Below are 67,142 nucleotides of genomic sequence, written 5' to 3' on the forward strand. Positions count from 1 at the left end.
GAGGAGAGGCTGGCTTTCAACAGGAATCTTTCTTGTGTGCTCTTCTCTGACAGGCATCAATGGCTTGAAGAATTTTGGTGGTTGATGAGTGAATGTTTCGAATGGGCTTAAAGCATGTGTAGTGTCTGGTACACTGCCTAGAAAAAAAAGAAATTGTCACTTATACCACTTATAGTCAGGCCCGGATTTGTGGAAAGGCAACCTAGGCCTGGGCCTAGGGTGGCAGGATTTTAGGGGGGCGGCATGCTGTCCAACCACACCCACATTGGTCCAGATGATGAAAATTTGCATGAAAAAAGGGGAGTGGATAGGGGCGACAAACGACAGTGGGCCTAGGGGCGCCCACTATGTAAATCGGGCCCTGCTTATAGTTAAACATAATGGTCTTTATTTACTAAAAGGGACAAATAACAGACCAACGTGCCATGTCCCTTATCTGTAAGCTGTTATACAGAAAGCTCTGAATTACAGTAAGGACATCTCCCATTATAAGAAAATAATTATGATTTTTACAAATTATTTCCTTTTTTTATCTAATAATAAAACTGTATCTTGAACTTAATGGCAGTTAAAGGGGGTGGTTCACCTTTAAGGTAACTTTTATTATGTTATAGAATGGCCAATTCTAAGCAACTTTTAAATTGGTGTTCATTATTTATTTTTTATGGTTTAAGGTGAACAACCCCTTTAGGATGCATAAATCGATATTTGTCGCAAAACAATCCTATTGGGTTTAATTAATTTTTAAACATAGTGGGGTGCCCCTCCCCATTATTTACTTCTGAGAGACCCAGCCTCTCTGTGATCTGCTCTTTATATCATTACATAACTTTTCAAGTCTTTTGTTGTCCCTGTGCTTATATATTAAAAAGCTGATGCATTAAAATGGATAAAAGACAAGGCTCAAAATTAAAATTTGAATTCTGCACCCATATAAGCCATTTGTCTCTTTCTGCCCTTTACTTTCCCACTACAGCCAATAACCTGTAACTAAAAAGTATCAGCAGCTTCGGATCAAAGGACTGGCAGTGGAGTCTACCTATTACGACATGATGGGACAACATTTTTCATTATATCCTATAAAGCCTTAACTGTCTTTCCTGGATTGTTGCCTCCCTTAGTCCTGTGTTGCAGTACTGCTTAGCGGTTCCTCTGACTGCTTCTTACACAGAATTATGTGCACTTTCCCTAAGCATTGTTAAGGTTCACACAATTCTGTGTAAGGAGTGATCAAGGTTGGCAGCTTGTAAGCAGCACAGTAAGATGTAGCTCTGACCCTGCCAGTAAATGTCTGCATTTTCTGTAGCACAGAAAAGCCAGTGAAGAAGTGATCATATGGAGTCCAACAGGTTGAAATGCTATAGTAATAAAAGAAGCATATAAGAAGCTATCAGTGCATACTGCAATATATTGGTTATTTACTGTAATTTATACAGCCAGCTGATTCTCCAAACACAAATACCATACATGGAAAATAACAAAATGTACTTTAATTTTATGCTTCTTTTCGTTTAACTCCTTTATTCAATTCTACCTATACTACTACCCAGGCCTGGACTGAGATTCAAAATAGGCCCTGGCATTTCAGGTAAACAGAGGCCCAAACAGGCCACACAGCAGCCCAAACAGCCTCCCACCAGCCCAATATATAGTGACTGTCTATGGCAACTTATAGCAGCCCCTCTGGCATTTGCCAGAACCCACAGATTGCCAGTCCGGGCCTGCTACTACCTTTTAGTAGCTCAATGAACTGAAATAAGATGCTTTAAGTGGGTTGTTACAAAGAGGCATGTGTTTCAGAAAGAGTCTCACCTCCACCAATGTTCTGGTTGAATCACTCACTTGGCTGCTGTAGAATGGTAAGTCTTTATAGCTGGAAGAGTACTCTGTCACATCATACTGACTCTCCGTCCAGCCCTACAGAGTAATTCACAAAACAGCAGTTCATTTTAAATCTAAGCAACCAATAAAGAAGTAAATGTTTTCCAGAATAAAAGTAAAAAGAAAGTAGGTGAACACTATAAAATAACATACAGCAGGGAAAATAAGTATTAAACACGTCACTGTTTTTCTCAGTAAATAAATTTTGAATGGGGCTATTGACACGGAATTTACATCAGAGGGCATATTTATCAAGGGTCAAATTTCGAATTGAAAAAACTTCGAAATGCTAATTCAAAAAGACCAACCGAAATTAAGTCAAAGTCTTTTTTTGGCCGAATAGGTCCTTTTCGCTCAAATAGGTCTGTATTTGGTCGAATCTGAATTGTACGAATCTAAGGAATATCGAATTTGATTCCAAGTTCCCCCCCCCAAAAAATTTGATTTTTCAAAGTCCACCAATTGACTACGAATAAGTTCTAGGAGGTCCCCATAGGCTAAAACAGCAATTCGGCAGGTTTTAGATGGTGAATGGTCGAAGTCGAATTTTTAAAGAGACCGTACATGATAAATTTCGATATTCAAATTTTTTCAAATTCGTATTGAATTTGGTCTATTCCCTAGTTGAAGTACACAAAAAAACCTCAAAATTTTGATTTTTTTTTTTCATTCAAAAAGTCACCTCGACCTTTGATAAATCTGCCCCCAGATGTCGCTAACAACCCAAGTAATCCACAAATACAAAGAACTCAAAAGAAATAAGTCCATGAATTAAGTTTTGTGTAATAAACTGGAATGACACAAGGAACAGGTATTGGAGCACATCTAGCATTTTCTACACAACTGGCAACCTAGAGCCTAGACCTGTAATTAATCACTTCTTAAAGTCAACAATTATACCTACGTGGTTATTCTTATTACTAGAAACCCACATGACTTTCTGGTTTGAGAATATCTGGCCCCTTATAACTTACACAAAGACAAGACCCAAACTTGATAATTTCTGGTAGAATTAATATAGTAAATATGGGCCGACACACCAATTGTATATGTGATCATGTACGCCCCTATATACACGGCATAACAACAGTTCAGAATGCTCACTCCACTTATCCTAACCCTGATCTGAGAGGGGACCAGGCCCAAGTTAACTTTTTTACTAAACCCTATCCCTGTTGGGGGTTTGGCCTTCTCCAACCTCAACTTTTAGGGTACATTTATCAAGGGTCGAATATCGAGGGTTAATAAACCCTCTAATTCGACCCTCGAATTTAAATCCATCTAATTCAAAGGATTTAGCACAAATCCTTCGATCGATCGAAGTAAAAATTGTTCGAACGATAAAACGATTTTAAGCAAACGATCAAAGGATTTTTCTTCAATCAAAAAAAGGTTAGATAAGTGAGAAAAGAGACAGTACTTCGACTATCGAATTGTCAAACGATTTGTAGTTCGAATCGAAGGTCGTAGTAGCCTATTCGATGGTCAAAGTACCCAAAAAAATACTTCGAAATTCAATGTTTTTTTCATTCAAATCCTTCACTCAAGCTTAGTAAATGTGCCCCTTACTGTATCTTCTCTCAAATTTCACACTGGTTACATAGTCAGAGTAGTGCAATACAGATGGCGTTAGTAGGGTGTATACCCACAAGAGGATTACATTTTGTGATGTATTTTTCTGAAGGAAGAAATGCATTATAAGAATTGGAAAAGACTAGAGATGAAGTGGCTTAGAGAGTGTGACTGTTCAACCAACTATTTAAGCCTGTGTAAGATTTCTTAATATGGACATAACAGGGAGCAGACTTAAAGGAGAACCAGTGCTTAACTAAAGAAGTAGCTAGAAATGTTGTATATTATGTTGTGGGTTTCACCACAAGCCCAAGGCAACCAGAGCCCTTTAGCAGTAAAGATCTGTGTCTCTGAATGTGCCCCAGTAGCTTCCCATCTTCTTTTTTGTTCATTGACTGCACATGCTCTGTACTGCTGTCTGGTACTGAGCTGAAGGACCCACTCACAATATACAGTATATACAGAATAGAAATGTCACAATATAAGACTGATTAGCAATTAATACAGATAATTACTCATGGCAGCACAGAAATGCAATTAGCATCAGAATTTAATAATCAGCCCTGTAGCATCAGCTTATATTACAGGCCAACCTCATTTTCTGCTTGATAATTTGCGACGGCTCCTCAGCTTAGCTGCTCAATAGCTGCTCAGAGCCCACTACACTTTCCAAGATGGTGACCCCCTGTGACAAGTTTGAAGTCCTGGATCACTGCTGCTATTGAGAAGCTGAAATAGGATAGTGCAATAAGTTCAGTATATAAAATATGGCATTTTTAGCCACATTCATTTTTAGGGTTTAGTTCTCCTTTAATACAAAAAAAAGTTTTGTGTACACCTTGGGAGAGAATTACCAATTCAAATTGATTTTTCTTGTCAAAGTTCCTGGGTATTTATCATTTTTTCATTTTAATATGAGATGCCAAACTGAAACAGAATCGTAGTTTGCATTAGGCTTAAACATTTTTACTTTCTGCTTTACAGTGCTTTACAGTTACATGACTTTCAGGCTTCAAAGACTGAACAACAAAAGAAACCAAATCCTTGAATTGATGCATTCATATACTTTTATCTATTTTACAGTTAATAACACACAGTGTATTTCAATAGCTGCTTGTTTTGCCATTTTTTAAAGGAGAAGGAAAGCTACAGAGGTTGGGGACCCCTTCCATAAAGTGTATTTCCCCATGTGTTATTAGCCTAAAAGCATTTTGTGTTTTGCTCTGCCTCCACTTAGCATTTTTTAATCCTTTTTTAACACATCTCTTTGATTTTGTTTATGCATACTACAGTGAAGTAAATGTGAACAACGGAGACTCTGCAACATTTAACTACAGAAGAATTTACATCTTGCAATAAAATTAGCCTTCATAGATTTGACCTAATTGCTGGTGACGAAGATGACAAGGTAAAGACGGCTAGAAGATGTCTGCAAAATAAATAAATAAATAAAATTGTGAAACTACAAGCTGGATAGCTGCTGAATAAAAAACTAAAACACAAATAAAAAAAATATCACTCTCTACATCATACTAAAATTAATATAAAGATAACAAGAACAAAATACACTGCTGATGTACAAAAGCTGCAAATACTTTATATACTAGTACTAAATATGTTCCACAGGACCACGTCCTTAGCTGCAGCCACACACAAGCCATGCCCCCTGTTGTTTACAAACTGAATGATTGGACCTGCTTTTAGTCTTTGCACAGCAGCAAGAGTGGGCCACTTTGCATCAAGGTTGGTATAAGGTATTATAAATGACTGCTGCTCATGAATGCATATCCTAGCGTATACTAAAGACTGCAGGGAATGATAGGAGCTGTAACATCAGGACTAAAACAGAATGAACTTCCCAGCCACAGAATTCCAGTACAAATATACACTTGCATTTTGGTGGGATTGGTAGTTTATGCAGCCTGACTGTGGAATATGATGGTATTTGTATTTATCTGAGACGCAGAGGAATGGATTTTGTAAAGGGAGATTGATCCATGAAGGAAAAGCATAGCTCACATTGTGCATGTTGGGTGTGCTGAGGCTTCTTCGGATGAGCTTCGACAGAGCTTCTTTAACAGTGACATCCTATGTTATGGGGAGAAACCATTTCTGTTATTAAGCTTATTTCCAGATACAGACAGGCCACTACTCTTTTATTAAATATAACAAAGTTTTCAAATAAATATCAAAATAAAGTTTCACTGTAAAAAAATGTTCCTGAACTGACTGGGTACAATGTCACAAATAAGATTCTTGTTATTCACATTACCATGGTTTTCTCCATAACAACTGTTGGGGTTTAAATAGTCCTATATGCAGTTGTCCTTATACAGGTTTAAAGTGTACACCACACGTTCAATAAAGAATAGCTGATTTCTAAAACCTGCTTTTTAACAGCACTAGCCCTGGCACTTGCTGGCACATTCCATTCAAGCCAACTGGACCTGACATTCTATCATTTGTTATGAACACAGGAATATACCCATTATGTCGCTACCGACCTGCCTGAGCCGCTCAAGGCTCAGTATATTTTCCACCTGCAATACCCCCCATGTGTATTTCTCAGTGTAAGACTCTCCATCTGCAGTTCCCTCATTTTCACTTCTTGCCGCCGTCAAAGCCAGTGTTTCACGATCTTCTGTCTCTTCTGTTGCCTATTAGGGTCAGTATAATGGTTAAAATATTTTCTTTTTTGAAACAATTTAAGTGTCAAGAATCTGAAACTTTTAAATTATGCATGCACAACTTATCACTTCTCATTGACTATAATAATGGGTGTAAATATTTTGTTTAAAGGAGAACTAAAGCTTAAAGAAGTAGCCAGAAATGTTTTACATTATGTTTTGAGTTTCTGTACCAGCCCAAGGCAACCACAGCCCTTTAGCAGGGAAGATCTGTGTCTCCAAAGATGCCCCAGTAGCTCCCCATCTACTTTTCTGCTGATTCACTGCACATGCTCTGTGCTGCTGTCACTTACTAAGCTTATATTACAGACCAACCTCATTTTCGGTTTGATAATTTTTGTCAACGCCTAATCTTAGCTTCTCAACAGCTGCTCAGAGCCCACTGAGCGTGTGAGTATTGCAGACACTTTCAAGTCCTGGATCATTGCTGCTTTTGAGAAGCTGAAACTTTAGGCTGGTGCAATAAGTTCAGTATATAAAATATGGCATTTTTAATCATATTAATTTTTAGGGTTTTGATCTATTTTAACTGCTATAACATACCCAATACTATGACTGGAGTAGATTTTCACAATTCTAGTTCTTTAGTAATAGGTGTTTGGTAAAAAAAAAAAAAAAAAAAAAATCCTTTCGTGCATCACATGATGATGGTTTAAATTTGTTCTCAAATTACATGAATGGATTATACTTTTCTTGCATAACTTAATCTAACTATTAATTAATGACTAAAGGAAATACTCATAATATCCTCCCAGTATTATTGGTACAATCTCAGAATTACTCGCAAGTTACAGGTAAGGGGGGCCTCTCACAAAGTCAGTGCTGCTGCATGTAGGTAGAATTCTATTGTGCAATTCATCAGCTACAGAGGGCATTGTTGCAAAGTGTAAAACATATACATATAATATATATATATATATATATATATATATATATATATATATATATATATATATATATATATAGTCAACTACAAGAGGTCCTCTGCACTCTACCCATTATCAATATATTTAAGACAGCGACATTTTGTGCATACTGCTACTAAAAAAATGCCTTACCCTTTAAACAACACAGGGATTGTTTGTCCATATATTGCAATATATTTAAGCTGGCCAACTACGTCAAAGTCATCCCATATCTGGCCAGTCCTACGCTTAATTTTCATCTGATTCATTAAGAATTCAATTGCTTAATTATACATTTTACAAAGGGACTAAGTATTACCTGCAACTTACTAGCTGCTTTCAAAGTAAAACTCCCAAACTTGGCTGCCCTTTTATTAGACACCAGTGGGATCACCTGACTATAGCTGGGAAGGGTGGGAGCTACAACATGGAGCTGGTCACTGCTCCTGTATAACTATAACAAACAAGGGAAAGTTGTGCTCACCACTAGTTTTTTAAAACCATTAGGCAGGGGTGCAGAGGACCTCTTGTAGTTGACTATATGTATTTTGTGGTCACACCCTCATTGCACCCCTGCCTAATGGTTTTAAAAACTAGTGGTGAGCACAACTTTCCCTTGTTTGTTATAGTTATACAGGAGCAGTGACCAGCTCCATGTTGTAGCTCCCACCAGGCCCGGACTGACAATCTGTGGGGGCGGGCAATTGCCCGAAGGGCCGCTCCATCTATTTGTGAAATGGGCCGCTTTGTGTAGTTATCGCAGGTGGCTTGGACAGGGTTAAAGACAACAGCACGCAAGCCAGTTACTGCCCCTGCTCAGCTTCTACCTTCATACGCTGAACAGCGTTCCGTTCCTCCCTCTCTCCTATTATTGGCCATCAGTCAGGGAAAGACCAACAAACCACGCCCTCTCATTGGTCAGCAGACGGGCTGGGCGTGGATCAATCGGCAAGGGCGATGTGACTGTTTAGTTCCTGCCCTGTTTTACGAAGCAAGAATCTCCAGGTAGAGGGGGAGAGAGAGGGGGTGGGGGCGTGTGTGGGTGCCTGCAGTGCCGGCAATCGGGTCCCGCGCACATGGGGGCCGCACCAAGGACAAGCTTATTGGTAAGACTGGCCCTGGTACTTACCTCCCTCACCAAATGTTCCCTGGCTGTGTGTACACTAATACTGATCTCTGATCTGAACCGATCATTTTCTTCACAAAGAGCCCACCCCCAGGGCTGTGTCTGTTTTCTTTTTTTTTTTTCTCTATCCGGATTGCTTTCTGACTTTAGCAGACTGAGGGGGGTGGGGGTTTGAGCAAGTGTGGGGTGGAGAGCTAGGACTGGGAGAACGAGGGTTCCTTATGTGAAGCTGGGTGCCCTGAGCTATGGGACATGACAACCAATTGCAGACAGGGTGAAAAAGGCACCAGTGTACATCTGCTGTGTTGTCCAGTACTGTAACAGGCACAATGCATGGCAAACGCTGCTGCTGCAGATCCACCCCCCCCCCAGACTATCAGTGCTCAAAGAATGCTGGCCAAGGATACAAATCACGTTTATTATACTGCCTTGTGATTTTTTACCCTTTCCTTGTTAGCAAAAATTGCATTTGTGTCATTCTATTATGAATCTGATGTGATTTCTGGAGGTATTGCAACTGTGTTGTTTGGGTTTTATAAATTAAATTGCTTCAGTGTCTTTTTTTCTCAGAATGATGAGATTTGTGCTTTAGGAACAGCTAAAAGAAATATTCAGCTATTTATACATTCAATATATCTCCCGTAGTGGGCATAGTCAAAGCACAATTCAGCAGGAACAGTCCCTAAGTTTGCTCATAGTCTGTACAGAGAGATCCCATAAAACTACGGCAGCATAGGTATTCCCCTGTACTAAGCACAATTCAGCAGGAACAGTCCCATAAGTTTGCTCATAGTCTGTACAGAGAGATCCCATAAAACTATAGCAGCATAGGTATTCCTCTGTACTAAGCACAATTCAGCAGGAACAGTCCCTACGTTTGCTCATAGTCTGTACAGAGAGATCCCATAAAACTATGGCAGCATAGGTATTCCCTGTACTATTTAACATACAAAAGGAAGCTTTGAGGGTAGTTCTTTAAAAATGCACTCGGTTACATATACTGTGAAAATGAATTAATGTGCTGTGTATGCAGTTGAACTCTAGAAAAATAAATGCCAAAATGGTTCTAATTGGGTCCCACAATTGGTAAGACCAGCCCTGTGTGTGTGCGCAAAACTATAGGATACTCTTTCTTGCCTAGTTTGAGGAAGGTAGTCTGTTACCACATCAACACTCAAAAATCACTGGTGTCGCTTTATTTGCCCTACAGGTTGTTTACATTAAACCAGATATCCTATCTATGCTTTGCCTCTAGCTCCTTGCCTTTATTAAATACACTGAGGCTGATTTACTAATAGATGCTAAATTTCACAAGAGTGGTTCCCGATAACAGCCTTTTGGAACTTTTACTTTAATTTTCAAAACGTTGAATGATTTATATAGGCAACTGCACTGATGAATTATAGCATCTATGCCAGTATATCAGTTATTTAGAGGATCATTTGCATACATGGATGGTGAACAGACACACAAAGTGAACCGCAATATATATGTTTTAACCCAATATATAAGCGTCTGAGTACAAGAGCATTGTGTGTTTAAATGTGGGCTGCTTTGATTTTTTTTTTTGCCCGGGCTGCTTTTTACTCCCAGTCCGGCTCTGGCTCCCACCCTTCCCAGCTATAGTCAGGTGATCCCACTGGTGTCTAATAAAAGGGCAGCCAAGTTTGGGAGTTTTACTTTGAAAGCAGCTAGTAAGTTGCAGGTAATACTTAGTCCCTTTGTAAAATGTATAATTAAGCAATTGAATTCTTAATGAATCAGATGAAAATTAAGCGTAGGACTGGCCAGATATGGGATGACTTTGACGTAGTTGGCCAGCTTAAATATATTGCAATATATGGACAAACAATCCCTGTGTTGTTTAAAGGGTAAGGCATTTTTTTAGTAGCAGTATGCACAAAATGTCGCTGTCTTAAATATATTGATAATGGGTTGAGTGCAGAGGACCTCTTGTAGTTGACTATATGTATTTTGTGGTCACACCCTCATTGCACCCCTGCCTAATGGTTTTAAAAACTAGTGGTGAGCACAACTTTCCCTTGTTTGTTATATATATATATATATATATATATATATATATATATATATATATATATATATATATATATATATATATATATATATATATATATATATATATATATATATTGTTTATTTTACAGCAATATTTTACTTTTTTAGTATAAATTTAACAAGTTTGAAAACATGGCACCAACTTGCGATAACCAGACAAGTCTTAACTGCATGTTGCCTTGTTAGGATTTACTATGTACCATCAGAAAACCAAAAAGACAAAGGGCTACCATTGGAATGTTGGACACAATCTCATAGTTTACACCACAGGAGTGCAGAATATTTTTGTTGACATTCGTCTTTTAGGCTCTGTAAAAATCTGCAAAGAAATTTTGAATATTAAAGCTAAAAAGTAAATACAATGGGGCAAATTCACTAACCTGCGGAGTTGCGCTAGCGCAGCCGCTAATTCACTAAAATCAGAAGTTGCGCTCAGGAGGTGAAAGGTAGCGAAGTTGTGCTAGCATTAATTTGTCAGGCTAAATTGTACTTGCGAAGGCTAATTTGCATAAGGCGCCAAATTGAAATGAATGAATGGACGTTTTGAATGGACGTGTACAGAGCTGCAGCGCATACAGAGCAATACACAAGACCAGGGAAACTTAATAAAAGTTTATATAGGTGTTCTAATGCCCTACACATGTGCCCACAGTATGTAAGGTGCCACATGTTAACAAATTTTGAAGGGAAGGTGGGCACCCTAAAAAAAAATTTGCTATTTTTCAGCCTATCACCCAAAAAAACGCCATTTTGAAGAAATGTTTGAATCATGTTGCAAAAAAAGTCTTTAAAGCTTTTTTTTTTTAATTAAAGTAAATTATAACAAAAAAAATCACGTTTTACCATTTTACTGGGCATGCAGTAACATGTGAGAAATCAATTTAAGGTAACCAAGTTTGTTTGTTGATGTGAACTCTGTAAATAAATAGGTACTGACGTGGGACCTTTTATCCAGAATGCACAAGACCTGGGCTTTTCAGGATAACAGATCTTGGATCTTCATACCTTAAGTCGAAATCATGTAAACATTAAATAAACCCAGTAGGCTGGTTTAGGGCCGGATTTGCCCTGAGGGCGCCCAGAGGCCAGCGTCCTCCGTCGCCCCCTCTCACTCTCTAGATAGCGCGCATGCGCATCCACTAAGGGGCCGGCGTCCTCCGTCACCCCTTCCTTCTCTCAAGATAGCGCGCATGTGCATCCTCTTAACTTGGTTTCAGAGCACTAGCCGATTGGCGCTAGTGCTCCGACAAAAAACTGCTTGTGCGGCTGGGCGGCTTTGCCGCAAATCCGGGCCTATGCTGGTTTTGCCTCCAATAAGGATTAATTATATCTTATTTGGTATCAAGTACAAGGTACTGTTTTATTATTAGAGAAAAAGGTAATCATTTTTAAACATTTTGGATGAAAATGGAGTTGGCCTTTCTGTAATTCTCAGCTTTCTGGATAATGAGTTTCTGGATAGCGGATCCCATACCTGAACCTGCTTATTATAAATAAATAGGTACCTGCTTATTATATACATTCACTGCAATCCTTTTACATCAAACCAGCTCTAGCGTAGCAGGGTGGCTAAGCTGCACTGTGACCTTCACAATCAGATAGGCCCTCTAATTCTGAGGTGTCACCCTATTCAAATGCACCGAGTCATGGATGGCACAATCCCAGGAGGCTGTGGCCACAACCTGTAGAATAAACAAACAACAGCACTGTTAGGACACTGCATCTTACATGTTCTTGGTGGTGCACAGATCACTGCTATATTCAATGTCCTTAGTTAAAGATTTGAAAAAGCTTTATTTTTAGGAAAGGCAATATACAGAATTTCCATAAGCTTGTTAGCCTGGCAATAAATGAAAGCAGAGCAATTACACATGACAAATGGAATTTAAACCACATGGTTTATTTGTCACAAAGACATAAAAAAGTACACAATTGTAGCCTAAGAACCGATGAAGAATTCAAGACCCATAACCTGAAAGTAAGTAGCTTTGACCAACTGCTATAGATGTCAGAGAATGAATCCGCAAGAGGGGAAAAGGACAGACTTGTATTCTGACTGTCAGGGCATCTTTCCCCATGCATCATGTAATAATCTATGTGAAGAAAAGGCTTGAACTCTTGAACCAATCACTAGTACAGGTATGGGACCTGATATCCAGAATGCTCGGGACCTGGGGTATTCCGGATAACAGGTCTTTCCGTAATTTGGCTCTTCATACCTTAAGTCTAATAGAAAATCATGCAAACATTTAATAAACCCAATAGACTGGTTTTGCCTCCCATAAGAATTAAGTATATCTTAGTTGGGATCAAAGTAGTGTTGTATTATTACAGAGAAAAAGGAAATAATTTTTAAAAATTTGGATTATTTGGATAAAATGGGAGACATCCTTTACATGGAGCTTTCTGGATAACAGATCCCATACCTGTACTGATGATGTATTTTGGATGATTGGTACTCTACATAACACTTATCACATTTCTATATTGATCAAATATCACAGTGGAGCAAAATTCTGAGCTGCAGGAAGCATATCCCACTCCAATGTCTTGCACATGTAATGTACAAAGGCTAGCTGCTTGGAGTGCCTTCTTATGGAGATCACCACCCATTTTATATTGGATAACATTAATCTAACAATATACCTTTTAACTGTTTGTAGGTACAGTTAGATAAATACAGTAGAAGGTGGACACCCTTCCAGTTTTCACCTCCCCTCAGAAGACACCACTTTCACGTTTGAGTGACAACCCATAGTTTTGGGTAAAAAAAAGCAGCTGGTCCAAAAACCAGGTATTTGTTTGAATGAAAGGAAAGGATATGAAAAGAGAGTGAACTAAAATCATAATTACTATTAACATTCTAGCTCCAATTTTCTTTCATTTTGCAAAAAAAACAAAACAGTTTTTGGGTACTGATCTCTGAGTGTGAAACATAACTGCATGCATCTCTACACATTTTATCCTTGTTTGTTGATGATTTTCTGTATCTGGTCATCTAAGTATTCCTTCCGCTTTATCAGCGTGTCAGACCACCTTTCACGGACACAGTTTAAATCCTCCTCCTGGTGATTGAAACAAAATGAAAAATATATCAAACTTGTGCTTGATACATTGCCACCTGCCACCCGAATGTGCTAGAGGAAACAAGTGATGCCATTAAACCGTTTTCTGCAATTCTTTAGACAAGGAATACTATGTACTATACACTTCACAAAAGAACAATGACCACAAAAAAAAGATTATTACAGTCACTTATTCCAGATATTTGTCCATATGGTCTTAAATGTGTTACTAATTCACTGATACAATACAAATACAGAACATATGAAAATATATTTGTTTCTAATGGACAGCTGTTAAACTAGACAACAGCAGAAAACTGTTTAATGGCAAATGTTTGGAATTGTGCTGAGGCTTCTGCTTTTCCTGCAGATATTCAAAAGACAGGTTAATGCTCATACACCATTAGTACTGCGTATATTGCCCTCAAAAGTGCCATGGCTGAAATGTAGCCATGAATAACTCTTCCATGCAAATTAGCCCATGCACCATGCGGCTGATCAGCAAGTTTGGTATGTGTAGGTGAAAAGGGCAGAAAGCACAAAGATACAGTAAAAGTTAGTGCACTGTGATTTCACCACATTTATATTCTATATTAATTTTCTAAAATGATTTATCCAATTGTTCAATCTCAAGTCAATGACTAATTGCTAAAGCTATAGAAACCCTTAGTTTTTACAATAACTGCCTTAATATTCATGCTTTCAAATGAATAGTGAATAAAAAAAATAAATGGCAGTCAAAAACAATATCTGAGAGGGAATCATTTAGGTCAGGGCTGTCCGACTGTCGGGCTGGACCTCCTCCTTGTGTGTCCCCCACATGAAAGTCTGCATGCTTTCCTTAGCTTGTGTAAACTTTATAATGCATCAGTACTGAAATTAGCTATAGCTTTCCTTGTCTCCTGCTCTATTCTGCCTTCTCTATGCTCCCTGTGTGCCATACTCTGCCTGCCCTATGCTCCCTGTGTGTGCCATACTCTGCCTGCCCTATGCTCCCTGTGTGTGCCATACTCTGCCTGCCCTATGCTCCCTGTGTGTGCCATACTCTGCCTGCCCTATGCTCCCTGTGTGTGCCATACTCTGCCTGCCCTATGCTCCCTGTGTGTGCCATACTCTGCCTGCCAAATGCTCCCTTGTGTGTGCCATATTTTGCCTGCCCTATGCTCCCTGTGTATGTCATACTCTGCCTGTCCTACTCTGTACCCTGTGGGATGTGAGCCTGGTAGGATTTGTTCTGGGGGTTTCTTAGCATTCGGAAATTGTTGTCAGTGGCCTCTTAGGTGTTTAACCATGTGGTGTGGGGGTGCTACGTTATCCACAGGGGAGGAGACGGCATATGGATTTAAATGTTTATCGTATATTTAAGAATATGACTTATATTTTTCACATATGATTGCTGAGTAATATCTGTGCAGTGAGTGTCAACCATTTGGTGTGTTACCAACATTAATGTGGACAGGGTCTTAAAAGTTCTTGAGATAAGAGGGTGTGGTTTAAATGGGTGTGGTTTAATGGGGGAGTGGCTTTCATTATTGGCCCTCCACCACATAGGCTAGAAAAATTCCGGCCCTCAGTACCACAGAAGTTGGACAGTACTGATTTAGGTTATGTTGTTTCACCTGGCTTTGCACCAAAACATATTATTATGATGTGCTGTGCTCAGTGACAGTTGTGCGAGGACAGTACCATCTGACATGATTCTCAAATGAAATTTTGTTATCTTTGGCCACCCTCCCACCCCCTTGTTCCAAGTCCTTTGTCTATGTTTCCCTTTATTTTCCACCCTTCTCTTGCCCATTCTGGCATAGAGCAGAATTTGGTTCCATGCCACAGGATTGACAGTTACAGCAGCAGCCATAATACCTGGTAACTATCCATATCACCACCAACATCATCATTTTTCTGGAAGGAAAAAATAAACTTTGTAAACAGGACATGCATTCATCTTTCAGTAGACAACAAAGCACAGGACAGGGGTAACAAATAAAAAGTTACAGGACACACATAGCCAGAATAAAAAAAAATAGAATGAACAGAAATAAACAAACATGTATTAGGGGAATATGAGTAATGATAAGCACAGTACCATTTTTAAAAATATATTAAAAAAAATTGCTCCTACAACACAATAAATATGTTTTATTAATTGCTGTATGATTCGCACAATATATCTCTAGCGAATAAGCCATGATGCACAAACTAAATGAACAGATTTCATGAATATATCAGACACATGACTATTTGTGAACTATAAACAATTACAGAGTAAAGGCCGAAATTTGCACAGATCTACAGCATCATCCTTTGTTCTGATTCATTTCTATATTATATTCAGTTTTTAGAAACATTTATATAAAGGAACAAGGAAGGTTATTTCTCACTGCTTTTACAGATTGTCTAAGCTTTACTTTCCTACTCTCATCTTTTACTCTTTTAGTCCCACATGTATGTGTGTCTTGTCAGCAACATATTTCCTGTAGTAGCTTTTCATTCTATTAGCAGAAGTCTGGTCAGAGGGAAATTAAGTTAGTCAGTTCTTTCATTATGAACCAAGCATTCTGATGTCTACACTGCAGCTCTGAAACTCCATGTCATGTCCAGTCATTACCTGATCACTGTCCAATCCCCTCTGAAGCTTTGTTGATCTAGCAGTGATGCAGCCCACAGACACTGAAAGGATTGCTTCAACCATAAGAGGTAAAGTTCCACAATTCTGCATGGGCTTCACAGTCGCTTGAATTCTTCGAGAATGGCCCTAACCAACAACAAAAGTGTTTAGCAAAAGAGAAAATGTAGGAATAACATTGTCAGTTTATGAAAACCGTGGCTTACCTGCCTCAGCTGGTAGAAATCCATATTTCTATTCAACAGGTTACTTCACTCCACCTAAGAAATAAAATATGTGAAACAAGTTCTAGATATGCTGGGCATGGACAGTCATGCAGAACAAATAGGTTGAGCAGCAATCCCCACAGATAGTGCTTAGTGTATACATTAACAAATCTGGTGGCTGGAAGTAAATCTACTGACCCCATGCTCTTAGTGCTATCAGAAGCATTGATAAGACATTGATACTAAGTATATGGGAGAGGAGATTTGAAAGGAACAGTTCAGTGTAAAAATAAAGACTGGGTAAATAGATAGGCTGTTCAAAATGAAAAATGTTTCTAATATAGTTAGTTAGCCAAAAATGTAATCTATAGTGGCTGGTGTAAAGGAATGTCTACTATAACATAACATAATACAACTTCCTGCTTTGCAGCTCTCTAACTCCGAGTTAGTCAGCGACTTTAAGGGGGGGCACATGGGACATAGCTGTTCAGTGAGTTCAGATTCAAAAGCAAATAGTTATGATCCATGTGCCTCCCCCTCAAAGTCAATGATTGGTTACTGCCCCGTAACCAATCAAAGGAAACCAAGAGAGCTGCAAAGTAGAAAGTTGGGTTCTGGCTAATATGTTGAAATTCAGCCATACAAACCTTTATAGATTACATTTTGCATTTAACTAACTATACTGAAAACATCTTTATTTTGTACAGCCTATCTATTTACCCAGTTTTTATTTTTACACTGAACACATTGATGCTACTGGAATTAAAGTTACAAGCTGTCACAAAGCCGAGCAGCCGCCACAATACATCACAGCATAGTTAAAGCTAAAGCCTCCCAATAATTAAATCCTCTAACTACAACCCTAGGTAGTCCCCCTCCCTGCTCCCCCCACATAGTTACCCCTGAAATTGCCCCTAAGAGTTTGCTCACGTATCGGTGCAGAGTAAGTGAAGCAGAGTCATGGGCACCATCATACAGATCTCTGGTCTACTTTGGGTCCTCTTCCTTCCTTTCGGCAATTTCCAGGACATTTGGCGCATGCACAGTTGCTACAAATCGGAAGATCCAACTGCACATGCGCCAATACGGCGCTCACTTACACAACAAGACTGGAGATCCGGAAGGTGGCTCCCATGAGATCCGCTGCACTTACTCTGCACCAATACGTGAGCAGATTCTTAATGGCATTTTCAGGGGTAACTAACTACGTGGGGGGGGGACAGGGAGGGGGGACTACCTGAGGTTGTAGGTATGGGATTTTCTTATTGGGGTGTTTAGTTCTCCTATAAAGCTGGAGGTAGCACTAAAAATGCCAAAACAATTGGGGTTAATGGCTATGGTCCAACAATCGATGTGCAGGCCGCGCACTCCTGGGTATGTACACAGATCGCTCGTCTCCAGATTGTTTAAAAGGTAAATACTTTATTTAAGACATACAATGAAATAACTATGGCGTCTGAGGTCTGACGCGTTTCGTGACAAAGCACTTCCTCAGAGACCTCATTTCCTGTCACATTACACCAAGTTTAAATCCCCCCCACACACCTGAAAATTAATTAAGAAATTAAAACATTCTTTCTTTTACTCACTAAAAAGTCGCGTTAGTTGTATATAAGACAAATATTGGAAATAGGGATAATCCTATAAATAAGTTCTTTGATTGATATAATATATAAACATAGACCATATAATATATATTTCATATCTTAGATAATTACAGTACTTCATTAATGTGACATTCGAATCCATAATTAAGAAATGTAATTTGATATAATAACTGCTATTTGGAGACGTATAGGTAAAAAGTCTTATAACCATTTTATCTTTACTTGTTCACAAAGCGATCATGCAACAATGTATAAATATAATATCACTAGACATACACAGTGTTACTATATAAGACAAGTAATTAACATTAAAAGTAACAACTGATGTCAAAGACTGAATTTAGCCCTTCAGGTTGTCTGGTGTGTAATTGAAAAATCCATTTAATTTCCGTTTTTAACACTTTGGCTTGTAAATCACCACCTCTAGGGCCCAAATTCACTCTTTCTATTCCCTGCACTGACATCCATTTAATATTTCCGACATTGCACTCCCTAAAATGTCTTGCCACGGGAGTATTTGCTTTTTCTGATTTAATATCATTGATGTGCTCACGTATCCTGTTCTTTAGACTTCTGATCGTGCAGCCTACATACTGTTTGTAGCATTTTAGACAAGTTATTAGGTATACTACTGATTTGGTATTACAGTTGATATAACTCCTAATTCGATATGTTTCTTTTGTTACATTACAAATGAAAGATTCGGATACCTGAACCACCTCACAAGTGACACATCTCTTTGCTCCACATCTGTACATTCCAACACTATCCAGCCATGTATTAGATCTAGTTTCTGTATTGTACAAGCTAGGTGCTAATTTCATACCTAGTGTAGGAGCCCTCCTTGCCACTACCTGGATACCTGGCTCTAAAAGTTGCTTAAATGTTGGGTCCCCATATAATATGGGTAGATGTCTATTTAATATATGTTTGATCCTATTGAATTGCATACTATATTTTGTACTCATTACTATTTTTCTCTCCCTTTCATCTTTCTTTTTCTGTATATCTTTTCTCACAATTTTTCCATCTTTTCCAAACTGATCTTCTGTCCCCCATTGATTTGTTCCATCTTTTAATTAGATTCTTCCTATCAAGTTCCAATGCAAAAAGGAAAGCCTTCTGTAGGCTTTCAAATTTATATCCTTTGCATAGAAACTTATCCCTTAGTAGGCAAGACTCCTCAATGTACTTATCCACTGTACTACAGTTTCTGCGTAATCGCAGAAACTGTCCCCTAGGTATACCATCATTGAAATGTCGTGGATGACAGGAGTCTGCCCTCAATAGGGAGTTCCCTGCAGAGGGCTTTACATAAACCGTTGTCAGAATCCCACCATTTTCCTCACTGATCAAGAGATCTAGAAAGGCAATCTCCTTCTTATTGTAATTGTAGGTGAATTGTAAATTTAAAGTTTCATCATTAAAGCTATTGATGAACTCCCCAAAAAGGGCTCCGCCTTCTGCCCAAACAAACAGGAGGTCGTCAATATAACGACGATAAGTGACAACATGCTGGAGGAGTGGGTGGTCCCCTCCAAGGACGTGGGTCTCCTCCCACCAACCCATGTATAAATTAGCATAGGTCGGTGCGAAGCGTGCCCCCATGGCCGTCCCACGCCTCTGGAGGTAAAACACACCCCCAAACATGAAAAAATTATGTGTGAGAAGGTACCATAAGGCCTCCAGGATAAAATGTTTAATATCCTCCGAGTAGCTGCTGTATCTGTTAAGATGGTATTCTATTGCTAACATACCTTTTTCATGGGGGATGCTGGAGTATAGGGACGTAACATCCGCTGTGCCCCAGCCATAGGAATGATCCCATTCCAAATTTTCCAATAGTGTAAGTACATCTTTCGTATCCTTAAGATAGGAATGCAGCCGTCTCACCAGAGGCTGGAGTAACAGATCTAGCAACTCAGATAGACCTTCATTAAGCGACGAGACTCCAGAGATAATAGGCCTGCCTTTTGGTGGAAGTACACCTTTGTGTACCTTAGGTAAATGATAGAAGATGGGAGTCTGCGGTGTTTTGGGTACCACAGTGTCCCATGTTCCATCCGTCACCAGGCCAAGTTGTTTTCCATAGTTTGCAATTCTCACCAGTTCTTTTTTAAATTTGAAGACTGGATTAAAACTTAATAGTTGATATGTATCAGTATCACTTAACTGCCTCATTGCTTCCTTTTCATAGTCAATAGTATTCATAACCACAGTAAGTCCCCCTTTATCAGCCTGCTTAATAGTGATTGTTTTGTTAGTACTTAATTCATTGAGTGCCCTCTTCTGTTCAATCGTGAGATTCCCTGACTTAGACAGTTGTCTTTTGCTATTTGTGCTTAAATCAATTAATTCCTTTTCTATCACGTCCTGAAAAATATCAACTAAATTTCCCCGACTATTTACAGGATAGAATTCAGATTTCCTCCTCATTTTCCTACTAATCACCTGTGTGTTCGTTCCCACTAGGTTATGTGGTAATTCCCCACTTTCCCGCATCAAGGCCTCAAGATTGTGGGCAGCGCGTTGTTCAAACAGTAGCGGTGACTTATCATAATCAACCGAAGATTCCCCTGTCGTGATATCCACCCTCGTGTGTGCTGAGTTCTCACTGTAATCATTACCTTCTATGTGTCCTCCCAAATTCTCTGTGTTTAATTCCAATTGTAAAAAATGTTTACTTAATACCAATTTCCTTACAAATTTGCTAACATCCAGCAATGTATCTAGAACATCAAAGTCACATGTGGGGCTAAATGATAGACCCTTCTCCAAGACTGATATTTGTGCATTTGTCAAAGTGATGTCCGATAAATTTAATACATTACAGCCCGCTTTTTGTCCATACGATCCCTCAGTGTGTACTTCCGATCGTCCAATCTTCTTTCCTCTGTTTCCTCTCCTCGTCGCTCCTTGTCCTGTCGCTTGTAGCCCGGATTTTGCAGTCCCTGTTCCCCGTGGTTTCTCTCCCAGTTTTTTGACTTATATCCGCCATTCGATCTCTCCCCGTTTTTCGGAGTACTTTGTCTTCCCCCAGAGAAGACATCCATGGCTCTTTGGTTCCTTTGCTCCTGTGTACTGCGAAGGGAAGAAGAAGACAACGAGGAAATGGGATCATTCCTATCGCTGGGGCACAGCGGATGTTACGTCCCTATACTCCAGCATCCCCCATGAAAAAGGTATGTTAGCAATAGAATGCCATCTTAACAGATACAGCAGCTACTCGGAGGATATTAAACATTTTATCCTGGAGGCCTTATGGTACCTTCTCACACATAATTTTTTCATGTTTGGGGGTGTGTTTTACCTCCAGAGGCGTGGGACGGCCATGGGGGCACGCTTCGCACCGACCTATGCTAATTTATACATGGGTTGGTGGGAGGAGACCCACGTCCTTGGAGGGGACCACCCACTCCTCCAGCATGTTGTCACTTATCGTCGTTATATTGACGACCTCCTGTTTGTTTGGGCAGAAGGCGGAGCCCTTTTTGGGGAGTTCATCAATAGCTTTAATGATGAAACTTTAAATTTACAATTCACCTACAATTACAATAAGAAGGAGATTGCCTTTCTAGATCTCTTGATCAGTGAGGAAAATGGTGGGATTCTGACAACGGTTTATGTAAAGCCCTCTGCAGGGAACTCCCTATTGAGGGCAGACTCCTGTCATCCACGACATTTCAATGATGGTATACCTAGGGGACAGTTTCTGCGATTACGCAGAAACTGTAGTACAGTGGATAAGTACATTGAGGAGTCTTGCCTACTAAGGGATAAGTTTCTATGCAAAGGATATAAATTTGAAAGCCTACAGAAGGCTTTCCTTTTTGCATTGGAACTTGATAGGAAGAATCTAATTAAAAGTAAGGATGGAACAAATCAATGGGGGACAGAAGATCAGTTTGGAAAAGATGGAAAAATTGTGAGAAAAGATATACAGAAAAAGAAAGATGAAAGGGAGAGAAAAATAGTAATGAGTACAAGATATAGTATGCAATTCAATAGGATCAAACATATATTAAATAGACATCTACCCATATTATATGGGGACCCAACATTTAAGCAACTTTTAGAGCCAGGTATCCAGGTAGTGGCAAGGAGGGCTCCTACACTAGGTATGAAATTAGCACCTAGCTTGTACAATACAGAAACTAGATCTAATACATGGCTGGATAGTGTTGGAATGTACAGATGTGGAGCAAAGAGATGTGTCACTTGTGAGGTGGTTCAGGTATCCGAATCTTTCATTTGTAATGTAACGAAAGAAACATATCGAATTAGGAGTTATATCAACTGTAATACCAAATCAGTAGTATACCTAATAACTTGTCTAAAATGCTACAAACAGTATGTAGGCTGCACGATCAGAAGTCTAAAGAACAGGATACGTGAGCACATCAATGATATTAAATCAGAAAAAGCAAATACTCCCGTGGCAAGACATTTTAGGGAGTGCAATGGTGGAAATATTAAATGGATGTCAGTGCAGGGAATAGAAAGAGTGAATTTGGGCCCTAGAGGTGGTGATTTACAAGCCAAAGTGTTAAAAACGGAAATTAAATGGATTTTTCAATTACACACCAGACAACCTGAAGGGCTAAATTCAGTCTTTGACATCAGTTGTTACTTTTAATGTTAATTACTTGTCTTATATAGTAACACTGTGTATGTCTAGTGATATTATATTTATACATTGTTGCATGATCGCTTTGTGAACAAGTAAAGATAAAATGGTTATAAGACTTTTTACCTATACGTCTCCAAATAGCAGTTATTATATCAAATTACATTTCTTAATTATGGATTCGAATGTCACATTAATGAAGTACTGTAATTATCTAAGATATGAAATATATATTATATGGTCTATGTTTATATATTATATCAATCAAAGAACTTATTTATAGGATTATCCCTATTTCCAATATTTGTCTTATATACAACTAACGCGACTTTTTAGTGAGTAAAAGAAAGAATGTTTTAATTTCTTAATTAATGTTCAGGTGTGTGGGGGGGATTTAAACTTGGTGTAATGTGACAGGAAATGAGGTCTCTGAGGAAGTGCTTTGTCACGAAACGCGTCAGACCTCAGACGCCATAGTTATTTCATTGTATGTCTTAAATAAAGTATTTACCTTTTAAACAATCTGGAGACGAGCGATCTGTGTTCATACCCAGGAGTGCGCGGCCTGCACATCGATTGTTGGACTTTTGGCGTTCCTTCCTAGTGACGGACTCGGGGCTGGCTGCACCCGGGTCACCTATCGTGCAGGGTAAGATTCCAAAGATTTACTTACAACATTTGTTTAGCGGACGGGAAGAGCCCGGTGTTAAGATTGAAGAGTAGGGTCCGGGGCAGGTGCACCCGGACCAACTGTTGTTCACGGTGAGCGGGGCTAAGTCTGCATTAAGCTTTTCAGTATTGAATCGATACCCGCACCTTGTCGTGTTTATGATTATTAAGCACACACTCAGAGCCGGATTTGTGTTTTTTTGTATAATAATGGCTATGGTCCACATAAGGTTCTTGATCCATACTCTTTTTTTTTCATTGATCCATACTCTTTTAAATGTCCACAATTTTGGTTGTATTGTACAAAATATAGGATTGCTATATTATCCGTGTTACTACTTTTGCATTTAAAATCTCAATAAAATGCCTGAATAAAAAAAAGTGTAAAAGTGGAAGGTACACTGGAGAAACTATTCTGGATTACTTTCTGGATAACAGGTGCCATACCTGCGTGCACTGGAGAAAACATTCTGGATAACAGGTCCCATACTTGTGTGTACTAGAGAAACCATTCTGGATATCAGGTTCCATACTTGTAAGCACTGGAGAAACCATTCTGGATAACAGGTCCCATACCTGCATGCATTGGAGAAACCATTTTGGATAACAGGTCCCATACTTGCCTGCACTGGAAAAAGTATTCAGGGTAGTATGGCCAATACCTGCGCACACTGGAGAAACCATTCTGGATAACAGGTCCCATACCTGCGTGCACTGGAGAGACCATTCTGGATAACAGATTCGATACTTGTGTGCACTGGAGAAACCATTCTGGATAAGAGGTTCCATACCTGCGTGCACTGGAGAAACCATTCTGGATAACAGGTTCCATAATTGTGTGCACTGGAGAAACCATTCTGGATAACAGGTCCCATACCTGCACACACTGGAGAAACCATTCTGGCTAACAGGTCCTATACCTGCATGCATTGGAGAAACCATTCTAGATAACAGGTCCCATACCTGTGCAAACTGGAGAAACCATTCTGGATAACAGGTCCCATACTTGCATGTACTGGAGAAACCATTCTGGATAGCAGGTTCCATACTTGTATGCACTGGAGAAACCATTTTGAATAACTTTCTGGATAACAGGTCCCATACCTGCAAGTACTGGAGAAACTATTCTGGATAACAGGTCCCATCTTGCGTGTACTGGAGAAACCATTCTGGATAACTGGTCCCATACCTGCATTTATTGGAGAAACCATTCAGGATAACAGGTCCCATACCTGCATGAATTGGAGAAACCATTCTGGATAACAGGTTCCATAATTGTGTGCACTGGAGAAACCATTCTGGCTAACAGGTCCTATACCTGCACGCATTGGAGAAACCTTTCTTTATAACAGGTCCCATACCTGTGCACACTGGAGAAACCATTCTGAATAACAGGTCCCATACTTGCGTGTACTGGAGAAACCATTCTGGATAACAGGTCCCATACCTGAATCCACCAAAGAAACTATTCTGGCTAACAGGTTCCATACCTGCATGTACTGTAGAAACTATTCTGGATAACAGGTCCCATCTTGCGTGTACTGGAGAAACCATTCTGGATAACAGGTTCCATACTTGTGTGTACTGGAGAAACCATTCTGGATAAGAGGTTCCATACTTGTGTGTACTAAAGAAACCATGCTGGATAAGAGGTCCCATACTTGCGTGCACTGGAGAAACCATTCTGGATAACAGGTCCCATACCTGCATGCATTGTAGAAACCATTTTGGATAACAGGTCCCATACCTGGATGCATTGGAGAAACCATTTTGGATAACAGGTCCCATACTTGCGTGCACTGGAAAAAGTATTCAGGGGAGTATGGCCAATACCTGCGCACACTGGAGAAACCATTCTGGATAACAGGTCCCATACCTGCGTGTACTGGAGAAACTATGCTGGATAAGAGGTTCCATACTTGTATGCACTGGAGAAACCATTCTGGATAACTTTCTAGATAACAGGTTCCATACCTGCATGTACTGGAGAAACTATTCTGGATAACAGGTCCCATCTTGCGTGTACTGGAGAAACCATTCTGGATTACAGGTCCCATACCTGCATGCACTGGAGCAACCATTTTGGATAACAGGTCCCATACTTGCGTGCACTGGAAAAAGTATTCAGGGTAGTATGGCCAATACCTGCGCACACTGGAGAAACCATTCTGGATAACAGGTCCCATACCTGCGTGCACTGGAGAGTCCATTCTGGATAACAGGTTCGATACTTGTGTGCACTGGAGAAACCATTCTGGATAAGAGGTTCCATACCTGTGTGTACTGGAGAAACCATGCTGGATAAGAGGTCCCATACTTGCGTGCACTGCAGAAACCATTCTGGATAACAGGTCCCATAACTGCGTGCACTGGAGAAACCATTCTGGATAACAGGTTCCATACTGGTGTGTACTGGAGAAACCATTCTGGATAACAGGTTCCATACTTGTGTGCACTGGAGAAACCATTCTGGATAAGAGGTTCCATACTTGTGTGTACTGGAGAAACCATTCTGGATAAGAGGTTCCATACTTGTGTGTACTAAAGAAACCATGCTAGATAAGAGGTCCCATACTTGCGTGCACTGAAAAAAAACATTCTGGATAACAGGTCCCATACCTGCATGCATTGGAGAATCGATTTCGGATAACAGATCCCATACTTGCGTGCACTGGAAAAAGTATTCAGGATAGTATGGCCAATACCTGCGCACACTGGAGAAACCATTCTGGATTACAGGTCCTATACCTGCGTGCACTGGAGAGACCATTCTGGATAACAGGTTCGATACTTGTGTGCACTGGAGAAACCATTCTGGATAAGAGGTTCCTTACTTGTGTGTATTGGAGAAACCATGCTGGATAAGAGGTCCCATACTTGCGTGCACTGCAGAAACCATTCTGGATAACAGGTCCCATACCTGCGTGCACTGGAGAAACCATTCTGGATAACAGGTTCCATACTGGTGTGTACTGGAGAAACCATTCTGGATAACAGGTTCCATAATTGTGTGCACTGGAGAAACCATTCTGGATAACAGGTCCCATACCTGCGCACACTAAAGAAACCATTCTGGCTAACAGGTCCTATACCTGCATGCATTGGAGAAACAATTCTAGATAACAGGTCCCATACCTGTGCACACTGGAGAAACCATCCTGGATAACAGGTTCCATACTTGTGTGCACTGTAGAACCATTCTGGATAACAGGTCCCATACCTGCATTTATTGGAGAAACAATTCTGGATAACAGGTCCCATACCTGCATTTATTGGAGAAACCATTCCGGATAACAGGTCCCATACTTGCGTGTACTAGAGAAGCCATTCTGGATGTCCCATACCTGCATGTATTGGAGAAACCATTCTGGATAACAGGTCCCATACCTGCATTTATTGGAGAAACCATTCTGGATAACAGGTCCCATACCTGCGTGCACTGGAGAGACCATTCTGGATAACAGGTTCGATACTTGTGTGCACTGGAGAAACCATTCTGGATAAGAGGTTCCTTACTTGTGTGTACTGGAGAAACCATGCTGGATAAGAGGTCCCATACTTGCGTGCACTGGAGAAACCATTCTGGATAACAGGTCCCATACCTTCATGCATTGGAGAAACCATTTTGGATAACAGGTCCCATACTTGCGTGCACTGGAAAAAGTATTCAGGGTAGTATGGCCAATACCTGCGCACACTGGAGAAACCATTCTGGATAACAGGTCCCATACCTGCGTGCACTGGAGAGTCCATTCTGGATAACAGGTTCGATACTTGTGTGCACTGGAGAAACCATTCTGGATAAGAGGTTCCATACCTGTGTGTACTGGAGAAACCATGCTGGATAAGAGGTCCCATACTTGCGTGCACTGCAGAAACCCATTCTGGATAACAGGTCCCATAACTGCGTGCACTGGAGAAACCATTCTGGATAACAGGTTCCATACTGGTGTGTACTGGAGAAACCATTCTGGATAACAGGTTCCATACTTGTGTGCACTGGAGAAACCATTCTGGATAAGAGGTTCCATACTTGTGTGTACTGGAGAAACCATTCTGGATAAGAGGTTCCATACTTGTGTGTACTAAAGAAACCATGCTAGATAAGAGGTCCCATACTTGCGTGCACTGAAAAAAAACATTCTGGATAACAGGTCCCATACCTGCATGCATTGGAGAATCGATTTCGGATAACAGATCCCATACTTGCGTGCACTGGAAAAAGTATTCAGGATAGTATGGCCAATACCTGCGCACACTGGAGAAACCATTCTGGATTACAGGTCCTATACCTGCGTGCACTGGAGAGACCATTCTGGATAACAGGTTCGATACTTGTGTGCACTGGAGAAACCATTCTGGATAAGAGGTTCCTTACTTGTGTGTATTGGAGAAACCATGCTGGATAAGAGGTCCCATACTTGCGTGCACTGCAGAAACCATTCTGGATAACAGGTCCCATACCTGCGTGCACTGGAGAAACCATTCTGGATAACAGGTTCCATACTGGTGTGTACTGGAGAAACCATTCTGGATAACAGGTTCCATAATTGTGTGCACTGGAGAAACCATTCTGGATAACAGGTCCCATACCTGCGCACACTGAAGAAACCATTCTGGCTAACAGGTCCTATACCTGCATGCATTGGAGAAACCATTCTAGATAACAGGTCCCATACCTGTGCACACTGGAGCAACCATTCTGGATAACAGGTCCCATACTTGCATGTACTGGAGAAACCATTCTGGATAACAGGTTCCATAATTGTGTGCACTGGAGAAACCATTCTGGATAACAGGTCCCATACCTGCGCACACTAAAGAAACCATTCTGGCTAACAGGTCCTATACCTGCATGCATTGGAGAAACAATTCTAGATAACAGGTCCCATACCTGTGCACACTGGAGAAACCATCCTGGATAACAGGTTCCATACTTGTGTGCACTGTAGAACCATTCTGGATAACAGGTCCCATACCTGAATTTATTGGAGAAACAATTCTGGATAACAGGTCCCATACCTGCATTTATTGGAGAAACCATTCCGGATAACAGGTCCCATACTTGCGTGTACTAGAGAAGCCATTCTGGATGTCCCATACCTGCATTTATTGGAGAAACCATTCTGGATAACAGGTCCCATACCTGCATGTATTGGAGAAACCATTCTGGATAACAGGTCCCATACCTGCATTTATTGGAGAAACCATTCTGGATAACAGGTCCCATACCTGCGTGCACTGGAGAGACCATTCTGGATAACAGGTTCGATACTTGTGTGCACTGGAGAAACCATTCTGGATAAGAGGTTCCTTACTTGTGTGTACTGGAGAAACCATGCTGGATAAGAGGTCCCATACTTGCGTGCACTGGAGAAACCATTCTGGATAACAGGTCCCATACCTTCATGCATTGGGAGAAACCATTTTGGATAACAGGTCCCATACTTGCGTGCACTGGAAAAAGTATTCAGGGTAGTATGGCCAATACCTGCGCACACTGGAGAAACCATTCTGGATAACAGGTCCCATACCTGCGTGCACTGGAGAGTCCATTCTGGATAACAGGTTCGATACTTGTGTGCACTGGAGAAACCATTCTGGATAAGAGGTTCCATACCTGTGTGTACTGGAGAAACCATGCTGGATAAGAGGTCCCATACTTGCGTGCAGTGCAGAAACCATTCTGGATAACAGATCCCATAACTGCGTGCACTGGAGAAACCATTCTGGATAACAGGTTCCATACTGGTGTGTACTGGAGAAACCATTCTGGATAACAGGTTCCATACTTGTGTGCACTGGAGAAACCATTCTGGATAAGAGGTTCCATACTTGTGTGTACTGGAGAAACCATTCTGGATAAGAGGTTCCATACTTGTGTGTACTAAAGAAACCATGCTAGATAAGAGGTCCCATACTTGCGTGCACTGAAAAAAAACATTCTGGATAACAGGTCCCATACCTGCATGCATTGGAGAATCGATTTCGGATAACAGATCCCATACTTGCGTGCACTGGAAAAAGTATTCAGGATAGTATGGCCAATACCTGCGCACACTGGAGAAACCATTCTGGATTACAGGTCCTATACCTGCGTGCACTGGAGAGACCATTCTGGATAACAGGTTCGATACTTGTGTGCACTGGAGAAACCATTCTGGATAAGAGGTTCCTTACTTGTGTGTATTGGAGAAACCATGCTGGATAAGAGGTCCCATACTTGCGTGCACTGCAGAAACCATTCTGGATAACAGGTCCCATACCTGCGTGCACTGGAGAAACCATTCTGGATAACAGGTTCCATACTGGTGTGTACTGGAGAAACCATTCTGGATAACAGGTTCCATAATTGTGTGCACTGGAGAAACCATTCTGGATAACAGGTCCCATACCTGCGCACACTGAAGAAACCATTCTGGCTAACAGGTCCTATACCTGCATGCATTGGAGAAACCATTCTAGATAACAGGTCCCATACCTGTGCACACTGGAGCAACCATTCTGGATAACAGGTCCCATACTTGCATGTACTGGAGAAACCATTCTGGATAACAGGTTCCATAATTGTGTGCACTGGAGAAACCATTCTGGATAACAGGTCCCATACCTGCGCACACTAAAGAAACCATTCTGGCTAACAGGTCCTATACCTGCATGCATTGGAGAAACAATTCTAGATAACAGGTCCCATACCTGTGCACACTGGAGAAACCATCCTGGATAACAGGTTCCATACTTGTGTGCACTGTAGAACCATTCTGGATAACAGGTCCCATACCTGCATTTATTGGAGAAACAATTCTGGATAACAGGTCCCATACCTGCATTTATTGGAGAAACCATTCCGGATAACAGGTCCCATACTTGCGTGTACTAGAGAAGCCATTCTGGATGTCCCATACCTGCATTTATTGGAGAAACCATTCTGGATAACAGGTCGCATACCTGCATGTATTGGAGAAACCATTCTGGATAACAGGTCCCATACCTGCATTTATTGGAGAAACCATTCTGGATAACAGGTCCCATACCTGCGTGCACTGGAGAGACCATTCTGGATAACAGGTTCGATACTTGTGTGCACTGGAGAAACCATTCTGGATAAGAGGTTCCTTACTTGTGTGTACTGGAGAAACCATGCTGGATAAGAGGTCCCATACTTGCGTGCACTGGAGAAACCATTCTGGATAACAGGTCCCATACCTTCATGCATTGGAGAAACCATTTTGGATAACAGGTCCCATACTTGCGTGCACTGGAAAAAGTATTCAGGGTAGTATGGCCAATACCTGCGCACACTGGAGAAACCATTCTGGATAACACGTCCCATACCTGCGTGCACTGGAGAGTCCATTCTGGATAACAGGTTCGATACTTGTGTGCACTGGAGAAACCATTCTGGATAAGAGGTTCCATACCTGTGTGTACTGGAGAAACCATGCTGGATAAGAGGTCCCATACTTGCGTGCACTGCAGAAACCATTCTGGATAACAGGTCCCATAACTGCGTGCACTGGAGAAACCATTCTGGATAACAGGTTCCATACTGGTGTGTACTGGAGAAACCATTCTGGATAACAGGTTCCATACTTGTGTGCACTGGAGAAACCATTCTGGATAAGAGGTTCCATACTTGTGTGTACTGGAGAAACCATTCTGGATAAGAGGTTCCATACTTGTGTGTACTAAAGAAACCATGCTAGATAAGAGGTCCCATACTTGCGTGCACTGAAAAAAAACATTCTGGATAACAGGTCCCATACCTGCATGCATTGGAGAATCGATTTCGGATAACAGATCCCATACTTGCGTGCACTGGAAAAAGTATTCAGGATAGTATGGCCAATACCTGCGCACACTGGAGAAACCATTCTGGATAACGGGTCCTATACCTGCGTGCACTGGAGAGACCATTCTGGATAACAGGTTCGATACTTGTGTGCACTGAAGAAACCATTCTGGATAAGAGGTTCCTTACTTGTGTGTATTGGAGAAACCATGCTGGATAAGAGGTCCCATACTTGCGTGCACTGCAGAAACCATTCTGGATAACAGGTCCCATACCTGCGTGCACTGGAGAAACCATTCTGGATAACAGGTTCCATACTGGTGTGTACTGGAGAAACCATTCTGGATAACAGGTTCCATAATTGTGTGCACTGGAGAAACCATTCTGGATAACAGGTCCCATACCTACGCACACTGAAGAAACCATTCTGGCTAACAGGTCCTATACCTGCATGCATTGGAGAAACCATTCTAGATAACAGGTCCCATACCTGTGCACACTGGAGCAACCATTCTGGATAACAGGTCCCATACTTGCATGTACTGGAGAAACCATTCTGGATAACAGGTTCCATAATTGTGTGCACTGGAGAAACCATTCTGGATAACAGGTCCCATACCTGCGCACACTAAAGAAACCATTCTGGCTAACAGGTCCTATACCTGCATGCATTGGAGAAACAATTCTAGAAAACAGGTCCCATACCTGTGCACACTGGAGAAACCATTCTGGATAACAGGTTCCATACTTGTGTGCACTGTAGAACCATTCTGGATAACAGGTCCCATACCTGAATTTATTGGAGAAACAATTCTGGATAACAGGTCCCATACCTGCATTTATTGGAGAAACCATTCCGGATAACAGGTCCCATACTTGCGTGTACTAGAGAAGCCATTCTGGATGTCCCATACCTGCATTTATTGGAGAAACCATTCTGGATAACAGGTCCCATACCTGCATGTATTGGAGAAACCATTCTGGATAACAGGTCCCATACCGGCATTTATTGGAGAAACCATTCTGGATAACAGGTCCCATACCTGCGTGCACTGGAGAGACCATTCTGGATAATAGGTTCGATACTTGTGTGCACTGGAGAAACCATTCTGGATAAGAGGTTCCTTACTTGTGTGTACTGGAGATTCCATTCTGGATAACAGGTTCGATACTTGTGTGCACTGGAGAAACCATTCTGGATAAGAGGTTCCATACCTGTGTGTACTGGAGAAACCATGCTGGATAAGAGGTCCCATACTTGCGTGCACTGCAGAAACCATTCTGGATAACAGGTCCCATAGCTGCGTGCACTGGAGAAACCATTCTGGATAACAGGTTCCATACTGGTGTGTACTGGAGAAACCATTCTGGATAACAGGTTCCATACTTGTGTGCACTGGAGAAACCATTCTGGATAAGAGGTTCCATACTTGTGTGTACTGGAGAAACCATTCTGGATAAGAGGTTCCATACTTGTGTGTACTAAAGAAACCATGCTAGATAAGAGGTCCCATACTTGCGTGCACTGAAAAAAAACATTCTGGATAACAGGTCCCATACCTGCATGCATTGGAGAATCGATTTCGGATAACAGATCCCATACTTGCGTGCACTGGAAAAAGTATTCAGGATAGTATGGCCAATACCTGCGCACACTGGAGAAACCATTCTGGATAACGGGTCCTATACCTGCGTGCACTGGAGAGACCATTCTGGATAACAGGTTCGATACTTGTGTGCACTGAAGAAACCATTCTGGATAAGAGGTTCCTTACTTGTGTGTATTGGAGAAACCATGCTGGATAAGAGGTCCCATACTTGCGTGCACTGCAGAAACCATTCTGGATAACAGGTCCCATACCTGCGTGCACTGGAGAAACCATTCTGGATAACAGGTTCCATACTGGTGTGTACTGGAGAAACCATTCTGGATAACAGGTTCCATAATTGTGTGCACTGGAGAAACCATTCTGGATAACAGGTCCCATACCTACGCACACTGAAGAAACCATTCTGGCTAACAGGTCCTATACCTGCATGCATTGGAGAATCGATTTCGGATAACAGATCCCATACTTGCGTGCACTGGAAAAAGTATTCAGGATAGTATGGCCAATACCTGCGCACACTGGAGAAACCATTCTGGATAACGGGTCCTATACCTGCGTGCACTGGAGAGACCATTCTGGATAACAGGTTCGATACTTGTGTGCACTGAAGAAACCATTCTGGATAAGAGGTTCCTTACTTGTGTGTATTGGAGAAACCATGCTGGATAAGAGGTCCCATACTTGCGTGCACTGCAGAAACCATTCTGGATAACAGGTCCCATACCTGCGTGCACTGGAGAAACCATTCTGGATAACAGGTTCCATACTGGTGTGTACTGGAGAAACCATTCTGGATAACAGGTTCCATAATTGTGTGCACTGGAGAAACCATTCTGGATAACAGGTCCCATACCTACGCACACTGAAGAAACCATTCTGGCTAACAGGTCCTATACCTGCATGCATTGGAGAAACCATTCTAGATAACAGGTCCCATACCTGTGCACACTGGAGCAACCATTCTGGATAACAGGTCCCATACTTGCATGTACTGGAGAAACCATTCTGGATAACAGGTTCCATAATTGTGTGCACTGGAGAAACCATTCTGGATAACAGGTCCCATACCTGCGCACACTAAAGAAACCATTCTGACTAACAGGTCCTATACCTGCATGCATTGGAGAAACAATTCTAGAAAACAGGTCCCATACCTGTGCACACTGGAGAAACCATTCTGGATAACAGGTTCCATACTTGTGTGCACTGTAGAACCATTCTGGATAACAGGTCCCATACCTGAATTTATTGGAGAAACAATTCTGGATAACAGGTCCCATACCTGCATTTATTGGAGAAACCATTCCGGATAACAGGTCCCATACTTGCGTGTACTAGAGAAGCCATTCTGGATGTCCCATACCTGCATTTATTGGAGAAACCATTCTGGATAACAGGTCCCATACCTGCATGTATTGGAGAAACCATTCTGGATAACAGGTCCCATACCTGCATTTATTGGAGAAACCATTCTGGATAACAGGTCCCATACCTGCGTGCACTGGAGAGACCATTCTGGATAACAGGGTCGATACTTGTGTGCACTGGAGAAACCATTCTGGATAAGAGGTTCCTTACTTGTGTGTACTGGAGAAACCATGCTGGATAAGAGGTCCCATACTTGCGTGCACTGGAGAAACCATTCTGGATAACAGGTCCCATACCTTCATGCATTGGAGAAACCATTTTGGATAACAGGTCCCATACTTGCGTGCACTGGAAAAAGTATTCAGGGTAGTATGGCCAATACCTGCGCACACTGGAGAAACCATTCTGGATAACAGGTCCCATACCTGCGTGCACTGGAGAGACCATTCTGGATAACAGGTTCGATACTTGTGTGCACTGGAGAAACCATTCTGGATAAGAGGTTCCTTACTTGTGTGTACTGGAGAAATCATGCTGTATAAGAGGTCCCATACTTGCGTGCACTGCAGAAACAATTCTGGATAACAGGTCCCATACCTGCGTGCACTGGAGAAACCATTCTGGATAACAGGTTCCATACTGGTGTGTACTGGAGAAACCATTCTGGATAACAGGTTCCATAATTGTGTGCACTGGAGAAACCATTCTGGATAACAGGTCCCATACCTGCGCACACTGGAGAAACCATTCTGGCTAACAGGTCCTATACCTGCATGCATTGGAGAAACCATTCTAGATAACAGGTCCCATACCTGTTAACACTGGAGAAACCATTCTGGATAACAGGTCCCATACTTGCATGTACTGGAGAAACCATTCTGGATAACAGGTTCCATACTTGTATGCACTGGAGAAACCATTCTGGATAACTTTCTGGATAACAGGTCCCATACCTGCAAGTACTGGAGACACTATTCTGGATAACAGGTCCCATCTTGCGTGTACTGGAGAAACCATTCTGGATTACAGGTCCCATACCTGCATGCACTGGAGCAACCATTCTGGATAACAGGTCCCATACTTGCATGTACTGGAAAAACCATTCTGGATAAGAGGTACCATACCTGCATACACTAGAGAAACCATTCTGAATAACAGGTTCCATACTTGTGTGCACAGGAGAAACCATTCTGGATAAGAGGTTCCATACTTGTGTGTACTGCAGAAACCATTCTGGATAAGAGGTTCCATACTTGTGTGTACTAAAGAACCATGCTGGATAAGAGGTCCCATACTTGCGTGCACTGGAGAAACCATTCTGGATAACCGGTCCCATACCTGCATGCATTGTAGAAACCATTTTGGATAACAGGTCCCATACCTGCATGCATTGGAGAAACCATTTTGGATAACAGGTCCCATACTTGCGTGCTCTGGAAAAAGTATTCAGGGTAGTATGGCCAATACCTGCGCACACTGGAGAAACCATTCTGGATAACAGGTCCCATACCTGCGTGCACTGGAGAGTCCATTCTGGATAACAGGTTCGATACTTGTGTGTACTGGAGAAACCATGCTGGATAAGAGGTCCCATACTTGCGTGCACTGCAGAAACCATTCTGGATAAGAGGTCCCATACCTGCGTGCACTGGAGAAACCATTCTGGATAACAGGTTCAATACTGGTGTGTACTGGAGAAACCATTCTGGATGACAGGTTCCATACTTGTGTGCACTGGAGAAACCATTCTGGATAAGAGGTTCCATACTTGTGTGTACTGGAGAAACCATTCTGGATAAGAGGTTCCATACTTGTGTGTACTAAAGAAACCATGCTAGATAAGAGGTCCCATACTTGCGTGCACTGAAAAAACCATTCTGGATAACAGGCCCCATACCTGCATGCATTGGAGAATCGATTTCGGGTAACAGGTCCTATACTTGCCTGCACTGGAAAAAGTATTCAGGATAGTATGGCCAATACCTGCGCACACTGGAGAAACCATTCTGGATAACAGGTCCCATACCTGCGTGCACGGGAGAGACCATTCTGGATAACAGGTCCCATACTTGCGTGTACTGGAGAAACCATTCTGGATAACAGGTCCCATGCCTGCATCCACCAAAGAAACTATTCTGGCTAACAGGTCCCATACCTGCATGCACTGGAGCAGCCATTTTGGAAAGCATGTCACATACTTGCGTGTACTGGAGAATCCATGCTGGATAACAGGTTCCATAATTGTATGCACTGGAGAAACCATTCTGGATAACTTTCTAGATAACAGGTTCCATACCTGCATGTACTGGAGAAACTATTCTGGATAACAGGTCCCATCTTGCGTGTACTGGAGAAACCATTCTGGATTACAGGTCCCATAACTGCATGCACTGGAGCAACCATTCTGGATAACAGGTCCCATACTTGCATGTACTGGATAAACCATTCTGGATAAGATGTACCATACCTGCATACACTAGAGAAACCATTCTGGATAACAGGTTCCATACTTGTGTGCACTGGAGAAACCATTCTGGATAAGAGGTTCCATACTTGTGTGTACTGGAGAAACTATTCTGGATAAGAGGTTCCATACTTGTGTGTACTGGAGAAACCATTCTGGATAAGAGGTTCCATACTCGTGTGTACTAAAGAAACCATGCTAGATAAGAGGTCCCATACTTGCGTGCACTGAAAAACCCATTCTGGATAACAGGTCCCATACCTGCATGCATTGGAGAATCGATTTCGGATAACAGGTCCCATACTTGTGTGCACTGGAAAAAGGATAGTATGGCCAATACCTGCGCACACTGGAGAAACCATTCTGGATAACAGGTCCTATACCTGCGTGCACTGGAGAGACCATTCTGGATAACAGGTTCGATACTTGTGTACACTGGAGAAACCATTCTGGATAAGAGGTTCCATACTTGTGTGTACTGGAGAAACCATGCTGGATAAGAGGTCCCATACTTGCAGAAACCATTCTGGATAACAGGTCCCATACCTGCGTGCACTGGAGAAACCATTCTGGATAACAGGTTCCATACTGGTGTGTACTGGAGAAACCATTCTGGATAACAGGTTCCATAATTGTGTGCACTGGAGAAACCATTCGGGATAACAGGTCCCATACCTGCGCACACTGAAGAAACCATTCTGGCTAACAGGTCCTATACCTGCATGCATTGGAGAAACCATTCTAGATAACAGGTCCCATACCTGTGCACACTGGAGCAACCATTCTGGATAACAGGTCCCATACTTGCATGTACTGGAGAACCCATTCTGGATAACAGGTTCCATACTTGTGTGCACTGTAGAACCATTCTGGATAACAGGTCCCATACCTGAATTTATTGGAGAAACAATTCTGGATAAGAGGTCCCATACCTGCATTTATTGGAGAAACCATTCCGGATAACAGGTCCCATACTTGCGTGTACTAGAGAAGCCATTCTGGATGTCCCATACCTGCATGTATTGGAGAAACCATTCTGGATAAGAGGTTCCATACTTGTGTGTACTGGAGAAACCATTCTGGATAAGAGGTTCCATACTTGTGTGTACTAAAGAAACCATGCTAGATAAGAGGTCCCATACTTGCGTGCACTGAAAAAACCATTCTGGATAACAGGTCCCATACCTGCATGCATTGGAGAATCGATTTCGGATAACAGTTCCCATACTTGCCTGCACTGGAAAAAGTATTCAGGATAGTATGGCCAATACCTGCACACACTGGAGAAACCATTCTGGATAACAGGTCCTATACCTGCGTGCACTGGAGAGAACATTCTGGATAACAGGTTCGATACTTGTGTGCACTGGAGAAACCATTCTGGATAAGAGGTTCCATACTTGTGTGTACTGGAGAAACCATGCTGGATAAGAGGTCCCATACTTGCGTGCACTGCAGAAACCATTCTGGATAACAGGTCCCATACCTGCGTGCACTGGAGAAACCATTCTGGATAACAGGTTCCATACTGGTGTGTACTGGAGAAACCATTCTGGATAACAGGTTCCATAATTGTGTGCACTGGAGAAACCATTCTGGATAACAGGTCCCATACCTGCGCACACTAAAGAAACCATTCTGGCTAACAGGTCCTATACCTGCATGCATTGGAGAAACCATTCCAGATAACAGGTCCCATACCTGTGCACACTGGAGAAACAATTCTGGATAACAGGTTCCATACTTGTGTGCACTGTAGAACCATTCTGGATAACAGGTCCCATACCTGAATTTATTGGAGAAACAATTCTGGATAACAGGTCCCATACCTGCATTTATTGGAGAAACCATTCCGGATAACAGGTCCCATACTTGCGTGTACTAGAGAAGCCATTCTGGAAAACAGGTCCCATACCTGCATGTATTGGAGAAACCATTCTGGATAACAGGTCCCATACCTGCATGTATTGGAGAAACCATTCTGGATAACAGGTCCCATACCTGCATGTATTGGAGAAACCATTCTGGATAACAGGTCCTATACCTGCATCCAACAAAGAAACCATTCTGGATAACAGGTCCCATACTTGCATTCACTGGAGAAATGTAATGTGTGTACAGTAAGAGGTGTGTGTGTGGGGGGGTAGGTTGTACTTGAGCCCTGAAACCTACAAGGGCGCAGCGCCGTTTCTGGGGAAGGAGCCGCCTGAGGCGGCTCCTGCATTGCCGCCCCCGCACCGACTTACCTGTCGGCGAGGGGAGGCAGGAACACGATTGCTCTCTCGCAATAGCGCAGCCGAATTTCCGGTTTAGAAACCGGAAATTCGGCTCTTAAAGGTGCAGGAGCGGCTTTTTGCCGCACCTGGAATCCTGTCTGGCGCTGCCGCCTGAGGCGAGCGGCTCAGCTCGCCTCATTGGTGGAGCGCCCCTGCAAGGGCAACACAGGAAGACTTCCCCCTCCTCTCACTGTGATTGGTCCATACAGACTGCCTGTTTCCTGCTCACACCCTTCTACTCTCTGCCCAACATTCACTTGCAAATGGTTTTGCCTCTTATTACACTTGCCCCATTGCCCCTGGGGCAATGCACCAAAGAAACTATTCTGGATAACAGGTCCCATACCTGCGCTCACTGGAGAAACCATTCTGACTTACAGGTCCCATACCTGCATGCACTAGAGAAAACATTCTGGATAACAGGTCCCATACCTGCACACACTGGAGAAACCATTCTGGATAGCAGGTTCCATACCTGCATCCACCAAAGAAACTATTTTGGCTAACAGGTCCCATACCTGCATGCATTGGAGAAACCATTCTGGATAACAGGTCCCATACCTGCGTGCACTGGAGAAAGTATTCAGGTTAGTATGGCCAATACCTGCGCACACTGGAGAAACCATTCTGGATAATAGGTCCCATACCTGCGTGTACTGGAGAAACCATTCTGGATAACAGGTTCCATACTTGTGTGCACTGGAGAAACCATTCTGGATAACTTTCTAGATAACAGGTCCCATACCTGCATGTACTGGAGAAACTATTCTAGGTTACAGGTCCCATATCTGCATGTACTGGAGAAACCATTCTTGATAACAGGTTCCATACTTGTGTGCACTGTAGAAACCATTCTGGATAACAGATCCCATACCGAAACCATTCTGGATAACTGGTCCCATACCTGCATTTATTGGAGAAACCATTCCAGATAACAGGTCCCATACCTGCATTTATTGGAGAAACCATTCCGGATAACAGGTCCCATACCTGCATTTATTGGAGAAACCATTCTGGATAACAGGTCCCATACCTGCGCACACTGGAGAAACCATTCTGACTTACAGGTCCCATACCTGCATGCACTAGAGAAAACATTCTGAATAACAGGTCCCATACCTGCAGATCCTGTCACTGGAAAACATGTTTTTTTCAAAACGCATCAGTTAATAGTGCTACTCCAGCAGAATTCTGCACTGAAATCCATTTCACAAAAGAGCAAACAAATTTTTTTATATTCAATTTTGAAATCTGACATGGGGCTAGACATTTTGTCAATTTCCCAGCTGCCCCTGGTCATGTGACTTGTGCCTGCACTTTGGAGAGAAATGCTTTCTGGCAGGCTGCTGTTTTTCCTTCTCAATGTAACTGAATGTGTCTCAGTGAGACATGGGTTTTTACTATTGAGTGTCATTATTAGCTCTACCAGGCAGCTGTTATCTTGTGTTAGGGAGCTGCTATCTGGTTACCTTCCCATTGTTCTTTTGTTTGGCTCCTGGGGGGGGGGAAAGGGAGGGGGGTGATATCACACCAACTTGCAGTAAAGAGTGATTGAAGTTTATCAGAGCACATGACTTGGGGCAGCTGGGAAATTGACAATATGTCTAGCCCCATGTCAGATTTCAAAATTGAATATAAAAAAATCTGTTTGCTCTTTTGAGAAATGGATTTCAGTGCAGAATTCTGCTGGAGCAGCACTATTAACTGATTCATTTTTTCCCATGACAGAGACTGCCTTTCCGTAAATTCTGAGCTTTCTGGATAACACGTTTTCGGATAACGGATCCTATACCTGTTTATTTAAAACAAATATATATATATATATATATATATATATATATATATATATATATATATACTCTGTCCTTGGCGTCCGCACTCGCTCATCTGGCCGTAACGATTACCAGGTGCAGTGTCAATGTTGAAACAATGTAAATCCAAATGTTGCGACACGCACTCCGGATATATTCAATAGACTTTATTATATCATCTTAAAAAGGCATCAACGTTTCGGTCCACGGTCTAGGACCATTGTCAAGATGCATATACTCGTACTACAATCACAGAACAAATACAACATTTATAAAAGTTTAAAATTCCCGCCCTCATGGGTGACATCACACTTCCTGTTAATCATATGTAACCAATAAAGGATAAATGTTTTGGGAAGCATTGAAGCACAATTATTTTTATATATATAAAAAAAGTATTGTTTTATCGTTTTGGGAGAAAGCAACTATAAGAGCAATATTCATTTAGACCTTTTGGAGATATTGTGTCCAATGTTTTTATCCAATATGTTTCACGTTGGAGTAAGAGTCGAGATCGATCCCCTCCACGTTTAGGCATAGGAACATGATCAATGGCTGTAAATTTAAAAGTCGGCAATCGGTGGCCTGCCTCCAAGAAATGTTTTGCCACCGGTTTGGTGGATGTTTGGTCACGAAAGGCCACTTTAATCGCCGACCTATGGGCATCCATTCGGAGCCGCAACATTAGGTCTGTTTTGCCAATGTATGACAATCCACATGGACATGTGATAAGATATATCACATATGTGGTGGTACATGTGATGTGGTGGCGTATTTGGTATCTATGTCCAGTATGAGGATGTACAAAGCTAGTCGCAGGTAACATAGATCTGCACGATAGGCAGGTGGGGCACCTAAAACATCCTGGTTTTTGTGTAGATAACCACATAGCAGTAGTCTGTTTTACACTGTAACAATGTACCGGGTCACTTAAAACTAAAAGATCACGAAGGTTTTGACCCCGTCTGAAACCCAACATCGGCGGTTTAGGACAAATTCGTCCCATTGAATCATCAGCTGCAATGATCTTCCAATTGCTTTTCAATGCATGCTTTATCGGAAATGACAAATTATTAAAACATGTAGATAGAATTAAGGGACTTTTTTTATCACTAGTGTCCTGATATAATTCCGACATCTTAGACCTAGCTCTATGAAGTGCATTGTCAAGAACCTTATTGTCATAACCACGTTCTCTGAAGCGCTCCCTCATTTGTGTCAATTGCGATTCACATATAGCTGGATTTGAGTTATTCCTTAATACTCTGCAAAACTGGGACACTGGTAAGGAGCGCTTCAGAGCTGGTGCATGACAACTTGTCGCGTGGAGGAGAGTGTTGCGATCTGTAGGTTTACGGAAGAGAGAATACTCAATTTTATCACCCAGAAGATTTAAATGCAAATCTAGAAATTGTATTTGACTCCCACAATTGGCCGTAAATTTAATACATTCCGAAGTTTTATTTATCTCATCAACCATCTGATCAAAACTACACTTGTCACCCTTCCAAATTAGTATAATGTCATCGATGAACCGTTTGTACATCATAATGTTCTCACCGAATTTAGAAAGTATGTGTTGCCTCTCAAATTGGTACATAAATAGATTAGCATATGAGGGCGCCATCGGCGCCCCCATCGCGGTCCCCGATACCTGTTGATAGTAGTTAGTTTCAAATCGGAAATAATTGAAAGTCAAACACATTTGAAGTAATTCAATTACAAAATGGATTGGGGGACCAATATAATTTACGTAATCAATGAGTGACTTTTCAATAGCTCTTAATCCCTGATGATGTGGAATACTGGTGTAAAGGCTCACTACATCAATCGTGGCTAGGATTTTTGGAACATCATCAGTCAAATTCAAATCGGATAAGATCTGGATAAAATGTGGGGTGTCACGTAAATATGATGTAGTAGACTGAACAATAGGTTGCAACAGGTTATCTAAATAAATGCCCAAAGGATGCAATAGACCATCTCTGGCTGAAACTATTGGTCTCCCTGGTGGCGCTGTAAGGCTTTTATGAACTTTGGGTAAAGAATACAAAACCGGACATGGACAAAGAGGTGGACTCATTAACTCTAAACAAATCCTTTTCGCATAGTAACTTATCTAAAAATGAGCGGGATGCAATTGATACATTACGTGGAGATTCCTCACTTGTAATCCGCCCTGCGGATAAAGGAGGCGGTATAGTCCTGTTAAATTACAAAGATTACCAAATGGAAATATTGGGACAATTGGCTGATACTGCCACATATAAGATACTGTCTGGTGACCCTGTTTGGACGTTTAAAGCCAAAGTTGATTCATTGTTAAATATGGCATTGAGCAATGGGTGGATTACTAAATCTTTATGTGATTACCTTACCCAAAATCACCCAATTTGTCCGGTTTTGTATTCTTTACCCAAAGTTCATAAAAGCCTTACAGCGCCACCAGGGAGACCAATAGTTTCAGCCAGAGATGGTCTATTGCATCCTTTGGGCATTTATTTAGATAACCTGTTGCAACCTATTGTTCAGTCTACTACATCATATTTACGTGACACCCCACATTTTATCCAGATCTTATCCGATTTGAATTTGACTGATGATGTTCCAAAAATCCTAGCCACGATTGATGTAGTGAGCCTTTACACCAGTATTCCACATCATCAGGGATTAAGAGCTATTGAAAAGTCACTCATTGATTACGTAAATTATATTGGTCCCCCAATCCATTTTGTAATCGAATTACTTCAAATGTGTTTGACTTTCAATTATTTCCGATTTGAAACTAACTACTATCAACAGGTATCGGGGACCGCGATGGGGGCGCCGATGGCGCCCTCATATGCTAATCTATTTATGTACCAATTTGAGAGGCAACACATACTTTCTAAATTCGGTGAGAACATTATGATGTACAAACGGTTCATCGATGACATTATACTAATTTGGAAGGGTGACAAGTGTAGTTTTGATCAGATGGTTGATGAGATAAATAAAACTTCGGAATGTATTAAATTTACGGCCAATTGTGGGAGTCAAATACAATTTCTAGATTTGCATTTAAATCTTCTGGGTGATAAAATTGAGTATTCTCTCTTCCGTAAACCTACAGATCGCAACACTCTCCTCCACGCGACAAGTTGTCATGCACCAGCTCTGAAGCGCTCCTTACCAGTGTCCCAGTTTTGCAGAGTATTAAGGAATAACTCAAATCCAGCTATATGTGAATCGCAATTGACACAAATGAGGGAGCGCTTCAGAGAACGTGGTTATGACAATAAGGTTCTTGACAATGCACTTCATAGAGCTAGGTCTAAGATGTCGGAATTATATCAGGACACTAGTGATAAAAAAAGTCCCTTAATTCTATCTACATGTTTTAATAATTTGTCATTTCCGATAAAGCATGCATTGAAAAGCAATTGGAAGATCATTGCAGCTGATGATTCAATGGGACGAATTTGTCCTAAACCGCCGATGTTGGGTTTCAGACGGGGTCAAAACCTTCGTGATCTTTTAGTTTTAAGTGACCCGGTACATTGTTACAGTGTAAAACAGACTACTGCTATGTGGTTATCTACACAAAAACCAGGATGTTTTAGGTGCCCCACCTGCCTATCGTGCAGATCTATGTTACCTGCGACTAGCTTTGTACATCCTCATACTGGACATAGATACCAAATACGCCACCACATCACATGTACCACCACATATGTGATATATCTTATCACATGTCCATGTGGATTGTCATACATTGGCAAAACAGACCTAATGTTGCGGCTCCGAATGGATGCCCATAGGTCGGCGATTAAAGTGGCCTTTCGTGACCAAACATCCACCAAACCGGTGGCAAAACATTTCTTGGAGGCAGGCCACCGATTGCCGACTTTTAAATTTACAGCCATTGATCATGTTCCTATGCCTAAACGTGGAGGGGATCGATCTCGACTCTTACTCCAACGTGAAACATATTGGATAAAAACATTGGACACAATATCTCCAAAAGGTCTAAATGAATATTGCTCTTATAGTTGCTTTCTCCCAAAACGATAAAACAATACTTTTTTATATATATAAAAATAATTGTGCTTCAATGCTTCCCAAAACATTTATCCTTTATTGGTTACATATGATTAACAGGAAGTGTGATGTCACCATGAGGGCGGGAATTTTAAACTTTTATAAATGTTGTATTTGTTCTGTGATTGTAGTACGAGTATATGCATCTTGACAATGGTCCTAGACCGTGGACCGAAACGTTGATGCCTTTTTAAGATGATATAATAAAGTCTATTGAATATATCCGGAGTGCGTGTCGCAACATTTGGATTTATATATATATATATATATATATATATATATATATATATACAGTAGTAAAAGGACCCGCACTCCAAGTTTTATGTGAAAAAAGTGCTGAATTTTATTCACACATGCATATCCAACGTTTCGGTCCACACTGGGACCTTTCTCAAGGACAAATAGCAGGTGCATCAACAAGTGTTTAAATCCCTTTTGAAATTGGCGCCAAGCATGACGTCATAGGCAAGAAAAAAATCCCACAAGAAGCAAACAGTACATTCATAGATGTTTCTATGTTTGCCTTAAAATAAGTAACATGTAGATACATTTGTATAATTTTGCAGATCATTCAGAAGCACTTCTTGAATGGATACTAAATGTTTTTTTAAATGGACACATTTGTCACAAATGAACACTGCCACCATCAGCACGAAGGTGACACCTAGTGGTGAAATGTATGTATTACGCTTTTTTTGTTAACAAGCACTATACGAATGTACTGTTTGCTTCTTGAGGGATTTTTTTCTTGCCTATGACGTCATGCTTGGCGCCAATTTCAAAAGGGATTTAAACACTTGTTGATGCACCTGCTATTTGTCCTTGAGAAAGGTCCCAGTGTGGACCGAAACGTTGGATATGCATGTGTGAATAAAATTCAGCACTTTTTTCACATAAAACTTGGAGTGCGGGTCCTTTTACTACTGTGTACAAGAATACTTTGACCAACGCACCCACTTCGTTTGAAATCCGGTAAGAGTGCGCTCACTCAACAGACTGTATATATATATATATATATATATATATATATATACAGGTATATACTTGAATCCATGTCTTTGGGTAACGGCCTATCATTTTGTAAGAAACCCTAGATATTTCCACTTATGTCCATGTGGCAGACTGGTGGGCCTGAAGGAGGGGAAGCAGATCATGTGGCTGCAGGGGGGCCCAGGCGTTAGAGATTTATATGCAAGTAGTTGGAATGACTGCAATTAAATATAAACTGTAGGTGAAACGGTGCTCTCAGCACTGAATAGGTTTTGTTGTTTTCTGGGCTTTTGCCAGGGTAGCAGTGACATAGGCGCAGTCCGCAGGCTAGTCCATGTGCCAGTGGGCATCACTGGCAGACTAGGTATTTCAACTACTTTATATATCTGCATAGCCTGATGTGACGCTTCTAGTCAAAGCATCATTGTTCCCTTTAAGGACAAATGAGAAGGCCATTGGCTAACTAAATATTGCTGGGCCCAACAGCAAATAATTTTTTAGGCACTCTCTCCGCGGCAAGGAAGGGTGTTGTCTCCTATGGCTGGCCCAGATTAGTCAGGCTGCTTGTGGAAAGGAGAGAAGAAGGGATTCGGGAGAGAGAGTTTGTGACCCTCATACACATTCTGCAAGCACAGGCCCCAAATATTGCAAATATTGGTTGTTCACCTTTGAGTTAACTTTTAGTATGATTCAGGGAGCAATATTCTGAGACAATTTGCAATTGGTTTTTATTATTTTGTGTTATTTGGCTTTTTAATCAGCAGCTTCTTTTGCTAGGGTTCAAATTACCCTAGCAACCATGCATTGATTTGAATTAGAATATGGAATATTAATAGCGGAGGATCGGAACAGAAAGATGAGTAATAAAAAGTAGCAATAACAAATGTGTAGCTTTAGAGAGGTTTTGTTTTTAGAGGGGGTCAGTGACCCCCTTTTGAAAGCTAGAAAGAGTCAGGAGAAGAAGGCAAATAATTCAAAAACTATAAAAAATAAATTATGAAGACCAATTGAAAAGTTGCTTAAAACTGACCATTCTATAACATACTAGAAGTTAACCTGAAGGTGAACCACACCTTTAATCTGACCTGCAGATGTCGCCTCTGATTGGATTAAAATTTCCATCACTCTCACTTGTCACAACTGCTAGGAGCTGTAGTCCAGTATCAACTGGAGGGGATGCAAGTAAAATATTCCCAATATGTCTAGTAAATCTAGCAGCGGCTTCTTAAATGTAGCATTAGCTATAAATGTGTTTATGGCACAGCACAATGCTGGAGGCGTGACCTGTACCCTAGGAATACAACAAAGTGACCTTGTAAATTTAGAATGGGGCGTGTGCCTTGTTTCCCTGGGGGGAGGTTAAGCGGGCAGTGCACAAGGTATCACGTGGGGAACACGTCTGGGTCGACCAGGCCCACTGGTTGTCCCAGTCCGACCCTGGCTGTGCAGGGTGCAGGGGTTTAAAGAAAATCTATTTTTGCACTTTGCACAGTGTGCAAAAAAAGGCTGATTGCAGCCCTTTTTGGGCTTGGTAGCACTCTGTTCCTCATTGTAAATTACCCCTATAAAGTCTAATTGTTAATTTTTTCCCCCTTAAGATTGTGACTGTGAAGCTCTATGGGGCGGGGACCTCCTTCCTTCCTTTGTTTCCCAATACTTGGTGCTTTATGGCAGACTGTAAAAGTAATTTCCTCTGTTCTCCACCCTTATAAAAAGGCAATTGTGCAATAGAGATGCAGGTCATGAGGAAGATATTGATAGTACTTTAGGTCCATAGTCACATAATGAGATTAGAAGTGGCCTATACATTCCTTTTCCCAATATTCTATAGGGCAAGCAAGCTTTAGTATTAACGTCTATGAAGACTTTCATTTACCCTGATCATGATATACAGTATCTGGTGGGGATAAGTCTAAAGGTGGCCCTACATGCAGAGATCCAACTCCGCATGTAGGGCCAACAGGATTTTTTAACCTGGTCGATTGACATCTGCCTGAATTTTGCTAGATATCAATCGGGGGGTACTTGTTGGAGGGCCCCATACACTGCCCAATAAGCTGGCGACTTAATCTGTCTGCATCTTATATTGGCTCGTGTATGGCCAGGGTCGGACATGGCTGCTGCCTTGGTGGTCTCTGTTGTCCTACTAGTTTACAATAAGGGTATATATAAATATTATACAATACTTTTAATATTATTGCTTTAAACAATCATTTTTCTTTTCTGAGCTGAGAGATCATCAGTGACTTAAATATAGGGAGAGAGGGACCCAGAGAGATTAATTACAACAGTATTGGTGGGTGGGGAGGGCCTGGGATGTCCCAGTTACGTCCCTGGAGATTTAAATAAGATGATCATATAATATAACAGGCTAATGTGTTATATGACAGTTATAAAGGAGATGGTGCTTATCCTATAATTACACAGTGTGTGTGTGTTTGATTATTGTGGTATTGTAATCCTCTTCTCTTCTATGGTGCTCTATGGAAACTAACATCTGAACAAGAAAACATTGCTTCATGCATTTCAGAGATCCTATATACACAGTAAGTATTTGCCACCCTAAGGTTGCGCAGCAGACGGGCTCCTTTGTCCTCAATATACATTCATAGCTTATTCTAAGAGCTTGGGTGAAATGTGAAAATTACCAATGTCATTGCTACCGAAAGCCATATACAGTATCCCTTTCTATTCTCTGGTTTTGATTGCTGAAACTATGAAGCAGAAGACCGTTCTCCTCCAGATGGCTTCTGCTGCACTGTGTCAGAATATAAAGAGCTATACAGATACCGCTGAAAATAATTACACGTACATGTCTTATAGAGTTGATTCACCTCCGAGTCAAGTTTTAGTACTTTCTAGGATGATCTTATTCTGAACAACTTTTCAATTGGTCTTCATTTTTGTAGTTTTTAAATGATTTCTCTTCTACTTCAGCCTCTTACTGGTCTTTAAAAGAGGGGCACTAACCTCGGCAACAAAAAACGATCACTCTATGAGGCTTAAATGTTATGATGTATTTTTTCCCCCTTATTTCTTCTATTCAGGCTTTTCCTAGTCATAGTCGAGTCTCTCCTGGTTGTTAGGATAAACTGGTCCCTAAAATTCCAATTGGAGAGCTGTTGAAAAAAAACAAAAAAAAAAAGACTAATGGCAACTTGTCTCAGTGTCTATGTTGTACTAAAAGTTAATTTAAAGGTGAACTACTGGAGACCGTTGAACATATTGAAGGGGAACTATTGCAAAAATAAAAAATTAATATAAGCTTCCTTATACTGAAGTAAGAAACTTACTAAATACAGTCAATTAAAAATTCTGCATCGTTTCTGAAATAATCAAGTTTTAAATATTCCTCTCTCAGCATCTCTTTCACTTCATTCTGTCTTCATGCAGCAGTTGGGTGTCGGATGAATGATCCAATTCCAATATATCTTATAGGGGGCTCCCATTCCTAGCAGATGTATTAGCGCTCACTCAAATAACTGATTAGAGTACAAACAAAATAACTGCCTTTTACACAAATTCTTCAAGTAGAGAGACAGGATTTCCGGTAGTTTTAATAGAGGGAGCTCTAATACATCTTCTAGGAAAAAGGAGCCCCCCCCCCATAAGGTATATTGGATCATTCATCTGACACCCAATGCCTGAATGAAGACAGAATGAGATGCTGAGAGAGGAATAGTGATGATAAACTTGATTATTTCAGAAACGGTACAGAATTTTAAATTAACTGTATTTAGAAAATTTCTTATTTCAGTATGCTGAAGCTTATATTAAATTTTCATTTTCACCAACTGGAAAAATAAGTAATTTGTTCAAGGGGAGATGTGATTTTGTGGGTGTGTTACCATCAATAAACACTATGTATTTTAACCATTTGGTTATAGAAGTTCTGCTTTGTGGGAGTCTTCTTCTTCTTAGATCCCATATGTTCCACTGAAACCCAAAACTTGAACTGGGAGATCCAGCCATTCTAGGGGCGGGGAACAGCTTTTCTATTTGCTGACGAAGCTGAACCGTGTTCTTGAATAATGAATAGTCAGAGCCAAATTTACTATTTAAAACAAAGTTTGATGTAAAAGTTACCTTGGGAATCTATGTACCCACTATTATCTATAAATGTGAATAATAGATAAGGAATGGCCTGTATATACAATAAGCTGTTTGTTCTCTGCTCCTGAGTACACACAGAAGTTCTACTCTTTATATTGTACACTACTTGGTCACTGGTTAGTCTATGGGGTATATTTATCAAAGAGTGAAGTTAGAGATCAACACGGTCTGCTAGAGGAAAATACCGCCTCTCTCCATTCATTTCTATGGGGTTTTTAAAGGTGTATTTATCAAAGGGTGAAATTGAAAATTTACCATTTCATAAATACGCCTTTAAAAATCCCATAGAAATGAATGGAGAGAGGCGGTATTTCACACTAGTGGACTGTGGTGATCTCTAACTTCACTCTTTGATAAATATACCTGCACAGCTCATAAACCATTCATGCCAGCTGAATAACATCTGGGTGTTTACTATACCCTGCAGGAGCGCAACTGACTGTTACATGGGCATAACACATTTTGAGCAGAAGTGCTTGTCGTGGCATGGGGAGGACCTGTACATCATATTTGCAATAAAACTGAAGAGTCCTGTGCAGACTTCAATGTTCTATAAGGATATATGCACTTCCTGTATTGTTATTTATACTGTACATACAGAGACCTAGACTAAAACACCATTTTTTTTTAAAGAGACAGTACTTAGACTATCGAATGGTCGAACAATTTTTAGAATTTTGTTAGTATAGAACGGAAAAAACAAGGACAAACTTTTAAATCGTTAACTTTATTAAGAAATAACTAACCGAAACTCCACTTGCGCTCGCTCCTCTTCAGAAAAGGCAATCCGGTGATCCATTGTGCGGTGCTCGATTTCTCCTCCCTGCTTTCCTTATAGGAGATAGCTAGGGAGGAGAAATCGAGCGCCGCATGATGGATTGTGGCCGTGTCGCCTTTTCTGAAGAGGAGCTCAATCGCAGTTTGGGTAAGTTATTTTTGAATACTAAATACTTAGCGATTTAAAAGTTTAATATGTGTCTTTGTGTTTTTTTTTCGTTCTATACTAACCAATTTTTTATTGTTTTAAAAAATTGATGTTACTGATCCTTTAAGCTTTTGCAGTTTTGCATGGGTCAAACAACAGGAGGCACAAAAAGTTACACATTCAAGATATATGCATGAATTAAAAAACTGCCAACATCATGAAATCTAAAACAGTTAAAGTGAAAAATTAACCAGGACACTCTGAGACATTGTACACGGTCATATGGTATATGGCCCTTTAAGCAGAGAGAATGGCAAGGTGCAAATTCCTCAAAACCTCAATGTGTACTACTTTCAAATATAAAATAAATATGCTTCTGCTCATGTAATGCTCGTCAGTATATCATTTTTATCCACTGCTTAGGTCTAAGTCTTCTGCTACTCCTTATTTAAAAACAACCTCCATATGCCTTGTATGAAGCCAGACTGATTGTAATGATACCAGTTCAGGCTGCACAATGTGTCTGACAATGTACTGGGTTCAGTCGACCGTAGATATATCAGTTTCATTCAGGAATTTCCCCTAGAAAGACTTGAGGTTGGATACAACTTCTATCTGCACTTTAACTTATATCTTTCATTGACCATTTTGAGCTAAAAAATCCTTAATCCTTAACTTTTGCAGCTGTTAAAAAAACAAAAACTCTTCCCATGTGTATGAGATCAACGCCATGCAAGAGAAGAGATTCCTTGGACTGCATACTTACAAGCAACGTCAATCACCTGCCTTTACCCAAAGTTCTAGAATAACACATTTTTCCCAAAGGATTACTTATTATCTGAGAATGAACAGAGAACAATCAACATGGTCATATCTCTTTTGTTCTGCCTGAACAGCCTTCCCCCTAACAGTATAACCCTCCACCTCATTTCTAAACCACCATTCTTCTTGTGGTCAACATCATATCAAACAGTAGTGCTTCAGATATGTGAAAATCCAGAAATAAGACTGACTATTCAAGTGGATGGGGTTGAGCCCCCTCCCCCAAGGGTAGCAGGTGAAAATATCAGCTTTAAACTAGAGTGTGGAAACAAATCTGCACTGAATGGTATAACCCATTGGCCTGTGCAATACAGGGGTTCCCTTGGGTGGAAGAAAATACTCCACATTTCACCAACTATTCACTATGGGACCCAAAATTCAGTACAGAAAGGCAACAGTTCTCCACATCCATTCCATTAATTGCCAATCTCCAGCACTCCCCCATCCCAAAGCAATGGTTTCTAATGTGTCCTTGGAGAAAATGAATCCCAGCACAAGCAGGCGTTGGCATGGGAAAAGGAGGGATGCATCGGTCAACTTCTCCCTCAAATCACCATAATTCGGACCTCGTCATTTTAGTCAGCACGGTAGAAAAAGGGGATGCGTGGATTCTGCAGCATGGCACCAGGCCATTCCTGGGGATTCTGTATCTCATGCATAATTTGTTTAGTGGTTGGGTCTTCTGATCCAGGGGTTTAGTCGTTCCTGAGGAGCTGCCAAATGAGGCAATGACTGTACTTCCCGTCTCCCATCCTCTTCTAAGCAGACTTCCTCCAGAGCTACAATGAGGCAAAATGTGATTAGATAAATAATGTAGGAATAGGAGTTAGGATAAGCGAGATAGAAGCAATATCCCTCTACAGTACTAGAGCTCACTCTCTGTTGTCCCCTGGCTAAACAGAAACCTCTGTTGCCCCTGGCTTACCTCCATTCTCTTTTCCTTCAAGTTCCATAGGGTTTTCTGCTGGGAACTCTTCTGACCCTGTCTGGGGACCCTGGGTTGCTTCCATGGACCTCCTGTACCATTCATTGTGCTCAGTTACCAGTCACATGACCAAAACTTGCAATTCCAGCAGATTAGCCTACAAATCAGAAAGATTGCATTATTCAACTATTTGTCCTGAGGAAAATGGACTCTCACATGTATCTTCTCAGACACTGCTAGCGTAACACCCACCTTCATCTCCTCTTTGTCCTGAGCCAGTCAGCTAATGTACTCCTCCATTTCCTTGTGACGCTGCTTCAGTATGGCTCTCTGGTTCTGATAAAGTGCAATGTATTCACCTACAGAATGCACAAATGTTAGTTTTAGTTGAGCCCATCAATTACTGAAGCGCTATCAGGTAGGACCTAACATCATTACAGGCTTAGCAATAATTTTATTTCTATACAACCATCAATTAGCACTAGAATTTACCAATAGTGTGTTTCTCCTGACAGCTGAATACAACGATGCTCCAGCTCTTCTACATGCTCCTTCAGCTCCACTCTCTTGCATCAAGTCTGTAAACCGAAGATAAAAGAAGAATATGGTCAGCAAGCAGATTATAACAAATGCTACAAAAAAGACCAAAAGCCAACTAGTGCACAGGGTGTCTGCTTTATTGTGTGGGAACTTCAGGTCATCAAACAAGTTAGCTGCATAGGTAACAAAACACATAAAACTGTGATGTACACATGACAATATATGTTCAACTGGCTCTGCAATGAATATTGTTATGCAACAGAATATTATGTATATCAAAAGCACATGGTCATTTGTACATATTCAGCTCTTGGATGAAGAAAATCTTACTGCACCATACTCCGTATACAGTCACCATACAGTGCCAAATGTATTCAGGCGTTAAATAAACCAGCACATGGGGATTTGCATACTGGCTCCAGTTGAATAGAAACCAATGCTACTTAAATCTATAGACCTGAAGGTGCATAATAAGTAGTGGTCCAAACTTATTATACAGCCTCCTACAAACTCCCTGGCAGAACCCTTTGCAGGTTTCACTATGGATACTAACAGGCAGTAGGTAGCTAAATGTGAGTGAACATTGCAGTTCAAGACTGGTAGGCAAAAAAAAAATTCTACTCCGTGACCCCCATTTGATAGCCAGGTCAGAAAGAGAAGTCAAATAAATTAACCCTTTAAGTGCCACAGAACGTAGAATCTACGTTCTGTGGAAAAGTAACTTGAAATGCCACAGAACGTAGATTCTACGTTCTGCAGCACTTCCGGGTTCTGGAGCGGAGGAGCGGCTGTTAGAGCCGCTCGCTCCGTTCCGCATCGATCCCCTGCCCCTAGGCAACGAGCAGAGCAGGGGATCGAGTGGCCCCTGGGGTGCGATCGCCCAGGGGCCCAAAAACAGCAGCAGGCACGTGTAACTTACGTGTCCTGCTGCTGCAGCCTACACCGCGCTGGATATCTCCGCCCCCACAGCACAGGCACACAGAGGACGTCGCAGATCTCTTCCTGAGGCCCTTCCAGATCGCCTGCAACAGTCTCCAGCGATTTTTTCAGGTTAGTGCAACAATTACACACACAAACACACCAACACACACTTATTACAGTAATACACACTTAGATTCACACTTACACATACATTTTTGGGGATTGGGGGGGTCACTTACACTCACTGCACTTACACACATGTGCACACGCACATAACATGTAATTTACCATTTGTACACACGCACATACATGGCATTGTGGCTTTTTTTTTTTTTCTTATCGCATCGTTTCTTTTTTTGGCTGAAAAAAATGTTTTATTGCCATTACGAATAGCGTATTCGCTAACCGTACTGTGCAATATCTTTTTTATGTTATTTCGGTGATTATATTGCAATTTTGGGTATTTTGGTGCATTTTTAGCCATTTTATTGAATTTTTAGCCATTTTATTGCATTTTCAGCTCTGCGTATGTTGTGTTCACTTGTTTCTAGCCGTATAACCTGTTTGGCCCAGCTAAAATATTCAAACTGTGATTCTGACGGCCGATAACACTAGTCTGGAAAAAAAACATCGATTTTTGTGGTTTTATTGGATTTTTTTGCATTTCACTCTTTACTGCCTTATTTTGTTTTGCCTTGTAAATTTTATTTACTATATATCCATTTGGGGGTCTCTGTGCGCCACATAGTTTGGTATATCTATGCATATTGGGCATCAAAGTGTTCAGTAGACCCCTGGCGTTCATATTTAGGATGTTTTATGCTGATATGTTACGAAATGTGGGGCATATAATGGGGTAAAATTCAAGCTTTGTGACGATTTTCAGAAATTTCAAAAAAACCGTTATGTTCAGCATTGCTTTGCAGTTTGGCAGTTTACAGTAGAAACATTTATTTACCCATATTGTATTCGTCAGAATGTGTACTTTCTGAAAATATATGGTTTTCTGGGGTCTCTGTACTGTTAGGGGGGTCTAATGTCGCATAATACACACACCAGGTGCTCAAATTGAAGCAGCCAGCGCGTCAGCCGTGAAAATGTATATACACTATTGTCATTTGGGGGTCTCTGTGTGCCACATAGTTTGGTATATCTATGCATATTGGGCATCAAAGTGTTCAGTAGACCCCTGGCGTTCATATTTAGGATGTTTTATGCTGATACGTTACGAAATGTGGGGCATATAATGGGGTAAAATTCAAGCTTTGTGACGATTTTCAGAAATTTGATAAAAACCGTTATGTTCAGCATTGCTTTGCAGTTTGGCAGTTTACAGTAGAAACACTTATTTACCCATATTGGATTCGTCAGAATGTGTACTTTCTGAAAATATATGGTTTTCTGGGGTCTCTGTACTGTTAGGGGGGTCTAATGTCGCATAATACACACTCCAGGTGCTCATATTGCAGCAGCCAGCGCGTCAGCCGTGAAAATGTATATACACTATTGTCATTTGGGGGTCTCTGTGCGCCACATAGTTTGTTATATCTATGCATATTGGGCATCAAAGTGTTCAGTAGACCCCTGGCGTTCATATTTAGGATGTTTTATGCTGATAAGTTACGAAATGTGGGGCATATAATGGGGTAAAATTCAAGCTTTGTGACGATTTTCAGAAATTTGATAAAAACCGTTATGTTCAGCATTGCTTTGCAGTTTGGCAGTTTACAGTAGAAACACTTATTTACCCATATTGGATTCGTCAGAATGTGTACTTTCTGAAAATATATGGTTTTCTGGGGTCTCTGTACTGTTAGGGGGTCTAATGTCGCATAATACACACTCCAGGTGCTCATATTGCAGCAGCCAGCGCGTCAGCCGTGAAAATGTATATACACTATTGTCATTTGGGGGTCTCTGTGCGCCACATAGTTTGTTATATCTATGCATATTGGGCATCAAAGTGTTCAGTAGACCCCTGGCGTTCATATTTAGGATGTTTTATGCTGATAAGTTACGAAATGTGGGGCATATAATGGGGTAAAATTCAAGCTTTGTGACGATTTTCAGAAATTTGATAAAAACCGTTATGTTCAGCATTGCTTTGCAGTTTGGCAGTTTGCAGTAGAAACACTTACCCATATTGGATTCGTCAGAATGTGTACTTTCTGAAAATATATGGTTTTCTGGGGTCTCTGTACTGTTAGGGGGGTCTAATGTCGCATAATACACACTCCAGGTGCTCATATTGCAGCAGCCAGAGCGTCAGCCGTGAAAATGTATATACACTATTGTCATTTGGGGGTCTCTGTGCGCCACATAGTTTGGTATATCTATGCATATTGGGCATCAAAGTGTTCAGTAGACCCCTGGCGTTCATATTTAGGATGTTTTATGCTGATACGTTACGAAATGTGTGGCATATAATGGGGTAAAATTCAAGCTTTGTGACGATTTTCCGAAATTTGATAAAAAAACGTTATGTTCAGCATTGCTTTGCAGTTTGGCAGTTTGCAGTAGAAACACTTATTTACCCATATTGGATTCGTCAGAATGTGTACTTTCTGAAAATATATGGTTTTCTGGGGTCTCTGTACTGTTAGGTGGGCTAATGTCGCATAATACACACACCGGGTGGTTATATTGCAGCAGCCAGCGCGTCAGCCGTGAAAATGTCTATACATATTGTCATTTGGGGGTCTCTGTGCGCCACATAGTTTGGTATATCTATGCACATTGGGTATCAAACTGTTTAGTAGACCCATATGTTTATATTTAGGATGCTTTATGCTGGTAATGATACATGGACAATACGATGCTGGAAAGTTGAAGCTTTGAGGCAATTTCCAGATATTTCACCAAAACCGACAACTTTGGGAAAGCCTTGCGACTCAGTAGTTTGGAGCAATAAGGCATGGGTACCCATTTTAGATTCTGTAGAATGTGTACTTTCCAAAAATGTATGGGTTTGGGGGGTAAACATATATTTCTGTGTTTTTACCCCACAAAAATGCAGTCAATGTGTTGATTTTTCATTAGCTGAAGTTACCCACGGGACTGTTTGTATGCGCTAACTTCATTTTGGGGCCTCTAAATGCCAGATACTTTGGTAAACTTATGAACAATGGCCACCAAACTGTTCGGAGGAACCCTGGCAATCATATTTAGGGTGCTATTTCTTGGTGCATAACGATACATGGGTGATATGGTGCTGAGAAGTTGAAGCTTTGAGGAAATTTTCAGATATTTCACCAAAACCGACAATTGTGGGAAAGCCTTGCGACTCAGTAGTTTGGAGCAGAAAGGCATGGGTACCCATTTTAGATTCTGTAGAATGTGTACTTTCCAAAAATATATGGGTTTTGGGGGGTAAACATATATTTCTGTTTTTTACCCCACAAAAATGCAGTCAATTTGTTGATCTTTCATTAGCTGAAGTTACCCACGGGACTGTTTGCATGCGCTAACTTCATTTTGGGGCCTCTAAATGCCAGATACTTTGGTAAACCTATGAACAATGGCCACCAAACTGTTTGGAGGAACCCTGGCAATCATATTTAGGGTGCTTTTTCTTGGTGCGTAACGATACATGGGTGATATGGTGCTGGGAAGTTGAAGCTTTGAGGCAATTTTCAGATATTTCACCAAAACCGACAACTTTGGGAAAGCCTTGCGACTCAGTAGTTTGGAGCAGAAAGGCATAGGTACCCATTTTAGATTCGGTAGAATGTGTACTTTCCAAAAATATATGGGTTTTGGGGGGTAAACATATATTTCTGTGTTTTTACCCCACAAAAAATGCAGTCAATGTGTTGATTTCTCAGTAGCTGAAGTAAAGTCCTGAACAATTTGGATGTGCTAACTACATATTGGTGTCTCTAAATGCCAGATACTTTGGTAAACCTATGCATAATGGGTATCAAATTGTTCAGTGGACCCCTGGCAATCATATTTCAGGTGCTTTTTCTTGGTACCTAATATAGTTTGTGATATGCGGAGCAGCAAAATAAAACCTTTGAAATGATTTTTCAGAATTTTGAATTTTTTGTTGAAAAACCGCTATGTTCAGACAAGCTTTTATGTTTGGTAGTTGGGAGTAGAGAGACATAGTTACCCATTTTGTAATCGGCAGAATGTGTACTTTTCAAAAATGTATGGTTTTCTGGGGTAAACCTACGGTTTCAGGATTTTTTGCCTTGGAATCTAAAGCATGCCGTTTTCTGCCTTAGTGCTTTCAAAATTCGGTAATATACTGCCGGGAGTTTTTGCTGTACAGAAATCCTAAATCTCCCTAAAACTATACATATCTGGTATTGGCACGTTCGAGAGACATAAGGCTTTCCAAATCAGTTGGATTTTCATCCGTAAAATGAAATATTTTTCTGGTATAAATTGATATACGATGAAAAATGGTAATTTTTCATTTTTTTTTGGTATTTAGCACTATAAATTTTTTTGCACAGGTGGAAATACATGAAAACTCAGGCAGATTTAGAAAGCTCAGTTTCTACCGAAAAAAACAATGTATAGTTTTCCTAGGTAAACTATAGGTTTCCCCTCAGAAAATGCCCCTAAAGTGAGAGAGCACAAAATGTTTCAAAAACGGCTGGCATTTCGCGTAACCAAAATGTGAAATTCTGCTGGCACTTAAAGGGTTAAAAACTGAAGGACGAACACAGTAGCAGTTCCATGCATAAATAACCATAGAATTCACAGCAGGATGGCAAGGTGCAATTTCATGTATAAATACCCCCCAGAAGGATGGCAAGGGGCAATGCCATGTATAAATACTCCCAGAACCCACAGCAGGATGGCAAGGGGCAAATCCATGTATAAATACCCCAGAACCCACAGCAGGATGGCAAGGAGCAATTCCATGTATAGATAGCCCCCAGAACACGCAGCACAATGGCAAGGGGCAATTCCATGTATAAATACCCCCAGAATCCATAGCAGGATGGCAAGGGGCAAATGCATGTATAGATAACCCCCCCCGAAGAACCCACAGCAGTATGGCAAGGGGCAATTCCATGTATAGATACCCCCCAGAACCCACAGCAGGATGGCAAGGGGCAATTGCATGTATTAATTACCCCCAGAAGGATGGCATGGGGCAAATCCATTTAAAAATACCCCCCCAGAACCCACAGCAAGATGGCAAATGCATGTATAGATACCCCCCCCAAGAACCCACAGCAGGATGGCAAGGGGCAATACCATGTATAAATACCCCCAGAACCCATAGCAGGATGGCAAGGGGCACATTCATGTAAAAATACCTCCCAGAACCCACAGCAAGATGGCAAGGGGCAAATGCATATATAGATACCCACACCCCCCCAAGAACCCACAGCAGTATGGCAAGGGGCAATACCATGTATAGATACCCCCAGAACCCTAAAGCAGGATGGCAAGGGGCAATTGCATGTATTAATACCCCTAAAAGGATGGCATGGGGCAATGCCATGTACAAATACCCCCAGAACCCACAGCAGGGTGGCAAGGGGCAAATCCATGTAAAAATACCCTCCTCCAGGAACCCACAGCAGGATGGCAAGTGGCAAATCCATGTATAGATACTCCCCAGAACCCACAGCAGGATGGCAAGGGGCAATTGCATGTATTAATACCAACCATGGCAATGCCATGGGGCAATGACATGTACAAATACCCCCAGCAAAATGGCAAGGGGCAAATGCATGTAAAAATACCCCCCCCCCCCAAGAACCCACAGCAGTATGGCAAGGGGCAATTCCATGTATAGATACCCCCCAGAACCCTAAAGCAGGATGGCAAGGGGCAATACCATGTATAGATACCCCCAGAGCCCTAAAGCAGGATGGCAAGGGGCAATTGCATGTATTAAATACCCCTAAAAGGATGGCATGGGGCAATGCCATGTACAAATACCCCCAGAACCCACAGCAGGGTGGCATGGGGCAATTCCATTTATAGATAGCCCCCAGAACCCACAGCAAATGGCAATTTCATGTATTAATACCCCCAAAAAGGATGGCAAGGGGCAATTCCATACATAAATACCTCCCAGAACCCACAGCAGGATGGCAAGGGGCAAATGCATGTATAGATACCCCCCAGAACCCACAGCAAGATGGTAAGGGATAATTGCATGTATTAATACCCCCAAAATGATGGCAAGGGGCAATGCCATGTAGAAATACCCCCAGAACCCACAGCAGGATGGCATGGAGCAAATCCATGTAAAAATACCAGCCCAGAACCCATGGCAGGACGGCAAGGGGCTATTCCATGTATAGATACCCCCTAGAAGGATGGCATAGGGCAATTCCATATATATATACCTCCCAGAACCCACAGCAGGATGGCAAGGGACAAATCCATGTATAGATACCCCCAGGCCAGAAACCACAGCAGGAAAAGAGACAAGCAGATGAACACATTGACGCACTCTCACCTAGATTCAGTGAAGGTGTCTGGTGGATTCCTGGAGAGCCTGGGGCCGGGCAGCGTCATGATGTGCGAGTGTGACAGCTGGGTACAACAAGCGCCGACATCAGGAGGATTTGCTGAACTTGAGCAGCAGCTACAGACCAGCGAGGCACCTGCGTGTGACGCACCACTCTACTCCTCTTCCGGCTCCCTCTCTGCAGACTGAGGCAGTCGCAGGCAGGGCTTGCTTTCCTCCTCTGGCCGTTTCCACTTCACCGGGTTGAGGGGGGTGCGAAATGTAAGTGGATCGGCCAGGGGAGGGAGCCAGCACCAAGTACTTATTTAATAAATAAATAAAGGCAAAAAAATGACAAGTCAGCCATGGGCCCTCAAAATAAGTGTGCCCTGGGCAGCGGCCTACTTATTAAAGCAGCCCTGCCCCTGGAGCCAGCACCCCCTCTGAAAGCAGCATCAGTAGTTTGATCAGTAGAAAAGCTCCGTTGTTGTTTCACAGTAGCTCCTCTCCTTCTGCAGCTCCCCCTCCCCTTTCACTAACCATGTGGAAATAAAGGTGGACTGAACTTTCCTGACACATATAAGTCTGTATGCGAGTAGTGAGACGCGTGAGTGTAGCTGCTCCAGTTTGATTTTGCTGCTTATCTGATACTCACGTGTCTCACTACTCGCATACAGACTTATATGTGGCAGGGAAGTTCAGTCCACCTTTATTTCCACATGGTTAGTGAAAGGGGAGGGGGAGCTGCAGCTACTGTGAAACAACAACACGGCTTTTCTACTGATCAAACTACTGATGCTGCTTTCAGAGGGGAGAGAGAAGGAGTTCTTTCCCTCATACGCTGAGAACCATAATTACTGTAAGTCACAGGTTCTAATCATCACTTGTACAGTTCCCACACACAGAGACAGCTTCCCATATTAGGCCAGCAAAACACTAGCACGCCGCAGCCCCACCAATGAGCGTGTCCCTGGGCGGAGCTTAACTTGTATCATAGCGGCTCCCGCTAAAAAGCAGGAGAGTATGTTGGTGCCCAGGCAATACAAAATTGACCCGCATGTCCCGGTGGTTCTATTGAATCCCCCTCCCGCACACAGTCCTGCAGTGCCGGGGAATTCATGGCAGCGCTGGGGCAGGAACCTGTGCCCTGGTGCAGCAGCCAGACTCAGCCCTTGTTGGATTCACTGCGGGTAGCCAATGAGAATTTAGGGTACTAGTCCCGTTATCTCTGTCCAATCAGAAGCTGGAGTACGTGTGACGTGTGACTCTACTGTTAGTGACATGAAAGAATCCTGTCCCGCTGTCAAACTCTATGGTACAGGTGTAACTAAGGGAGACCGTTATTAGCTCAGGCTGTAATCTCAGCACGTTCCCAATGTAATGGCAAAGCAATGATTAGTAAGTAACTGCACGTCACGCTGCTGCTTTGGAATTTCTTACGCGATGGAGTTATGAGGAAAACGTGATGCGGCTGCTGCCTACATCCATCTTCAGTAGCCGAGACGAGCAGCTGAGGAACATGTGGAAATGTCCCCGAGCCATCGCGCCGAATGACAGGAAGTAGGTCTCAATCATTTCACTAATTGCACTTGTTGCGCTGAGTTAGTCTGGTAGGGTATCGGCAATAGATGCAGACACTGGCAGTGGCCTCACTACTTCCCCAGGGGACTCCCAGACAAGATGGTGTGAGCTGCAGGAAGGGAGGAAGCCTGAGGGAAACACAACTCTAGACCCAGGGCTCAAATGTATTTATTAAGAGACTTCCTGGGAACTTTCTGCTGAGATGCCGGGAGTGTGAGCCGTGGCTTGGAAGGGGGGTATGTACCTGCTGATTAACAGTGTGCAGCCTGGATTAGAAATATCCAAGTATTTCAACTGTAGAGAATCACACACACATAGCCCTGGTCACATGCTCCATGGTCACATGACCCAGATAACTGCCGTTTTTCTGTCAGTTAGGTGAGACGATCAGCCGAAGAACAGGTGATTTCCTCTGCGCTTTTGGACCTGACCTGACACGTCCAAAATTGGAAGAAGGAGATGAAAGAGAGAAGATGACAAAGGTAGGGAACAAGGGGAAAACACTGGGGAGCAAAGAGAGGTCTCTGTGAAAAAAATCATGAAAGCAGACGAGCAGGCAGCAGAGGGAAACAAGTAAGATGCCATTGTAAATGCTCATTACATGCAAATGGTGATCTTGTTAATTAACTCGATTGTATTGAGAGTTTGTTGCAATACAACATATGTTGAAAAAGAATCGTTTTTTCCATTTTCTGCAGTAAATCTTCATTTGTTAGTGAATAGGAGGGTTAGTTTGATAACTAAATACATAAAGCATATAAACCTCAGAGTTCTTGGATATTGTTATAAGGATAGGTACTGTTACCGATGGGCAATATAAAGCCATTTAATTAGAGAAATGGGAGAATTCAGCAAATAGGCTAATTTTTAATTAAGTATGCCGATACATATGTCCATGGGATGTTGCGTGCAAAGTCTAGTGACAGTTTATAACTGTCAATTTTTAAAAATCTGATTTTCTGCGTTTGAATTTTTTTTTTTTACTTCTTGTTAAATGACTATATTGTCTATTGTGAAAAATCCAGCAAATAGGCACATTTTCAATTATGTATGCTGGTACATATGTCCATGCATTGGTGTTATTTTGGGATGTTGTTATTATGGGATGTTGTGTGCAAAGTCTAGTGACAGTTTATAACTGCCACAGAGCGGCCATATTGAGTAGGTGTGTGAACAGTGTAAGAGAGACTGGCAAATAAAATTGTTTCAGCTAGTTTGGATCCATGCCCTCAAACCTTGCTAAAAGAGATAGGAAATATAAGGTTTTGTAAGAAGAGCAATATATTTTGAAAACCTCTAGAAGATATGAATGGGCAGGGGTGTGAAGCAAGTATGTTGCAATTTTAAAAAACTGATTTTATGCGTTTGGTAAGTTTTTTTTTGCTTCTTGTTAAATAACTATATTGTCTATTGTGAAAAATCCAGCAAATAGGCACATTTTCAATTATGTTTGCTGGTACATATGTCCATGCATTGTTGTTATTATGGGATGTTGTTATTATGGGATGTTGTGTGCAAAGTCTAGTGACAGTTTATAACTGTCAATTTTTAATAATCTGATCTTATGCGTTTGAAATCTTTTTTTTTTTTTGCTTTTTGTAAAATAACTATATTGTCTATTGTAAAAAATCCAGCAAATAGGCACATTTTTAATTATGTATGCTGGTACATTTGTCCATGCATTGTTGTTATTATGGGATGTTGTTATTATGGGAAGTTGTGTGCAACGTCTAGTGACAGTTTATAACTGTCAATTTTTAATAATCTGATTTTATGCGTTTGAAATCTTTTTTTTTTTTTTTGCTTTTTGTAAAATAACTATATTGTCTATTGTAAAAAATCCAGCAAATAGGCACATTTTTAATTATGTATGCTGGTACATATGTCTATGCATTGTTGTTATTATGAGATGTTGTTATTAAGGGATGTTGTGTGCAACGTCTAGTGACAGTTTATAACTGTCAATTTTTAAAAATATGATCTTATGCGTTTGAAATCTTTTTTTTTTTTGCTTTTTGTAAAACAACTATATTGTCTATTGTAAAAAATCCAGCAAATAGGCACATTTTTAATTATGTATGCTGGTACATATGTCCATGCATTGTTGTTATTATGGGATGTTGTTATTATGGGATGTTGTGTGCAAAGTCTAGTGAAAGTTTATAACTGTCAATTTTTAAAAATCTGATTTGATGCGTTTGGTAAAAAAATGTTTTGCTTCTTGTCAAATAACTATATTGTCTATTGTAAAAAATCCAGCAAATAGGCACATTTTCAATTATGTATGCTGCTAGGTATGTCCATGCATTGTTATTATGGGATGTTGTATGCAAAGTTCAGTAATAGTTTATAACACAGAGCTGCCAAATTAGGCAGGTGAGTGAAGAGTGTAAAATAATCTGGCAAGCAAAATTTTTTTAATGCCTAATTTGTAGGGATGCACCGAATCCAGGATTCGGTTCGGGATTTGGCCAGGATTCGGCCTTTTTCAGCAGGATTCGAATTCGGCCACATCCTTCTGCCTGGCTGAACCAAATCCGAATCCCAATTTGCATATGCAAATTAGGGACGGGGAGGGAAATTGTGTGGCTTTTTGTCACAAAATAAGGAAGTTAAAAAATGTTTTCCCTTTCTCACCCCTAATTTACATATACAAATTAGGATTCTGATTCAGTTCGGTGTTCGGCCAAATCCAAAATAGTGGATTCGGTGCATCCCTACTAATTTGGGCTCAAACCCTTAAACCATAGTCAAAAACGATGGAAAGAAACAGATGAAAACAAAGTAAATAATTTTTAGAAAACCTATAGAACAGGGGTCCCCAACCACCGGTCTTAGACACTCCCGCACTGAGCCGGCGCGTCCAAATTTCCTGTCGACCCCGCCACGACCCCTGCTGACACTGATGCGACCCCACCCCGACCACGCTGGCCCCATCTCCAACCCCATCCATGACCCCACCCACTGGTCTTCGCGGAAAAAAAAAACACTGACCCTGCCGACCCCACCCCTGCCGACCCCATCCCTAACGACCCCATCCCCAACCCCACCCCCCAGGTCCTCGCGAAAATAATAATAAAAAAAACATATTTGCCACCGGTACAAAAAAGTTTGGGGACCCCAGCTATAGAAGATATGAATGTGCAGGGAGTAAATCAAGTAAGCTGCAGTTTTAGAAAGCTGATTTTTTTTATCCCATACCTATATCATTATTGAGAATTATATTCTGAGATTTTTTTGTTTTCAATAAAAAACATTTTAAGGGCTTTAAATTCAGGGTTATGTTGTTATGGATTGGATTTTATTCTAGATAAGGTGTTTCAATGTATCTGTGTTTTGTTAGTTAGGTGTTTGTTTTAGAATATTTGTTCTCTGTATATTATTTTCTTGTTATTCATAAGTGATAGTGTTTCATTTTAATGTTTTTGTAATTAGTATATTGGACAATTGATTTGTATAGGCCTGTATAGGTAGACAATTGAAATGCTAGTTCCCGAACGGGGTGGGTCCCTTTGCAGTTGATGGCATGATCACCCAAAGAGGTCCTTCATATGTGGTTAGGTAGAGGGCGTGTATGGTGGACCTCTGAGGGAATTCCCTAAGCATCCTCAGTAATTGGATTTTTATTATAGATATGTATATGGTCGTTGATTTGTATTGATTATTGTTTAATTGTTTAATTCATTTGTTGTGGTATTATTGTAATAAGTTTTTTAAATAGATCAGGTTATTAAAGTCAGAGTTGTTTTTCTATGGTTTAATTGTTGTCTCTATCTATAATTTTATTATTAATAAGAAATAGTATTAGGTTTTTATGTTGTTTTGCTACATCTATTGGACAATTGATTTGTAAAGGCCTGTGGATCCCTTTGCAGGGGATGTCATGCTGTAGAGTGTAAATAGATGGATGAATATTTATATCTGTAAAGTATATATATATATATATATATATATATATATATATAGATGGATGAATATGTATATCTATGCATAGTGTATATAGAAGCATGAATATGTATATGTCTATGTAGAATGTATATAGAGGGATGAATATGTATATCTTTGTAAAATGTATATAGATGGATGAATATGTATATCTATGCAGAGTGTATATAGATGGATGAATATTTATATCTGTAGAGTATATATATATATATATATATATATATATATATATATATATATCTATATATATATATATATCTATATATATATATATATATATATATCTATATATATATATATATCTATCTATATATATATATATATATATATATCTATATATATATATATATATATATATATATATATATATATATATATATATATATATATATATATATATATATATCTTCACTAGGGCAGCACCCTGCTGACGTCGTGTTACCTGGGTGCAAGGTAAAAAATGCAAATACTTCAAAAAAGACCAGCAACACCAGGATTTCTGTGTATCAAAGCAAAGTGTATTCAATTATTGCATGAATAGCCGACGTGACGTTTCGGTCCACGCAGGGACCTTTATTTCGACGTTTCGGCTTCTATACTGAAGCCTTTCTCAAGAGGTGACATACATGTGTATGTATATATATATATATATATATATATATATATATAATCCTCCTCCAAAGAAGCCGGACGACTCAGGACTTATATTGAAGTGATGAATTTATTAGGACACACTAACGTTTCGGCTGTCACACCAGCCTTTGTCAAAGTAATACAATGTTAAAACATTTCCCCATAAATACCCTACCAATGGCGCGAAAAAATCTCCAACCCTCCCACTCTGACGTATATACATGTGATTATATTGACAGACTGCTACCCCCATCTAAAATCTCAATACAAATTCAATCAACAATTATAAATCGTTTAAGCTAGTGAGAACAACCCTGTAAAGTAAAAAAAGTATCAAAAATGCACATCGCTATAGTATCTCCTACAGGGACCATCCGATACATTGTTGTAGTCAGGACAAGTATCAGCGCCCTGATGATCCATAGTGCCCATCGTGGATAGTGTTACAAATCATTAATAAAACACAGTTAAAATGAATATAAGTGGAAATCTAATGGTCAGCTTGAATCGCTGAATCAGTGTAGGCTTACCGTTATTGAGTGATAAGAACCGCCGTGTCAAAGTGTCAAGCCGTCACCGTGTCAGCGTCATATTTACCCTGCTTAATACCGCTAAGTGCAAAGAGATCTCTCCGATCCTACGGTCCCAATGGGTCCGTGATTAGCTCGATGTCCCAGTGTCTACATATCTCACCCCGTGCGTCCTTTAAAGGAGAAGGAAAGGTTAAAACTAAGTAAGCCTTATCAGAAAGGTCCATCTAAATATACCAGTAAACCCCCAAAGTAATGTTGCTCTGAGTCCCCTGTCAAAAGAAACACTGCATTTCTTTCCTTCTATTGTGTACACATGGGCTTCTGTATCAGACTTCCTGC

At 41.0% G+C, this 67,142-nt stretch overlaps 1 long non-coding RNA gene across 1 annotated transcript; it reads right to left on the reverse strand.

Annotated features, from left to right (window-relative positions):
- Positions 1 to 50,217: 50,217 nt before the first annotated feature.
- Positions 50,218 to 60,648, reverse strand: LOC121397727. The gene is made up of 5 exons (XR_005963870.1): positions 60,121 to 60,648; positions 52,716 to 52,801; positions 52,476 to 52,582; positions 52,224 to 52,380; positions 50,218 to 52,077 (listed from the first exon to the last, which is right to left on the reverse strand). It is a non-coding gene; the product is annotated as an uncharacterized LOC121397727 (long non-coding RNA).
- Positions 60,649 to 67,142: the final 6,494 nt, after the last annotated feature.

This window comes from Xenopus laevis, chromosome 8S (assembly GCF_017654675.1).
Source record: "Xenopus laevis strain J_2021 chromosome 8S, Xenopus_laevis_v10.1, whole genome shotgun sequence".
In the NCBI taxonomy this organism is placed as follows: Eukaryota; Metazoa; Chordata; class Amphibia; order Anura; family Pipidae; genus Xenopus; species Xenopus laevis.